This window comes from Salvelinus alpinus, chromosome 24 (assembly GCF_045679555.1).
Source record: "Salvelinus alpinus chromosome 24, SLU_Salpinus.1, whole genome shotgun sequence".
In the NCBI taxonomy this organism is placed as follows: domain Eukaryota; kingdom Metazoa; phylum Chordata; class Actinopteri; order Salmoniformes; family Salmonidae; genus Salvelinus; species Salvelinus alpinus.
Window position 1 is genome coordinate 22240136 of NC_092109.1, and position 72089 is coordinate 22312224.

Genomic DNA, 72089 nt, shown 5'->3' on the forward strand with positions numbered 1-72089 from the left:
CCAAGACCTCAGAAAACAATTGTAGACCTCCACAAGTCTGGTTCATCTTTGGGAGCAATTTCCAAATGCCTGAAGGTACCACGTTCATCTGTACAAACAATAGTACGCAAGTATAAACACCATTGGACCACGCAGCCGTCATACCGCTCAGGAAGGAGACACGTTCGGTCTCCTAGAGATGAACGTACTTTGGTGCGAAAAGTGAAAATAAATCTCAGAACAACAGCAAAGGACCTTGTGAAGATGCTGGAGGAAACAGGTACAAAATGATCTATATCCACAGTAAAACAAGTCCTATATCGACATAACCTGAATGGCCGCTCAGCAAGGAAGAAGCCACTGCTCCAAAACCACCATAAAAAAGCCAGACTACGGTTTGCGACTGCACATGGGGACAAAGATCATTTTTGGAGAAATGTCCTCTGGTCTGATGAAACAAAAATAGAACTGTTTGGCCAGAATGACCATCATTATGTTTGGAGGAGAAAGGGGGATGCTTGCAAGCCGAAGAACACCATCCCAACCGTGAAGCATGGGGGTGGCAGCATCATGTTGTGGGGGTGCTTTGCTGCAGGAGGGACTGGTGCACTTCACAAAATAGATGGCATTTAGATGGCAAATAGATGGCAGGAAGTGAAATTATGTGGATATATTGAAGCAACATCTCAAGACATCCGTCAGGAAGTTAAAGCTTGGTCGCAAATGGTTCTTCCAAATGGACAATGACCCAAGCATACTTCCAAACTTGTGGCAAAATGGCTCAAGGACAACAAAAGTCAAGGTATTGGAGTGGCCATCACAAAGCCCTGACCTCAATCCTGTAGAAAATTTGTGGGCAGAACTGAAAAAGCGTGTGCGAGCAAGGAGGCCTAAAAACCTGACTCAATTACACCAGCTCTTGTCAGGAGGAATGGGCCAAAATTCACCCAACTTATTGTGGGAAGGTTGTGGAAGGCTACCTGAAACATTTGACCCAAGTTAAACAATTTAAAGGCAATGGTACCAAATACTAATTGAGTGTATGTGAATTTCTGACCCACTGGGAATGTGATGAAAGAAATAAAAGCTGAAAGAAATAATTCTCTCTACTATTTTTCTGACATTTCACATTCTTAAAATAAAGTGGTGATCCTAACTGACCTAAGACAGGGAATTTTTACTTGGATTAAATGTCAGGAATTGTGAAAAACTGGGTTTAAATGTATTTGGCTAAGGTGTATGTAAACTTCCGACTTCAGCTGTAGATTTGGGTATGTCATTTTAGGTGAACATTTCAGTGTGAAAGAGGTGAAAAAGTATTGTTGTCTATCAACAATGACAAGCCACCGGGGTCTGACAATCTGGATGGAAAATTACTGAGGAAAATAGCAGACGATATTGCCACTCCTATTTGAAACATCTTCAATTTAAGCCTACTAGAGAGCGTGTGCCATCAGGCCTGGAGGGAAGCTGAAGTCATTCCGCTACCCAAGAATAGTAAAGCCCCCTTTACTGGCTCAAATAGAAGACCAATCTGCCTGTTACCAACCCTTAGAAAACTTCTGGAAAAAATTGTGTTTGACCAGATACAATGCTATTTCACAGTAAACAAATTGACAACAGAATTTCAGCATGCTTATAGGTGAAGGACATTCAACAAGCACAGCACTTATACAAATGACTGACGATTGGCTGAGAGAAATTGATGATAAAATGATTGTGGGGGCTGTCTTGTTAGACTTCAGTGCAACTTTTGACATTATCGATCATAGTCTGCTGCTGGAAAAATGTATGTGTTATGGCTTTACACCCCCTGCTATAATGTGGATAAAGAGTTACTTGTCTAACAGAACACAGAGGGTGTCCTTTAATGGAAGCCTCTCAAATATAATCCATTTAGAATCAGGAATTCCCCAGAGTAGCTGTTTAGGCCCCTTGCTTTTTTTCAAATTTTACTAACGACATGCCACTGACTTTGAGTAAAGCCGGAGTGTCTATGTATGCGGATGACTTGTCCCATACAATAAGGGGATCTGCTTTACCTATGTTATGTCCGAAAAAGTACATTCTAAATTCTTCTGTCTTAGTTAAAAACAAGTTATCATCCAATAAGCTTTGATTAAATTTCCAATATCCTCGCCCATGTGGAAATTCTGTAATATATATGCCAATTATGTGATGGTCCGAACTCATTCTGTCCCCTATCAACACTTTTTAAACGTTTGGTGTTGGGGAGGTTGAGTGTTGGTTTCTTGAGGAGGGGAGCGACTCTGCCCATTTTGAAGTCAGAGGGGATGCAGCCATTGGTCAGGGCTGAATTGATGAGGGAAGTGAGGAATGGGAGAAGGTTTCCAGAGATGGTCTGGACAAGCGAGGAGGGGATGGGGTCGAACGGGTAGGTTTTCGGGCGGACGGACCTCTAGAGAGAGAGGGGAGAAAGAGGTCAAGGCGTAGGGTAGTTCTGTGCGAGTGGGACCAGTGGAGAGGGAGAAGAAGGGGGAGGTGGTGGGGGATTAAGGAGGGAGGAGATGGTGGAAAAGAGTTTCCTAGGGTCTTGAGACACTGTAGATCTCACTAATAATAGTATTGTGTGCATGTGTCCCGTTTGCTATGTTGACAGACTATATCTGAAACATAATGGGTATGTGTGTTCTTTTCTCAGCCATGCATGTTGACACACTGTATGTGTGTTTGTTTATCCCCCGGCACCTTTTTCACAAGTATTGTTTCTATTTTCTCGTGACTAACTGCTATCTGTTCTCAATGAATATGGAAAACTGAATAAACTGAAAACACATAAACTAACAATAGGACTGGACTCAAGAGGAGCATGTGAGATGTGTTTGCTTATATGGTTAACTGTGCTTGAGAACAGGCTTTTATATTTGAATGTGTTTTGCGATTCACAAAATAATGGATTGCAATAAGCTGTCCATTAAGAATGACCCACAGGTTCCCACCCAAATACTAAATCATCACCAGTGGTTTTGTCACTGAATGAGTATTAGGTCTGCTGGAAAAGTCATCCAAAGCTCATTACAGGCCTGCTACACAAAAGTAACACGGTTGAGGTGAGCTTTAAAATCCTCTGGTTCAATCAACCTAGAGCCTAGTCTGCCTCATTTCCATTCTGAATGACGGAGGTAAATGCTTGAGCAGGAGGCTTCAGGTGGGTAGTATTTTAGAGGGCTCATAGGCTAGCTAGTAGCTACACTGCACAAATAATCGACATTGAATGTCTGTGGTTAGCACTCTTATAGTTGTGGTTAGCTCTCTCATAGTTGTTGTTGTCTTGTTGACGCATCTGAGATACAGTATGTGCTCCTCACAGGAAAACAGGGGTTTGGTCCATAGAAAACCAGTTAAATAGATTTGGCGACAGATTATTCCATGGTTAGCAGAGTGCCAACGAGCGCCAGGGCTGTTTTTTATGCCACTAATTGTGTCTCCAGCCTCAGCATGGTTTCTCATCGGGATTGCGCTTATGAGCCCCGCTTAGTAACATTGCTTTGGAATAACTGGGGAAGGATATAGAGGCCATTGTTTGAAATGCTATGGTGGCACAAAACAAGCCCTTGAGACTTAGTGGGCAGGAATTTAGTGTATGCATAAATAATGTTGGTATTTGGTATTTCATTAGGATCCCCATTAGCTGTTGCGAAAGCAGCAGCTACTCTTCCTGGGGTCCACACAATAACATTCATTATGGTATGATGACTTAGGCCTGTGTGGTAGGAAAAGCTGCCCCCCTCCTTTTATGAAATTATATAACAAATTCTGAATCAAATTAGTTAAATTAAATGATACCACCATATAGCAAAATATTTCCTAAGCATCAATGCCACTTTTACTCTCATTTCGCTCATCACGCATTCACTGAGGGAGTTCAATTAAGCTGAACCACAGTGCGGCGGGTTACGTTCCGTGACGTAAACAGGCAAAAGCAGTGCGGGAGGAGCACCCTTCTCAAAAAGATTCAGAAACATGTTTTAATTTTCTAGCTAGTTTTCATTTGGGTAGGCGGATAAAGAGTTCACGTTTGCATGTGAAAACACAATCTTATTAATTACTGCACAAGCTAAAGCTACGTCGCCTTCGGCCAAAACACTGCACCTGCCTCATGCCGTGGAGGCAGCTCAATTTCAAAACGAATGCAATCAACGCTAACCCGGTTCACCAGGGGTAGTAGGCCCGTGGCATTAATCGAATCCCCTCATTGGGTTGAGGGGAAGGGCGTAAATTGGGACAATGGTGGGGGCGCCTTATTGGCAGATAACCCTGGTGCTTGGTGCTTGCCTTGGTGCTTGCCTACATAGCAGCAAGGGGAACTGCCCCTCCCTGCCTTCAGGCTATGCTCAAACCATACATCCCAACCGAGCACTTCATTCTGCCACCTCTGGTCTCTTGGCCAGCCCAGGATCAGGGCTCAGCGGTCAATAAGTCACCATTACAGAGAATGGATTATGTCACGTTGACTGAGTAGTTTCACTTGAATGACCTTCCAAGATGGAGTTACAAGTGGGGAACTATGAGAAACTGTTGTTGCCAATTTGTGACTTTTCCCCACTGACCTTTCATCTTTTCAAACAAAAGATGACAACAAATCCGTTTTTGACAACTACCACCTACCTTATCAATATGGATAATGTAGCTAGTTTGATCATATTGTAAATGTTAAGGAAACTATCTAACTTCTTATCGTTGAAGAATTGTTCCCACTTCAAAAGCACTTGAACACAATCATGTCGGATTTATGTCTTCCCACTTCCCCGTTTCCCATTTCTCACAAGCACGCGAAGCCAGCATTAGATTCAAGGGACTTTTGCTTTCTTGGCGAGATGTTGCGTGGCATGACAAGTGTGACTCATGCTAACAGTCTCCCCATTCCTCCCCCTCTTCTCTTCTCCTCATCCTACTTTTCATTCAGTTATTTCCATGGATCTCTGGATACAATGAGGAAATTACAAAGACATGGCATCATGAGTCATGATTATTTCATGGGATACCAGCATGTGGTGTGAGAACCTAAAGTCATTTGTACTAAAACAGACATTAAACTACAATATGTAAACATGTAATAATTCAGTGTAACAATCAAGTGGTAAGAGGTGTAATACATTATACATTTTTATTTTAGTGAGTATGGCCATTCCTCTTTTTGGTGAGCTGAAACAACATAAACAAACAATATAAGCAACTCTCTAATATGACTCACATGGCCTATCTATATGTTCTGCCATTCTAATCTGAACAAATACTTGAGAATCTTGCCCACAAATAGAACAGGCAGAAATGGTATTCACTTCCATTTCTGGATATATAAAACCTGTGTTACTATGTAACGCCACAGGGAGGCACTAAAGATCTATATCCTGATTGGAGAGAAACAAGTAGAACCAGGAAGTCAGGAACGAAAGAGAAGAATCAAGGACTATTTTAAGTCTGTGATCAAGTGTTTACTACTCATTCACAACTCTTCAACAAATATATTTACAGAGGTATGTATTGTCAGAATTATCTTTAAGTTAATGTTAAAAAAAAAAACTAAACTGCCTCATACGAATGTAGTTAGTATTATTAGATTTTTTAAAAAGTGATTATTTTATTATGCTGACCCAATTATGACCCATGACATCATATGGAAAGATTAATCCATAGCCCTTGTGTGTTAAACTGCAAACTTGGAAATGTTCCTATTAAAATGAGGGGGGCATATGAACGTTCTGTAGTCTTGTCCCATCCCATCCTTTTTTTGTTGTTGATATATTTCAAATTACAATACAATAACAAAAAAACATAGGACATCACTACACACATGTTTTCTCTGAAGAAACATAAAATAACATTAAAATAAAAAAATCACAAGAATTTTCTTTCAAAAGTTGAAGTACCTCAAATAAAATAAAGGCCAGGGGTTACAGTTGTAAAAATCAAATCAAACGTTATTGGTCACGTACACGTGATTAGCAGATGTTATTGCGGGTGTAGCGAAATGCTATGATTTTATTGGTCACATACACGTGATTAGCAGATGTTATTGCGGGTGTAGAGAAAACCTGTGATAGAGTTGTAAGAATACCGTTTTTTTTTGTTATTGACAAATTCTAGAGATGTTATTAAACATTGGATTTCAAGTAAAAATATATTCGATTTGGGACAGATTTCAAATATTAGTTTTTGTGTATCACAAAAACTAATATTTGAAATCTGTCCCAAATCGAATATATTTTTACTTGAAATCCAATGTTTAATAACATCAGAGAGAATGAAAAAATTAATGACTAATTCAGTAGTTTTGTTTTCATTTGAATAATAAAATATTACATCTTTCATTGTAAATACATGGGTCTTATTAATGAAATAAAAAATGTAAATACTTAACTCGCTCCAAAATAACTTCAGTCACACTCATAAAAAAATGGTATAATAGTGTCCCCTTCTTTATCACAGAAAAGGCATATGTCCTCAAAGTGAATTTCTGATAAACAAAATGTGTGAGGGCACAACCAAGCTTTCTTCCATTCAATTTCAGTAATATATGCATTCCAGAAGAATTTCCCTCTAGGGGAGATCTTGTTCTTGGAGTTAAAAAGTTATCTAATGAATGTATTATTACATGTATTATCCAGCAGGGGGCAACCTTCTAACATGCATCTTTATTATATTTATTTATTTATGTAACCTTTATTTAACTAGGCAAGTCAGTTAAAAACAAATTCTTATTTACAATGACAGCCTAGGAACAGTGGGTTAACTGCCTTGTTCACGAGCAGAACGACAGATTTTTACCTTGTCAGCTCAGGGATTCAATCCAGCAGCCTTTCGGTTACTGTCCCAACGCTCTAACCACAAGGCTACATGCCGCCCCTATCTTGACATGTTCGCCAAAACAAATTAGATTTAATTAATTGAGTGAATCCTGAAAGTGTTGCTTTGCATATATAATTAAATTATTTATAATATATTGGGAGGTTATATGTTTTTAAGAACTTTCTATAAGAGGGTATATTTCCTTCTTTATCAAATAAATCAAGCACAAATGTAATATTTATTTCAAACCACTTAGGGAAGAACAAAGACTTGTTTTTAACAACATTATCTTAGTTGTTCCACAGAAGTGCCTTTTGTGGGGAGATGCTGTGGACATAACATAGTTTCCAGGTTAAAAGGGCTTGTTCATGAAGTCTGGACAATTTGTTGGGTCATTTTGCTGGTGGAGAATGTAGTTAGTTGGATGCACTTGATTCACTTCAGAGTCGTCACTAGTTAACACCGCCACAAAGTCATAGTTATGGCTAAACCCCGCCCATAACTTTCTTAAAATGTTATTTTAAACCTTACCCTAACCTTAACCACACTGCTGACTTTATGCCCAACCCTTACCTTAAATTAAGACCCCAAATTATTGTTTTTGTGCCAATTTTGACTTTGTGGCTGTGGAATCTGACTGTGGCTGTGTTATCTAGTGAAAACCAAGATCCAGGGCTTCTGCAGTAGTCTGGCTTGCCATTGAAAAGCAGCGTTATATCAATCGTAGAATGATGATAAAGCTCTAGAAATGTATCCCACTGTTTTTTAACCTTCCACACAGTCTCATGTAGTAACTATAAAACTAAGTCAAAACTGAGTCAAATCCTCACCAAAGCTATCAAACACAGTGTGACTAAATCGGTGTATTTTTTTTATGTTGTTGAGTTAACCCTGAGTAGCTCCTACATGTATATGATTATAAATTAACATTATTAGAATCATTAGAATCAAAAGCCCTGTTCTTCTCTACCTAATCTACTACTTCTTGTTTTAAGAACCATTTTACAGGCCATCCTACAAAGCAGTGGATCACGTGATGATGAGCAGAATAAATACAGATCTCATGAAGTTATGAATTTGCTGCATAGAGTGGGTTCATTTCCAAGACAACGCATGTATTCTTGTACTAACTCTCCATTGTGCCTCATCTCAATTTCTGGACAAGCAATGCACACCCCCCTGCCAACACACAAATACACACACCACACACTTGCATGCAAGCACATGCAAGCACTCTCCCTGGATAATGATCATATCCAATTTGCTGTTGCATGACTGGTCTCAGCGAGACAGGGAGCGTAAGGAGTTAAGCGTTGCGTGGCGCGTGTCTCCCATCCCATCCAATCCTACCACAGCCATACATGACACTCCACAGAAATACGTAATCTCTCTATATGTCACGCCCTGGCCATAGAGAGGCTTTTATTCTCTATTTTGGTTAGGCCAGGGTGTGACTAGGGTGGGCATTCTAGTTTCTTTATTTCTATGTTTTCTATTTCTTTGGCCGGGTATGGGTCTCAATCAGAGGCAGCTGTCTATCGTTGTCTCTGATTGAGAACCATACTTAGGTAGCCCTTTTTTCCACCTGTCTTTGTGGGAAGTTGACTTTGTTTATTTATTTATTTGTTTATATTTAATTTTTATTAAATAAAGAGAAAATGTACAGTCACCACGCTGCACCTTGGTCCTCTTCTTTTAACGGTCGTGACAGAACATCCCACCACCAACAACGGACCAAGCAGCATGGTAAGGAGGAGCAGCGTGTCCAGGATTCCTGGACTTGGGAGGAGATCCTGGACGGTAAGGGACTCTGTGTCACGTTCCTGACCTATTTCTGTTAGTTTATGTGTGTTAGTTGGTCAGGACGTGAGGTTGGGTGGGCATTCTATGTTTTCTGTTTCTGTGTTGGTTTTTGGGTTGCCTGGTATGGCTCTTAATTAGAGGCAGGTGTTTGGCGTTCCTCTAATTAAGAGTCATATTTAGGTAGGCGTTGTCACAGTGTTTGTTTGTGGGTGATTGTCTTCCGTGTCTGTGTCTGTACACCACGCGGGACTGTTTACGGTTTGTTTCGGTTTGTGTAGTCTATGTTTCCTATTCGTGCGTTCTTCTTGTTTTATGTAAGTTCGTCGTCTAGGTCTGTCTACACAGTTTGTTGTTTTTGTTAGTTTAGTCAAGTTCGTGTTTTCGTTAATAAAATATGTCATTTCACTACGCTGCGCCTTGGTTCCCTCAATACTCCTCCTCTTCAGATGAAGAGGAGGAGGACTGCCGTTACAGAATCACCCACCAAGAATCCAGAACCAAGCAGCGTAATTTGGAGCAACGGGGAAGTATACAGGACTTGTGGAGTTGGGAGCAAATATTTAACGGAGAAGGACCATGGGCTAAAGTGAATCACCGTCCATGGGAACAGCTGGAGGCAGCTCGGAGAGTGGAGGAAAAGAGAGCAGAGGCTACCGGGAGTTATGAGGGAACGCGTCTTGCACGGAAGCCCGAAAAGCCCGTGAGTAACTCCCAAAAATTTCTTGGGGGGGGGCTAAGGGGTTGTGGGCCAAGGGCAGGTAGGAGACCTGCGCCCACTTCCCAGGCTTACCGTGGAGAGCGGGAGTACGGGCAGGCGCCGTGTTACGCAGTAGAGCGCACGGTGTCTCCTGTACGAGTGCATAGCCCAGTGCGGGTTATTCCACCTCCCCGCACTGGTAGGGCTAGATTGGGTATTGAGCCAGGTGTCATGAGGCCGGCTCAACGCGTCTGGTCTCCAGTGCGTCTCCTCAGGCCGGCATACATGGCACCTGCCTTACGCATGGTTTCCCCGGTTCGCCTACATAGCCCGGTGCGGGTTATTCCACCTCCCCGCACTGGTCGGGCAACCGGGAGCATTCAACCAGGTAAGGTTGGGCAGGCTCAATGCTCAAGAGAGCCAGTACGCCTGCACGGTCCGGTATTTCCAGCGCCACCTCCCCGCCCCAGCCTAGTACCTACAGTGCCTACATTACGCACTAGGCTACCAGTGCGTCTCCTGAGCCCTGTTCCTCCTCCACGCACTCTCCCTATAGTGCGTGTATCCAGTTCGGTGCCTCCAGTTCCGGCCCCACGCACTAAGCCACCTGTGCGTCTCCTAAGTCCTGTACACACTGTCACTTCTCCCCGTACTAGTCCTGAGGTGCGTGCCCTCAGCCCGGTGCCACCAGTGCCGGTACCACGCACCAGGTATAGAGTACGCTTTGAGAGTTCAGTGTGCCCTGTCCCTGCTCCCCGCACTAGTAGGAAGGTGCTTATCCTTAGCCCGGTGCCTCCAGTTCCGGCACCACGCACCAGGTCTACAGTGCGCCGTATCCGGCCAGAGCCATCCGTCTCCCCAGCGCCATCTGAGCCATCCGTCTCCCCAGCGCCATCTGAGCCATCCGTCTCCCCAGCGCCATCTGAGCCATCCGTCTCCCCAGCGCCGTCTGAGCCATCCGTCTGCCATGAGCCTGCAAAGCCGCCCGTCTGCCATGAGCCTGCAAAGCCGCCCGTCTGCCATGAGCCTACAGAGCCGTCCGCCAGACAGGAGCCGCTAGAGCCGTCCGCCAGACAGGAGCCGCTAGAGCCGTCCGCCAGACAGGAGCCGCTAGAGCCGTCCGCCAGACAGGATCCGCCAGAGCCGCCAACCAGACAGGATCCGCCAGAGCCGCCAACCAGACAGGATCTGCCAGAGCCGCCAACCAGACAGGATCTGCCAGAGCCGCCAACCAGACAGGATCTGCCAGAGCCGCCAACCAGACAGGATCTGCCAGAGCCGCCAACCAGACAGGATCTGCCAGAGCCGCCAACCAGACAGGATCTGCCAGAGCCGCCAACCAGACTGGATCTGCCAGAGCCGCCAGCAAGCCATGAGCAGCCAGAGCCGTCAGCCCGCCATGAGCGTCGAGAGCCGTCAGCCCGCCATGAGCGTCGAGAGCCGTCAGCCCGCCATGAGCGTCGAGAGCCGTCAGCCCGCCATGAGCGTCGAGAGCCGTCAGCCCGCCATGAGCGTCGAGAGCCGTCAGCCCGCCATGAGCGTCGAGAGCCGTCAGCCCGCCATGAGCGTCGAGAGCCGTCAGCCCGCCATGAGCGTCGAGAGCCGTCAGCCAGCCATGAGCGTCGAGAGCCGTCAGCCAGCCATGAGCGTCGAGAGCCGTCAGCCAGCCATGAGCGTCGAGAGCCGTCAGCCAGCCATGAGCGTCGAGAGTCGTCAGTCAGCCATGAGCTGCCCTTCAGCCAGAAAAGGCTATATACCCAGAACTGCCCCTCAGTCCAGAGCTGTCTCTCTGTCCGGAGCTGCCTTTCAGTCCGGAGTTGCCCCTCTATCATGATCTCCCTCTCTATCTTGATCTACCTCTTTATTCTTATCTATCCCTCTGTCTGGTGCTATCCCTCTGTCTTGATCAATCTCTCTGTCCCGGTGCTGTCCCTATATGTGATGTTACTAAGAAGATTTTGTGGGGGTAAAAGGAGGGTGGACATTCTTAGGGGGAGATGGAGGCTAGGATGGATTATGGTGGGGTGGGGACCTCGCCCGGAGCCTGAGCCACCACCGTGGTTAGATGCCCACCCAGACCCTCCCCTAGACTTTGTGCTGGTGCGCCCGGAGTTCGCACCTTATGGGGGGGGTTATGTCACGTTCCTGACCTATTTCTGTTAGTTTATGTGTGTTAGTTGGTCAGGACGTGAGGTTGGGTGGGCATTCTATGTTTTCTGTTTCTGTGTTGGTTTTTGGGTTGCCTGGTATGGCTCTTAATTAGAGGCAGGTGTTTGGCGTTCCTCTAATTAAGAGTCATATTTAGGTAGGCGTTGTCACAGTGTTTGTTTGTGGGTGATTGTCTTCCGTGTCTGTGTCTGTACACCACGCGGGACTGTTTACGGTTTGTTTCGGTTTGTGTAGTCTATGTTTCCTATTCGTGCGTTCTTCTTGTTTTATGTAAGTTCGTCGTCTAGGTCTGTCTACACAGTTTGTTGTTTTTGTTAGTTTAGTCAAGTTCGTGTTTTCGTTAATAAAATATGTCATTTCACTACGCTGCGCCTTGGTTCCCTCAATACTCCTCCTCTTCAGATGAAGAGGAGAGCGACAGCCGTTACACTCTGGAGGCAGGCTGGGGAGTATCGCCGTCCACGGAAGGAACTGGAGGCAGCAAGAGCAGAGAGGCAGCGTTACGAAGGGACTCAGCTAGCAAGGAAGCCCGAGAGGCAGCTCCAAAAAACAATTTTGGGGGGTAGTCAGGTTGGAGACCTGAGCCAACTCCCCGTGCTTACCGGGGCGAGCGTCGTACTGGTCAGGCACCTTGTTATGCGGTGGAGCGCACAGTGTCTCCAGTGCGCGTGCACAGCCCGGTGCGCTACCTTCCAGCTCCCCGAAGCAGCCGGGCTAGAGTGGGTATCCAGCTAGGTCGGAGGATGCCGGCTCAGCGCATCTGGCCGCCAGTACCTCTCTACGGCCCGGGATATCCTGCGCCGGCTCTGCGCACTGTGTCTCCGGTGCGTCTGCACAGCCCAGTGCATCCTGTGCCTGCGTCCCGCATCTGCAGGGTGAAAATAACCATCCAGCCAGGACGGGTTGTGCAGGCTCTACGCTCAAGACCTCCAGTGCGCCTCCACGGCCCAGTGTATCATGTGCCTGGCCCCAGAAGGACAGGGCCTCCTGTATGTCTCTCCAGCCTGGTGAGTCCTGTGCCTGCACCTAGAACTAATCCTCTCGTATGTCTCCACAGCCTGGTGAGCCCTGTGGCAGCTCAACGTACCAGACTGCCCATACATCTCCTCCCTCCAGTGATGATCCATGGCACGAACTCTCCAGTGATGATCCATGGCAAGAAGCCTCCAGTGATGATCCATGGCAAGAAGCCTCCAGTGATGATCCATGGCACGAAGCCTCCAGTGATGAGGCTCCAGTCCGGAGCATCCAGCGACGGCCTCCAGTCCGGAGCATCCAGCGACGGTCTCCAGTCCGGAGCCCCCAGCGAGGGTGCTCAGTCCGGGGCCCGCAGCGAGGGTGCCCAGTCTGGGGCCCGCAGCGAGGGTGCCCAGTCCGGGGCCCGCAGCGAGGGTTCCCAGTCTGGGGCCTGCAACGAGGGTTCCCAGTCCGGGGCCCGCAACGAGGGTGCCCAGTCCGGGGCACGCAACGAGGGTGCCCAGTCCGGGGCCCACAATGAGGGTGCCCAGTCCGGGGCCCGCAACGAGGGTGCCCACACCAGAGGCGCCACCAAAGTGGGGTCTAAGTCCTGCACCAGATCCGTCGCCGTAAAGGAAGCCCACCCGGACCCTCCCCTTTAGAGTCAGGTTTTGTGGCCGGAGTCCACACCTTTGGGGGGGGTACTGTCACGCCCTGGCCATAGAGAGGCTTTTATTCTCTATTTTGGTTAGCCCAGGGTGTGACTAAGGTGGGCATTCTAGTTTCTTTATTTCTATGTTTTCTATTTCTTTGTGTTTGGCCGGGTGTGGTCCTCAATCAGAGGCAGCTGTCTATTGTTGTCTCTGATTGAGAACCATACTTAGGTAGCCCTTTTTTCCACCTGTCTTTGTGGGAAGTTGACTTTGTTTAGGGCACATAGCCTTTAGCTTCACGGTTTGTTTTTTGTAGTGTTTATTGTTTTGTTCGGCGTCATTTTTATTAAATAAAGAGAAAATGTACACTCACCACGCTGCACCTTGTTCCTCTTCTTTTAACGGCCGTGACACTATAATCAAAAATATTGTGCTGCCTGTGAAGATCTTAACTCAATGATCCCAGTTCACATATCACATATTTACTGTAATACACATACTGTTTGTCCAGGTAAAGTGATTATATTTTCTCTAATTTATTCATTAATTCAGAGCCTACTTTTAATAAGGGTATTTGATGTCACTTTGAGAAATCAACACGGACCACAATTGGGCTTCAAGCTGTCGTAGCGTGCTGACATCTATCGTATTGTTTTGTTCGCAGCGTCTTAGGTCTTGACACTGTAACACCCCGGATCACCCCTCTTCCCCAGCCTCCCTCTTTCTAACCCCTACGCTCTTATCATATAAGGAAATAATTACATAGTGTTATTCCATAATCCCCCCCTTCCCAGCAGTCTATCTGTCAAAGTAGTCAAGGGATGAGGTTGTAGGCTTCAGCAACTCTATTTAATGAGGCACAAATCTTCAGGAATAACGTCAATGTAATAAACAAATAGTTGTTTATACTATAGCACGGAGGCATCCCAATGGGGCCTGTTCTGATAATGCCCCCATTTAAGAAAATTAACCCCCCCCCCCCCCCCCCCCCCAAATAAACCGGTCAAATATTAAATATGTCTGGAGCATAGGCTTAAGGATCATCCCTTATTGAGCCTGTCAATAGCAGGTCTTCCTTGAATTCTGCAATTTAATATAGAGCATGTAGAAGAGGAACAGTATGTTTGTATTTGGATTAAGTAGTTGTATGGACTCTTTGATTTAGGATACTATACAAAAATGAATCAGATATGGACTCATGAGACTTAGCATGCTGTTATTGTTATTGCTCCAGCATGTTTCTATGAGTATTTGAATGGAAAGAGTCACAAACAATCATAGAGGTCGTCCTGGTGTAAGGAATAAGTAATCAAATAGTTATCTATGTTGTAACATACTGTACTCTTTTCCCAATATTTACAATATGAAATGTAGGCTTCCACATTTTGCAAGCTTGGGAGAATTATTATTAAATGTATTCAAATGAAAACCAGGCATACGCACTTAGCCTACAGTCCTTTATAATTCCATAGCATTTTCTGTATTTGGTCCTTCAAGCCAGAATACGTTAACATCTAGATATTGTATAATATTTGTCAGTAAACATATTTGTTTTGTATCATTTTACATGTTTGCCAAGATATGTTGTGTTTTTTTTTGCAATATTTGTACATAGAAACCACTTATCTTAATGGGGTATATTATTAATGTATCATTGTGTGAAACAGCAGAGTACAGTAAGCTCCTCAAGACACCTACTTCATTAGTCCTAAAGTAGTTTTCTCAGATATACCAAAAACAAGCTGTTTTTCCCAGGAGGGCCCTTGGCTTTTTTGTTTTCTACTTTAATCCCTGAGCTGTACGCCAGGGGATTTCATTTCGTCACTCCTAAAGGGAACAGTTTATTATGGGGCTGCAAGAAACAACTAAGACAAAATGAGATTGGGAGTAAGCTGATTTTAGGTTTAAAGTGAGCAACTCAAATGTATTTTATTTTTGTTGTTTTTTGGTAACTGTCTATTTGACAAAAACAAAACCATCTGTGTCCAATACCTTGTCATTAATGCATTGTTATTGTTGTTGTCACTCGAGTACATTGTGTGCACACAAAAAAAGTAGATGTAGATTCATTTTGTCAAACTATTGTGTTTTTGGAATCTTCATAATGAGAGAAATGTCACAGGCTTGGTGTAATTCTTTACATCTGCTCTTACATGCAGATATTAATTGACCCCACTTGACACCAACAGCAGAAAGAATATTAATTATATTCCCGAGCAATGTGTTCAGAACAATGTGTGCACTGGGGTGCATCCTGTAAGGTTCACCAATACTCATCATTAGGCTATTCACACCTCTATTCTTGAATTGTAGTATGATTTTTACCAAGTACATATTTTTCAAGTACAATATCACCTAAAAGAAACTCACATAGATGGTGTGCGGACATTAGAACTAATGTTCCCCTATATGTTCCTTATACCTGCTCAATGACCTTCCTATAAGGTTTAACAAATACATAACCCCTGCTATACCTGGTGGTCATTGTTATGGTCCAATTACATGGACAATCGCCTGCACATAATTTACAGAATCAGCCCAGATGGACAGCTCACTACATGCCTGGCCTTCTGCATCAGCTCATGGGTAGGAGCTGAAAGCAGGGCAGTGTGTGAGCGGGTGTAATACACTAGCTTAGTGTCAGGCTACATGTTCTGTACTCCATCGCCCTAACATGAAAACTATCTCTTTGGCGAACCTAAATGATGCCAGGGGTTTTGAGGGGAAAACCAATTTGTGTAATGAAAAATTATGAACAAATCTTCCCAAAGCTGGGAGAAGAGAAAGGGAAAAGGGGACGGAAAGGGAGAGAGAGAAGAGGATGAGCCCTTTAAATCCACAGCATTTCTGTCGTTGCTCTGCACTGTATATCAGGGATCCAACCAGAGGTGAAGTTTTTAGCCCTCCTGTAAAAGCTCTTAAAACTCCCAATCGGCCACCACAATCCCCAAGACAATGCCCCAGCCCGGGCCAATCTCCTCACTCTAATGGCCATTTTGCCTTTGACTTGTGTCCACTTTGGCTTTCCCATAATGCCGTTTTCCCCCACTTCGGTAAGCTGGTTAGAGCACTGGCAGCTTAGAGTTTTGATTTAACGACATAGCCTGCTGGGCCGCTTGTGTGTGGGACAGGGAGGGCACGTGCAATATAGGAGCTCAAACGTAGTGGGATAAATTTCAAATAGCTAGGCTGGATGTTCTTTTAGTATGATTCCCCTCAAATCCATATTGTTTTTACTTCATTGTTTGTTATTGTCATTGTTTGTTTCTCTTTTTATGTTCTTTTTTTTCACGCTAATGGCATATAAGTGGGCTTTCTGTATCTGAAGAAGTGCAGTCTTAATAAGAGTATGATCCTTTTGTCCTAGTGACTTAAAATTCAAATTAATTTAATTGATGTTCTCAGAAAATGTTTGTGGAGTGAAAAGCAGATTTTTAAGTTGTTATTTGGACAATTGTCATGTTTTGAGAGAAAAATGAAGAAAACATGAAGTTCTGTATGTTTTACCAGTAGTATGGCTCTGCGGATAGGAGCATTGTTTCTTCATCCCATGTAATGTATTCTCAGTGAATTTGGTGATGTTCTTTTTCCCCTGTTCAGAGAAATTTGTCATTGAAGTTGTTGGGTTTATATCCCATCCTACATCCTGATATTACCAGGTTCTGACCTCAATATGGTACTGTTCCTGCTTTTTAAATATCCCCCCCCCCCCCCCCATTGTTAAAGGGATATTTCATCCAAATTACACAATTACATATTGGTTTTCATATATAGTAAGCAGTCTATGGACCAAGTATGACAGCAACCCATGCTTTAGTTTTGTTTACCGGGCCACTTTTTTCAAATGCTAACTGTTTAGCGTTTGGCACAAATCCAATGCAAGTCAATGGTACCTATATTAGCATTTTCGCTCTTCATATCCAAATCATCTATAACACAGGAGGTTGGTGGCACCTTCATTGTGGAGGGCGGGTTCGTGGTAATGGTGGAATGGTATCAAATACATTAAACACATGGTTGCCATGTGTTTGATGCCATTCCATTTGCGCCGTTCCAGCCATTATTATGAGCCGTCTTCCCCTCAGCAGCCTCCGCTGATATAAGTAACATCATTGAGTTACACAATATATTTTTAGATACTTTAGGATAATTTGGACATGAAGCGTGAAAATGCTAATATAGTTATTATTGACTTGCATAGATTTGTGACACAAATGCTAAAAAGTTAGTATTTCAAACAGTGGCCAGGTGTCACGTTCCTGACCTTATTTCCTTTGTTTAGTCTTTGTTTAGTTGGTCAGGACGTGAGCTGGGTGGGTGTAGTCTATGTTATGTGTCTCATTGGTTTAGGTGTGTCTGATTTGCCTGATATGGTTCTCAATCAGAGGCAGGTGTTTTACGTTGTCTCTGATTGGGAACCATATTTAGGTAGGCTGTGTTCACTGTTTGTTTGTGGGTGATTGTTCCTGTTCGTTGCGTTCTTTGTTTTATAGGTTCACATGTTCAGGACTGTAGCGTCGTTGGTTTCGTTTTGTTTATTGTTTTTGTTCGTGTTTAATAAGTGTTCGAATAAATATGGATACATACCACGCTGCGATTTGGTCCGATCCTTGCTCCTCCTCAGACGAGGAGGATTACGACGTTTGTTACACCAGGTAAATACAAAAGTGTTAAAGCGAGTGAAGTTTAAAATGCATTCTGTCATTAAATGTGTAATGTGATATATTTGAACGTTTAAAAAAATTAACAAAAAAAAAAGCGCTGAAATGAAGGAGATGATGATGCAATCTTTGCAAGAGGGAGGGAATCAGATTTCATTGGTCCTCAACTCATGGCTCAGTTATTTCATTCAGGGTAAGTGGAGTTAGCCGTGAGTTAGCCTGCCCTGGAGCCGGTTAGTTCTGAATGATTCGTGGCCTGGCTAAAAGGTAAGCCACTTTAGTATGACTGGTTATCCCAAGTTGAACTCAGAGTTAAGAGAATTCTATTGGGAGGTAATACGGTCGGCAAAGTTACCTCGCTAACTGACTGGCCACCCCTCATAGCCTGGTTCCTCTCTAAGTTTCTTCCTAGGTTTTGGCCTTTCTAGGGAGTTTTTCCTAGCCACCGTGCTTCTACACCTGCATTGCTTGCTGTTTGGGGTTTTAGGCTGGGTTTCTGTACAGCACTTCGAGATATTAGCTGATCTACGAAGGGCTATATAAAATAAATTTGATTTGATTTAACTCCTCAAACCTGCTTCGTAGGATACCCCTTTGGTCCATACACTGAGGTGTAAGAAAACCAATGTATAATTTGGATCAATTATCCCTTTAACAAGATTAAAGGGATAATTAAAGAGATTATATTTCAACAAAATAATGTTGCAGGAATACAAATCTTATCTGTTTATATCAATCTCAGATGGTGAGTGTCAATCTTCTTTCTTGTGCCATTTGAGGTGGAATGAGGTGTGTGTGTGTTTGTGAGTGTGTGATTTAAGATGGTGGCGCTGAGGAGGGCGAGAATCTTGACGGTTCCTGCTCGACTTAACTTTTTAATGGCTGTTTTGGCATTAATTATTACTTTGTTTGCGCATAATGTTCGTGGAATCATTTCCTACAACCGACAAAACACTTCTGGATCATGAATCGGAAGCTACATACTTATCTCTCAGCCTCCCAGGTCTGAAATACTACATTCACTCCTTTGTTCCAAGCACAGCGGGCTTCCCTGTTGCTTTTGACCAAGATGACAGAAGGCAATGCCGGCGACGAGGAAAGGCTGAAAAGACTGGCTAAACGGACTCTTCCTAGTACCCTGATTGTTAATGTCCAATCGCTGGAAAATAAACATTCTGAACTCAGAGCAAGACTTAAATCGCAGAGGGACAACAGGGAATGCTATGCCTTTGTTTTTACAGAGACATGGCTTACGGAAAATACACTCAACTCTGTTGTTCAATCAGACGGCTTGTCCATTTTCTGTATGGATCGAACTGCGACTTCTGGTCAGAGTAGGGGGAGGTGTATGCTTCCTCATCACCAATTCCTGGTGTACTGAAGTTGAAAACATCTCAAGCTCCTGTTCAACCAACCTGGAATTCCTAATGCTAAAACGCCGACCCCACTATATGCCAAGGGAATTCACGTGTGTTATTATCACAGCTGTGAACATACCGCCACAAGCAAACACCAAGGCAGCACTCAGCGAACTCTACAAGAATATTAGCCAACAAGAATCCTCTCATCCGGAAGCAGTATTTATTGTTGCAGGTGATTTTAACCAAGCATGTTTTGTATCCTGCCCCACGAGAGGAAACAACGTGCTGGATCATGTATATACAAACATCCATGACGCGTGCAAAGCCATCCCCCGCCCCCTACTTCGGCCAATAAGATCACGTCTCTCTGTTCCTACTCCCCCCTATGTGTCATCTGCAAATTTGATGATTAAGTTGGAGGCGTGTGTGGCCATGCAGTCATGGGTGAACATGGAGTACAGGATGGGGCTGAGCACGCACCCTTGTGGGGCCCCTGTGCTGAGGATCAGCGAAGTGGAGGTGTTGTTTCCTACCTTCACCACCTAGGGGCGGCCCGTCAGGAAGTCCAGGACCCAGTTGCCCAGGGCGGGGTTCAGACCAAGGGCCCTGAGCTTAATGATGAGCTTGGAGGGTACTATGGTGTTGAATGCTGAGCTATAGTCAATAAACAGCATTCTTACATATGTATTCCCCTTGTCCAGATGGGATAGGGCAGTGTGCAGAGCAATGGCGATTGTATCATCTGTGGATCTATTGGGGTGATAAGGAAATTGAAGAGGGTCTAGGGTGTCAGGTAAGGTAGAGGTGATATGATTCTTAATTAGCCTCTCAAAGCAATTCATGATGACAGAAGTGTTCCACGGGCGATAGTGATTTAATTTAGTTACCTTTGCTTTCTTGGGTACAGGAACAATGGTGGACATCTTGAAGCAAATGGGGACAGCAGACTGGGATAGGGAGAGATTGAGTATATTCGTAAACAATCCTGCCAGCTGGTCTGCGCATGCTCTGAGGACTTGGCTAGAGATGCCGTCTGGGCTGGCAGCCTTGCGAGGGTTAACACGCTTAAATGGCTTACTCACATCAGCCATGGAGAAGGAGAACCCACAGTCCTTGGTAGCGGACTGCGTCGGTGGCACTGTGTTATCCTCAAAGCGGGCGAAGAAGGTGTTTAGCTTGTACGGAAGCAAGACGTCGGTGTCCGCGACATGGCTGGTTTTCCCTTTGTAGTCTGTGATTGTCTGTAGACCCTGACACATATGTCTCGTGTCTGAGCCATTGAATTGCGACTCCACTTTGTCTCTGTACTGATGTTTTCCCTGTTTGATTCCTTACGGAGGGAATAACTACACTGTTTGTATTCGGCCATATTCCCAGTCACCTTGCCATGGTTAAATGCGGTGGTTACCGCTTTCAGTTTTGTGTGAATGCTGCCATCTATCCGTGGTTTCTGGTTTGGGTAGGTTTTAATAGTCACAGTGGGTGCAGCATCTCCTATACACTTCCTGATGAACTCAGTTACCGTATCTGTGTATTTGTCAATGTTATTCTCAGAGGCTACCCGGAACATATCCCAGTCCGCGTGATCAAAACAATCTTGAAGCATGGATTCCGATTGGTCAGACAAGCGTTGAATCGACCTTAGCATGTGTACTTCCTGATTGAGTTTCTGCCTATAGGAAGGGAGGAGCAAAATGGAGTCGTGATCAGATTTGCCGAAGGTAGGGCAAGGGAGTGCCTTGAAGGCATTTCGAAAAGTTGAGTAGCGGTGGTCGAATGTTTTACCAGCGCGAGTACTGCAGTCAATGTGTTCGTAGAACTTAGGTACCATTTTCCTCAAATTTGCTTTGTTAAAATCCCCAGCTACAATAAATGCAGCCTCAGAATATGTGGTTTCCAGTTTGCATACAGTCCAGTGTAGTTCTTTGAGGTCCGCCATGGTATCGACTTGAGGGGGAATATACATGGCTGTGACTATAACTGAAGAGAATTCTATTGGGAGGTAATACGGTCGGCATTTGATTGTGAGGTATTCTAGGTCGGGTGAACAAAAGGACTTGAGTTTCTGTATGTTATCACAATCACACCATGAGTAGTTAATCATGAAACATACACCCTCACCTTTCTTCTTCCCGGAGAGTTCTTTATTCCTGTCTGTGCAATGTACTGAGAACCCAGATGTCTGTATGGACAGGGACAGTATATCCAGAGAGAGCCATGTTTCCGTGAAACAGAATATGTTACAATCCCTGATGTCTCTCTGGAAGGAGATCCTTGCCCTGAGCTCATCTACTTTATTATCCAGAGACATTAGTAAGTAATATACTCGGAAGCGGTGGATGGTGTGCATGCCTCCTGAGTCAGTGGCGCGAGATGCGTACGAGCTCCGCGAATCCATTAGGGATGCAAAAAGACAATACAGACTCAAACTTGAATTGATGTTCTACAGACTTGTGACTCATGTGGCAAGGACTACAGACTACCATGGACTTCAAAGGCAAACCCAGCTGTGTGGTGCTCACCGAAGCCTCCCTCCCAGACGAGCTTAACACATTCTATGCTCACTTTGAGGCAGACAATACCGAGCCATCCAGGAAGAGTCTTGTTGCTCCCGACGACCAGGTGCTTTCGTTCTCCGAAGCTGACATGAGGAAAACGATCAAAAGAGTGAATACTCACAAAGCCGAGTTTGCTGACAACACCACGGTTGTAGGCCTGATAACCAACAACGACAAGTCAGCCTATAGGGAGGGAGGTAAGTGAATTGGAGTTGTGGTGCCATGACAACAACAACCTCTCCCTCAACGTCAGCAAAACAAAGGAGTTGATTGTTGACTTTAAGAAGCAGAGGAGGGAACATGGCCCTATTCACATCTATGGGACTGCAGTAGACAGAGTCAGCCATTTTAAGTTCACCGAGAACTTGAAATGGACCAATGGCTGGCTTGAAATGGCTGAAGAAATATGCCATTCCATCCCGGGTCCTCTCCAAATACTACCACTGCATCATCGAGAGTGTCCTGGCCGGTGGCATCACAGTCTGGTACAGGTATTGCCTCATCCATGACCGCAAGGCCCTCCAGCGGGTGGTGAAGACGGCCTAGTTGGACATCCAGGACATCTACACGAAACGATGCCTGTGGAAGGCCCACAGCATCATCAGGGACCCCACACCCAGCCACGAGCTGTTCACTCGGGCAGACAGTATCGGGGCATTATACCAACAGGCTCAGAGACTGTTTTTTTATATAACCTTTATTTATCTAGGCAAGTCAGTTAAGAACAAATTCATATTTACAATGACGGCCTACCCCAGCCAAACCTGGACAACGCTGGGTCAATTGTGCGCTGCCCTATGGGACTCTCAATCACGGCCGGATGTAATACAGCCTGGAATCGAATCAGGGACTGTAGGGACGCCTCTTGCACTGAGATGCAGTGCCTTAGACTGCTGTGCCACTCGGGAGCCCTATCTACAAGCCATCAGACTGCTGAACACTTGAACTGGACTGACAACCTGCACTGACACTCCACACGTTAGCACACATGCACTCACTCATGCACACATACATTCATGCAACACGCACATCTCAACTGCTGCTCTCAGACTCGTATTATTATTGCTAAATGCTGCACAATTTAAACACTTGCACCTAAGCGTTTCGTTGGATGGTGTATTCTGTACTGTACAACTAATAAAACTTGAAACTTGAAACCTGTGTGTCTCAATCACCAGATCTCAACGACATTGAACACTTATGGGAGATTCTGGAGTGGCACCTGAGACAGCGTTTTCCATCACCATCAACAAAATACCAAATTACGGAATTTATCATGGAAGAATAGTGTCGCATCCCTCCAATAGAGTTCCAAACACTTGCCAAGGCACATTCGAGCTGTTCTGGTCGGCTCGTGGTGGCCCAATACTCTATTAAGACACTTTACATTGGTGTTTCCTTTATTTTGGCAGTTACCTGTAACTTGAAGCTACATATTCTTTTGACAGAGTTAATGAACTGCCTATTGATTAGCCGAGCAATTGATAAAACGGGACCATGTTTGCAAAACAAGTGGTTCTGAGCTAATGTCAATATTACACAGATTAGCTAATGGTTACAAAAATCAGGAATTCAGACAGTTTCTATAGACCTCTCTATCAATATGAGTGACGGTGTCCAACACACCACTACTTTGTTATGTTGCACACCTACTGACCAAAAAATATATGTTATTACGAAGTATATATTTTTCTCAATGACACACTCACCTACATATTTATTTGGACAGTGAAGCTAAAACTTTTAATTTGGCTCTATACTCCAGCATTTTGGATTTGAGATCAAATGTTTCATATGAGGCGACAGTACAGAATGTCACCTTTTATTTGAGGGTATTTTCATACATATCTGTTTTACCGTTTAAAAATGACAGCACTTCATGTATCTAGTCACCCCATTTGAAAGTTTCATACATATTTGGACAAATTCGCTTATATGTGTATTAAAGTAGCCAAAAGTTAAGTATTTTGTCCCATATTCCAAGCACGCAATGACTACATTAAGCTTGTGACTCTACAAACGTATTGGATGCATTACAGTTTATTTTGGTTGTGTTTCAGATTATGTTGTACCCAGTAGAAATGAATGGTAAATAATGTATTGTGTCATTTTGGAGTCACTTTTATTGTTAATAAGAATATAATATGTTTCTGGACACTTCTACATTAATGTGGATGCTATCATGATGATGGATAATTATCCGACCTAGATTAAATCATGAATAATTATGAATGAGAAAGTTACAGGTGCATAAATATTATACCCCCCCAAAAATGCTAACCTCTCCTGTTATTGGTAATGGTAAGAAGTTAGCATGTTTTGCTGAAACTGAAATCTGGCTGCACATGTAGTTATCAGGCCAGTTTAACTGTATGGAATAGCTAGATAAGCAATGCCCATTGCATGTATTATAAATTAGTAGCATGGCAGTTTCCCAAAGTTTGGTGTTGACTAGCTAGCTAACTATGCTTTGTGGAAGAATGTAGGATATATTGACAACATTGAGGTGTGGTGCACGATCTGTCCATACAGCTAGTCTTGTTGACTGGTAGCTGCTGGCTAGTTGGCTATAATAGCAGGCAAGAACGTTCGTTCGTTTATTTGTGCTTATGTGTTTGTGCTCGATTACACGCAAGTGTCAAGGTCAGCATTTTACACAGATGACTTCAGCCATATGAAAAACCTTCCATAGAAAATATAGCTTCCTTTGCTTTTAGCTTGCCTCTCGTCTGGCTTGTGTAACTTAGCTACAGCCAGCTGTTAGCCTGCTACTGGTGCTTTTGCGTGACAACCCAAGTGCTTTGGGACGGGTTTTAGAACTCTTGATAATTCGGCTGGAAAATGTAGCACATTGTTGGTTCTTAATGGGCACATGACAAATTATCATTTTAATACAAACTGTTGCACCTGCAAATTTAGTCAATCTGACAAATTTGAAGTCTTATTGTCACTTTATTGAAGCTATACTCTCCTTTAGAATTTGAGCTAGGTGGTGGCAGAAAATGATCTGAAACTCAAATACTAACGACCCTGTAAAACATATGGTATGTGGTTCTCGGTAAAGTCTGTACAGATCATAATGAAAGACGCGGAGTGTGTTGTGAACCTCCGATCAAGTTGATTTGCTAAATTTCATCGACATTGGTGTCATACTGGCTTAGATGTGATGGGAGAAAGCTTTAAATTAAACATTGAGCATCAACCAATCCCTATTTATAGTCGCGACTATCGTCACAACTATAATGTGCATATAATGGGATCCAGTTTTGTAGCATATATTCCATTATTTTCTCAGAACCTTAGTGTAGTTTGGCCTAGCTGCCAGGTGGTGGAAGTGTTGTTCAGTCATCCTTTCCTGCTACATTATCCCATGAATCGCTTCCAAAAATGTATAGTTACAACCTAAATCATTGGATGCTGGAATCTAATATATTTTCTAAGGATTGCAAGCACACTATGGGCTCTATTCAATCCACATTGCAGAAATCCAACTTTACAGCGTGATTGAAATTTAGAGGCAATGTTCCTGATTTAGCAGAGACTGCATTCATGGTAAATGCTGTCAGTTTAATCGAAAATTACCATTACATATCGTGGAATCTGTAACGCTTCAGCTTTACAGATTGAATAGAGCATATGTATTCATAGTGTAAATGTTTGGCTGAGATAATGATTTTAAGAGTTTATCATTGATTACATTACATTGATATTTTCCTAGATATTTGTCCAGCAGTGTTTATATTTATTAATTTGTTGAGCATGTCTTTCTAGTTTTAATGTAATTATTGTGAGACTCTTGATAGCTGAGAAAGCATAATGATGAGTGTTTGTTTGTGTGAGAGTGTGTGCATATTGTCCTTCATAGTCATTCAGTTGGTAGCGCATGGCGTTTGCAAAACCAGGGTTGTGGGTTCGATTCCCACAGGGAACCAGTATGAAAAAGTACAAAAACTATGCACTCTGGATAAGAGCGTCTGCTAAATGACAAAAATGTAAAATTCCCAATTTATTGAGGATATATCAGGTAGGTTATTTCAGGTGATGTACATCATTCAGCCAGCCCCACACTTTGCATTACATTTCCTTTTAGTGGGGAGACCTGGCCATTGACCACATGCTGAGGGAGCACTGTCACAGGCCTGTCATGGTTTTAGTTTCACCTGTCGTCAAGGCGGCCATTCACAAACACAGGTTTCCCTGGAGACAAGCCCATAGTACCCCACTCACAGCCCTGTGAAGTTGGCATCTCATGAAAATAAATAATCAATTAATTTATCCTCAAGAGTTTATGCTGGTTTGTGCTGTAAAATTAATCTAGTACTAGTATGGGTTCTTTGATACTCTTTTTACAATAACTAAAGCGCCAAATGCCAGTATAAATGAATGGTGCTAAATCTACTGTTATTCATTGATTCTTCAGATAACTCCCTCTCACTCCTTCACCACCACCTCCCTGGGTCTTAACCCTCTATTGGGCCCCGCCACACTTGAAGAAAGTGCCCTGTCTAATCTGGGGGAGCAGGCCTTGAGCCTGCAAAAGGCGCGGGAGCGGCGCTTTGCCGGATGCCCTCCTACTGAGCCAGTCAGTCAGCCCAGCTACATGCAGCCATGTGGGCCAAGGCCTGCCACAGAGGGGTGGGTGGAGGGGGTCACAGGGGTGTGTGTGTGTCATACTGTACACTCTGGAGGCGTGAGTGTGCATGCATGTGTCCATGCTGGCATTGTGTTGATGCTGAGCCTAAGAGCTTGTTGGTGGGGATGCTGCTTGCCTCCCCTGTGGAGGCTCTTGGTTCTTGGCCTACTTTGGGAGAGGTGAATTGAGGGCGGCTCAAGTCTAGGGGTAAGGGGATTAAGTCCAAACGCGCTCCTCTCCAGTTTGGGATTTTGCCCCGATGCCAGACACTTAAAGTCTGCCAGAGATTAAGATAAAGAGAGAAGTAAGACCTGCGTGTGTTGTGGTGCCAGTGGGGAGATGTTTTCTAAAAGAAAGAGGGAGTAAAAAAAGAAAGATATAGAAGGTAACATGATCTAATATTTCAACTCTGCATTGTTGACCTATTTTACATCAGGCACGCGTCCCATCTTAAGTCACTGTGTTTACAATAGGTAAGATAAAATAAAGGATAAACTGTTCTTTTCTTTTGTCTTGTATGGGTGGATAATCTGTGATTTATTCACTGGTTTAATTAGGAAATGGCTTGGATTCCCCTTTCGGCCACCATTTTCTTTCCCCTTGGTCTGGGAGTATGGTACTATATGGTACTCGCAGTAGGGAGTACAGTGCTAACTGTGCAAGGGACATCCAAAGAGACATCTTCAGCTGTCTGATAGGATAGTCCTACGAGGGTCAAGCCTCTGATAGGATGGTGATGGTCATACCAGATGCCTCAAGCCTCTAAGGGTTATTCTGGAGTAGCTAGCCCTGTCAGTCTGCTTTACGAATGACAGAACACTAAACTTTGTCCATTATGCATCATAAATCTGAAACACCTGCAAATATCAGTTTCCTTGATGGGTGAAAGGAGACACTTAGCTATGTAAGCGCTAACTAGAGAGCAGTATCAGCAGGGCTCAGAGATGCTATCCAGCATTATGTATATTCTTTCTTCCTTAGCATGTTGACAAAAGCCCATGTAGGGACGGACACCTTCATAAAAGCTTGTCTATCGATCGATGTTAGCATATAGCACATATATCAAACGTCGAGGTTGGGCAAAGAACTGGGACAGAGCCGTGGCAGCAATGCCCCCGAAGGACCAGGAGTCTGCCCATCCCTTTGTCTGGGGGTCCCTCCACCACCCCAACACCTCCACCCTGCCTTCTGGAGGCTCCTAGGCTGAGCTGGGCAAGGGGCTGCGGCTGCTCTGTCCCGCTCCTCCAAGAAAGTGGGTCACGAGTCTGAGACTATGGGATTACTGTCCGGGAGTAGTGTGTCGTCCTGTCGGGTGTCTCTTATCCGTGTTTTTTAAATCCCCATCCTCTCTGTCACACACACACTCTTGCATGCCGCAGACTATCACAACTGCCCCCCTCCCTCCACAACCATCCTGATTTTGCTTAGCATGTTTGGGTTAGTCTGTTTGTGCCGTTAGGATGACTTCCTTCTCCAGAACTCTTGATGCTTACCATAACAAGGAAGGTGGATAAACATAGTCCAATTAACACTAAAATAGAATTTAGAGGAGGTTCAAGGAAAGAGGAAAAAATATAAATGTCAACCACACTAAGACAACTAGCTTTTTTAACCCAGGCTCTGATGTGTGATTTTTCAGAGTGTTCTGATGAATTGTTTTCTAATTTGCCGAATCAAGACCAGCTCAGCAATAATGACATCAAATAGTGACACCATGATAAATGTGGGCTTTTAAACACCTGACCCCTCTGATTCTTGCGGCAGGCCATTTGTCCAGCGTGCTCTGACACCGAGTATGATTAATCAGCAAATAAATTACTAATAATAAATACATTAATTTTGTAGTGAAATGATTACATCCATCATTAGGGGAGAGGAGCCTCGCCCTGCTCTGCGATGTGACTGCTGATGGTCAGAGAGCGAGGGTGAAAGATAGAGAGATGGAAGCGACAAAAGGAAAAGAGAAGGAGAGAAAGGGAAATTAAAAAGTGACAGAAGTCAAGCAGATTGGGGAAAAGACCAAAAGAAAGAGACGAAACAAGGAGAAAGAGTTTTTATCGATGAGAGAGGCTAAAAAACAAGCAAGAGGTGTGAGGACATGAAGAGGCTTTGTGTTTGGGGATGGGAGCCCTGTAATTCTGGAGACCGAGAGCTATAACTTATTGCCCTCATCTCATCTTTGGGCAAGCAGAAGGGGTAGGGAGTCTCATCTCACCTCTCTAACTGTGGGGGGGATGAGCAGGACGGAACAGAGATTTCAATTAGAATCCAATTAAGAGCCACCAGTGGCACCGATGGCCTGCTGAAGTGTCCCTGAGCAGAGGCACAACCTTGAGTGTCTCTCCTCTCCTGTCTCTCCTCAATTACAATAGGAAGTCATAACTCTCAGTTATTCAGGTGTTTGTTTAGGAGTTATAGGTTATGGGGGGTTATAATCAACTGGAAAAACAAGTGATGACTTTGACCAACAATTGTTTATACAACAATTAAATATTGCACACCCCTTGACCCTCAGATAACATCTACTTAATATGGAAGGATTCTGTTTTTTTGGGGGTAAAATGCTTAAGGTTGGAGTGTTTTTCAATCTTTTTGGTACCAAGGACCAACATCCCCGTCTTCTATCGGCCTCTCCTATTACTTTATTCTGTCACCATTGAGTAATGCCATGAGTAATATAGGACAAAGTGTAATATAATTGGCTGTAGATTAGTGGCTACCCCTGATCTGCAATTATCTTTGCTCAGGTTAGGATGAAGGTTAGCAATTAATCCTTTGTAACTGAAGTCTTATGTACAGTTAGCCTCGGAAATATGGGGGTTTTGGTAAGGGTAATATATTTTCAAATCTGATCCAAGTCCATTATGAATTGATCTAAACGTAAATTGTCTTAAAGCTTACTGTCCCTGTTTCTGTCGGTCTTTTTGTCTTTCCGTCCATCTGGCTGTCTGCCCATCCGTCTGTCCATCTTTCTGCCTGTCTGTCCATCCGTCTGTGTAGTTGCCCCTTAGAAGACCCAACAACGACCACCTACAAACCAGACAGGCATGTCCTCGACAGGTCAGCATCCCCTAACCCAAACTGGGAAGAGCCTTAACTCTGCCTTAGAGGTTTTAACCCTGACCTCATGACATTGTGTCTGCCCTGCAGGGTTGCCTGTCATCGCACTAAAGAGACAGATATTCCACACTGAAACAAAGCCCCACAAAACCCAAGAGTCCCCAGAAGGTCAGTCTTGACCAGCCATGCAGAGTCGACAGAAAGAAGACAAAAAGAAAAAGTGAGCATGCGAGATTTCGAAAAGGAAGGACAGTTGTTGGTCCCTTCATTGTCTGAGTATGACACAAGTGACACATGTTGGGTTGTAAAAGTGTCAGGGACTTGAGTTAAGGGCCATTGTATTGGTGTCCAGTGGTAGCGTTGGGCCTTTGTCCCCTGTGTTGTACGTCATTAGCATATCAATATTCATTTCAGAGGTTGATGTCGGGTAGAGGTGGCAGCCTCTTTAGACCCGAGCTGAGCTCTCTCTCTCTCACACAGGCCCTGAGGACCTGCTGTTGAGTTAAACGCTTGTGGAGATCATTGATAAGACACAACGGTAGAAATGCAATGGCAGACTCATAAAGAGGGGATGAAGTCTGAATCACTTGCTCAGCTTTGTTCAATATGTGTTTATAATTTTATTTTGTATCCATTTTCATATTTACTTCAATAACTTTTTGTTTATGAAAAGGTTCATTATTCATTCTGGAAACATTTTTTTTTTTGTAGAACAATTTATGATATGATTAGCAGTGATAATACAATATTTTCATTGTTGTTGAAGCTGTAGTTGGCATTGTTAAGGTACTGTAGTATTGACGGTTCTACTGTAGTAATGACGGTTCTACAACTTTTCACTTATATGAAAATATATCAGCAATTTTTCTCTTTATCCCAAAATATTAACCAGGCAGTTAGTCCCTCCACTCCCCCCTTCATCCTGTCCCTACCCAGGGATGAGTAACAAAGGGCTCAATGGTGTCACCCGTCCCCTTCAATCCCTCTCCTCCACTCTCCCCCTCTCTGGCCGGCTGACCCCCTGACTGACAGTAGCTGGGGGACAGTTAGCGTAGCGGTGTGGGCCGACCGGAGTGAGCGAGGCGTTTACTCGGAGGGCCAAGCGGAAAAGCGGTTGGGCAGTTTCGCCAGCTGCTGGGGGAGCCATGACTGTTGCCGGCCAGTGAAACCTGACAGATGGAGGCATTTCAAAACAATGAGAGCTTTTTGCTTTGGTTAAAGCTAGGGGTTTCTAGCACCCACTTGCTACTATGCTAACTTATTGTAGATTGTGATAGAATCTGTTATGATAATTCTCTGTCTAGTTATTAAGTGTTATGCTGACTGACTGTTACACCATGTAACGTTTTCACTATTAAGATTTGAGCAGTGATCGTTTTTAGCTTGACACTGGTTTAGCAAGTCCAGATATTTAGGAAGGTAGTGTCCTTAAGCCTAAAATCCTCTGTCCTAAGTTAACCCCTTCACAGCCTAAATTAACCCCTTCCCAGCCTTACTCTGGGTCACCTCTCTTATCAGACAACAGCAGCAGTTTCAGACCAGTCTAGATCTGGATGCTGTTCGTGAGCCTCCCCATGTCATCCCAACAACTCTTTTACATATTCCCTCCAACACTACAACAAAAACTATAGTCCATCATTTTTCACGTCAGTCTTGTTTCTCTTCCTTCCTTTCAGCAGTCTATGAGACCAAAGCACAGTATACGCCTATGAGCACCAGTCATCTTTCTATTCCCTCTCTTTCTGTGAAGGCCTGACGCCTCATACACCAGGCTCAACAGGCTGAGTGTCCTGGGACCACTAGGGCTCGGAGTAACCAAGCCAGGGTAATGAGGCGTGTGATTGGTGCCCTCCCTCGCGCACAAGGTCAGTCATTGGAGGACATGATTGATCACGACAGGCACACAATGAAGACCTGGTGTCAGAGGGGTGGCATGGGTGCGCCGAGCCAAGCGGCGGGGGTGAGCTCCCCCAAACTCAGCTGTGCATGGGCAGTTATACAAGCGCAGCATGTGCACACATATTCAAATACACTAACATGCATGAGAGGACACACTTGTAAATATGTGGTGATGGACACACACATGGGCAGAGAACGCATAGATACATACTGGCCTACACATACACAAACTTACACACACAAACACAAATTCCTTGCTTCCAGTTTAGATGCACTGACTTGACGTTTCCACTGAGTTTTATGTGACTTCCTGATTTTACAACTTCAACCTGCTCAGATGGGAACATTTCTTCACAGAACTTTGCCTCTGTAGGTAATGGATGCTGTGACATCACAGAAAGCCCTTTCTTGGCTAAAAAGCGCCAACCTGGCAACATGGAGAGAGGCCAATATTCTCCCATATGGGAAGCAGGATGCATGGCAATACAATATACTGTCTCCCTAGAAAGTGTTGCAGCTGTGAAATGGACTATCTTTTCCACTGATGATTCACTCTATAGTCTGACATCAGGCGTTTAGTGACACTGTGTGTGGACCCGACTGCCAATATAGCTCTGTTAAGCTGACTCACAAAATACACTTGCTGGACCTGAAAAAATAGTGCTCTTATTTAGAGCTAAACTTTTTCTGCTGATACCAGCAAGGTTATTTTTACTCTCTAGCTGCATCTACAAGATTGACCTTTGGAGCTCCTGTGGTAATAGTAATCATTGCAAAGTCAAGAGCAGAAATGTTGTGTTATGTTAACATTTGTACATGCTTTTAACATGTTTGTGCCTTTGCAAGTCCAGTTGGCTGAATGTGACATTTTCCCCATCACTTAGACTTTGTTACTATACTGTATATTGCGTTATATATCAAGTTTGAGTGAGCCAAAAATTCAATATTACCATGCCGTAATATGCCAGTTGCATATCCAAAGAAGTTCACTGCTTGGTACTGACAGGGTGAGAAAGTAAGATTGGCAGAATGTATTCAACTTTTCTCCCTGCTCAAGTTATTCACGCAAGCAATATTTAGCAACACACATAAGCTACATTAATGCGAACTCTCCAAAACCAATTGGCTCTACTGTACTCAAGGGTGATACAGAGGATTGATCTGTTTGAGAAACATCACAAAAACACTGAGATGGCAGATGAGAGAGTGCTTTAAGAGACTCTCACCTTTCAGAAGAAGGGCATGTGTCATGTCTCCATATCTTCCATGTATTCTCCGACAGAAAGCGAGGCCGGACCTTTAGGCTTTGAGGGCAGGTGTACATAGGGGTGTAAACGCTGGAGCCTTTTGTGGAGAACCCTTCAAATTTGATTGTGGACACTCTCAAGTGGGCCCCAGGTGCATTAACACTTTACCAATCTCCTGTAATGATGCTTCCCAGTGCACAGAGAGTGGTGGAATAAAAGCATCAGCCTTTTTAAGGTGGTCCCTTTAATGAAATCACGTCTGGGGCTTTATGTCCAAGGAAGATCTCCATGACCAAGACTGCTGGCAGTGTTTTTCTACTTTTACAACAGAAAACTATAGAGTGGTCTAACATTATATGCAACCTTACAGAAATAAAGAGTAGATCATGGTTATACTGTACACACTGCACAAAGACTATGATTAAAAGATAATTTCATGATTATGAAAACTAGAACCTTTATTATTATTATTATTGTTGTTACTTTTTTATTTTTTTATTATTACATTGTTATATTCATCAGCAGCAGCATCATTCAGCAGGCTACATAGTACTCTTCTGTTTATGCATACTTCCCTCCAGCAGCGATGCATTGCTACAAAGACCTTGGTCGGGATATGGTCCTTGGAGGAGCAGTGTCAGAAATAGGGTATGGTTTTATCCTGGTTTTATACAGCCGATTATTGCTTCATTCGAACTTCACATTTGACCCCACAGTAGGCCTAGTGGAAAATCCCAGGGAAAAACACATTCAAGTATCTAACAGGCAGGCAGAGAAAAAGAGAAGAAAAACAGTCTGTATGGCATAAAGGTTCCTTTCTTTTAATATGCTGTTTTCCTATAAGTTCCTTTGAGGCAACGTTATATATAGGATCCTAGTTAGTGTATGGCTCCTTCCAGATTCACTGCCGTTTTTCTTTAATCTGCATAAAGAGGTCAGGCTGATTTGTTGACTAGGGATTACTGTAGAACACAAAAACCTGTTCCATCCATCCATTAACCTATAGAAAAATGGATATACAGTAAAAAATATATATAAATATTTACAGCCAGGCTTACAGGATGGATGGATGGATGGATGGATGGATGGATGGTTAGATAGACATTATGACATTGGGTGAAAGGGAGGCTTAGAATATTATGTGATGTTTTTACGTTTATAATTGCCCTGTAGAAAAAATAATGAATGAAGTAATGACGTAATTGGCTCAGATCTGCTGGTGAGTAAGCCTGCTATGCAGCTGAAATCAAATCAAAGCTGTAGGACGACGTCATCACTATGTCAGATGAACTGTTACAGTGAGTCTGAGAAAGAAAGAATCATCAAATTATTTTAATCAAGGCTATATATTAAGTAAATGCATGTTTGTATTTACTGTTTGTTGTTGCAATAGTCATTGTTATTAGGCGTGTAGCCTATATTCCAAAATATACATCCCACATGTTTTTGTTATTATTGAAATTGGTTAGAATTGTTATTGAAATTTGCTATTAGGTTCGAATATAAATACAATTGCAGGATATCCGATATGTTGGTTATCGTACCCAACAATGTTTCAGAAATTTTGTAGAACTCCTAAAAACAAAAATGTAGACCTGTAGGATACATTACAATCAGATTGCAACGAAATGCCCTTGCCAAAAAATCTACATTTGCTAACAAGTGTTCGAATACCATTGGCATCTTCTTTGGGTCATACAGTAAATAAGGAAAATGCATGCTGGTAGCTCGCCACAGATAGTATGGCCATTCTGAATAAAAACACAACAGCAAAATGGAACAATGACGCTCCGTCCACTTGTCTCTGTTGTTAGGCTACGGTATATTCTTGGCCGAATTAAAGAGGGGCACGAGAATGAAAACTCATGACAACAATGTATCGAATAATCGCCCATTGCCCTATTTTGCAGGATGAAAGAAGGACACGTGTACCTCTAGATGTATAAGGAGCGAATGGAGGAGAAGGAGGTGTGTTGAACAGCGGAGTGTGTGTGTGGGAGGGGGGGCATACACTACACACGCCTCCGGACTCGCTCACATACAGAAACTCCCCTTTTCAGCACCGTGGACAGTGCATATTTCTCCACGCGCGACGCTCGGCATCTCGACTCGAGCTGTACTTTTGTTGTTCTAAAAACGAACACTGGTCCAATCGTGAGGTCAGCTGACGCTGGTAATGGCCACCCACCCCACCCCTCTCTCTACCAACACACGGACTCAAACAGCAAGTTGCTGCATTTTTAAGTTTCCTTGCACGGGGACCGACGAAGAGAGACAAGGTCGACAGGCATATACTACTTTAGCCTCTTAGAAAAATGTACTTTTATAAACGTCAATCGCGTTATTTTTGTGACTCTCAAAGGATAAACAAATAGGATCTTGCGTTTTTATTTTTTCCTAATAAGCTCTTATCATTAAGCTCAGCAGTCGCCCTTCTTGCTTTCCTTTCCTCTGTATATCACACTCAACCGCCCATTGACTTTATGTTCATCTGAGCTGAAAAGCATCACTGCTCAGAATGTTGCTAGAACATCCTGGATCGAGTTGTCAAAATCCCGGGAATTTCTCCCGACACAGCGCAGGTCAAGGTAAGCAGTCGGCTTTCTTGTTTGGAGTCTTTTGCACTTATGATCGAGCTTTTATACAACTTAATGTGGAAATGTAGGCTACTGGTGTGTCTATTTGAGGCGGTTTAGTCACCTGTGATCTGTTAATGGGTTTTAATTAGCTACGAAATATCTAGTTAGCCTACACAACAAATCAGCACAGCGGGGGCTCCGCCTGCAGCTCAAAGTTTTATTGGCAGGATTCAAACAGGCATGAAATAGCCCATTGTATCACACAGCACATCCTATCATCATCAGTTAAACTTCTCAAATAAGAGTTTAACAAATCATTATTAGACCTATATGCTGAAAGAAGTGGTACAGTAGGCTAGTCCTTTCCCTTTCCCTTTCGAGACGCGAGAAGTTGTGAAAATAGATAAATTGCTCGGCTACACACATCGAATGGATTTCATCATATTGGCGCATGGCAATGTGTCCACTATCCATTTTAACAACATTTCACTGAGTATTCATACTGTTTCGAGGTTGGATATTAAATATTTTGTTTCTGTTTCCCTGCCAGCGGGAGACGTTATGAATACGTAATGAGCTGTATTGTTGGGAATCATATCAACAGATGTTATGCGCGTGCTGTCATTGTACACCATCGCTCATGGCTGTCACTGGAGACCACGAGACCACCAGAGCGCGTTTGCAGTGCCTGTGTAACGTGACAATGCAACAGCCCGGCTGCACACAGGCCGCCCCCCGCCCTCCCTAGTCATCAGCCTGGGCAAAATGCTCAACAAGTGTCAGGTTCCCTTCGACAGGTGCGGTACCTACTTCCTGTTTGTAAATTAGGAATAAAATAAAGGAGGTGTATGCCACCAAATATCTTGTTTTACCGTGCGTAATAGGGGGAAACGAATAAGGCTTATGTGTGGGTTATTGCATTAACAAATCAAAATCAATAGATTAGCAATGGTTTTAGAAATAAAAGCAACAATCATATGTTTACGAAAACACTTGGCCATGACTGCCCCTTTCTCACGGACTATTTTTTTGATGTAGAGCATGGGTGTCAAACTCTGGCCCGCGGGCCAAATTTGGCCCGCGGGGTAATTATATTTGGCCCGCGAGACAATACCAAATTACTACTAGAGCTGGCCCGCCGGTATTATACAGCGCATTCACCGCTAATACTACGAATCCCATAATGCTCTGCTGTTGTTTTCGCGCGCCAATCAGGACAGGACCCAGAAACGCCCTCTCCTCTGTGACAGTAGTCATAGCAACATAGACGCTACAACTGTCAGCGCGCTATCCCTTCCCAAAAATGGCGAAAAGAAAGGCAGAAAACAGGAGCTTTCTGGACAAGTGGGAGGCAGAATATCTTTCTCTGTGACATCTCGAGCCATCTCGATGCGCTGAACCTGCAGCTTCAGGGGCGGGGGCGCATCATCACAGACATGTACGCTGCAGTGAGGGCCTTTAAAACTAAACTGTGCCTGTGGGAGAATCAGATGCTGCAAGGAAACCATTGCCATTTTCCCTGCTGCCAAACCATAAAAGCGCAGATCTCTACCGCCGTGTTCCCATGCGCACAGTTTGCTGAAAAACTCAGTGTTCTCGCCGCTGAGTTTAGCCGGCGATTTGCCGACTTCGATGTCCAGAAATGTAGGTTTGAACTGCTTAGTAATCCCTTCGCAGTTGATGTGGAAAATGCACCAACCAACATCCAAATGGAGCTGATTGAACTCCAGTGCAACGACACGCTGAAGTCAAAGTATGATGCTGTGGGCGCCGCACAGTTTCCACGGTTCATCCCTGACACAATGCCTCAGCTCCGCACCCAAGCTGCTCAGATGCTCTCCATGTTCGGCAGCACTTATCTATGCGAGCAACTTTTCTCCTCGATGAAGATGACCAAAACAACTCACAGGAGACGTCTGACTGATGAACACCTTCGCTCGATACTGAGGATTTCTTCAGCTCAGAGCCTGAGCCCAGACATTGATGAACTAGCATCCAAGAAGAGATGCCAGGTATCTGGCTTGGGCACATCAGATTAGATCAGTGTGCAATAATTAACGTTTTCTTTGTGCACTTTTTCTTGCTACAAGGCATGGGCTTGAATGGTTGATTGATTTATTATCATTTTATTTGTAAAAAAAAAATATTTTGGTATTTAAATCAGAAGGCTGCAAATAGAAAAGAGGCATACGATTTTTATTTACATTTCATTTATTTAATAAATGAATGCCATTGATGTGTTTTTTCATTTGAAATTCGATTTTGCATGTCTCCACTATTAAATTATATATTGTATGGTAATAAGCGATGCTTGTTCCATATTCAATGTTAAAGCAAAACTTGTTTGGGTCCATATTAAAAGGTTCATTTGTTCAATGTTGGCCCGCGACTTTGTTCAGGTTTTACATTTTGGCCCACTGGGTATTTGAGTTTGACACCCCTGATGTAGAGCATCGCTCATGCTACGCAATTACTGTCGTCTAGCCCCTCAAAAGTGAGCGATCAATAGGAGATACAAAATATTATAAAGCTGACAAGTAAGAGGGAGCACTGAAGCATCCCACACCTTTCACCAAATGTGTTTCATATACTCTGAAAATACAGGCAAATGGGGCATTGATTTTAGATTCATCAGGGGTCCACGCGGCCATGGCACTAGTCGTGATTTCCCAAGGCGCCCTTTTGCGGCTGAGATCAGTGTCAATAAAATGCATTCGAGTGTTGCTTCGATCAACATGTTATTGAACGGCCAATCTCTTCCCTAAGTAAACAGCTGTCTTTGTGAAGTCAGCATAGGCTATAGGCCTAAGATATTGTGTGTGTGTGTGTGTGTGTGTGTGTGTGTGTGTGTGTGTGTGTCATTCGCCAGCCAGGTTTATATTCTTTTTAAACTAATTGTATTGTTATTGTATTGTTATCTACCGTGACCCCATCAATACGATAACATTTTGGGAAGATTTTCTCTTTTGCTTTTGAGTTGATAAGATACCATGAGTGGGATGGCTGATATAATATCAGAAACATCCCAAATATCAAATATTACTTCTAATTAAATTAAACCATTGAAATATAACATTAACTTTGGTAAAGGAATATTTTCGTCTGATCCAGATTTTTCTAATGAAAAGTGTACGTTTAATCCCGTTATTATAAGAAGAAATGGGTATCATATTATGCTCCAATGTGGCTAATAATAGGTTCATGAGACATATGCCTCCAAATATTCGATTAAATGAGAGGATAAGCCTAGAAAACACATTTACGTTGATAGAAAATTGCAATTATATCCAATATAAAACTTTTGTCTTAAATATGATGCAATTACTGTAGGCTACAGCTGTAGGCTAGTAAAAACGTATTTCAGTGTGGCAATATTTTACTAAATAGTGGTCAAGTAACCTGAAATGTCGTTCTATTTATGTGCATTTTAGAAAGGGGAAAAAACGAATGAAACATATTGAAAACTATACTACAATTAGGCCTACATTATGTTTAGGATGGAAGGCTGTACAAATATTAGAGGTGCATTCTGCCTTGTCAACTACACATCAACTACAGAAATTCAATAATCACGGCCAAAATGAATTTTATAATAGGCTAATAGGCCTACTTTGAAAATATGTATAGGCCTATTTTAATCTTTGGTCTCAAAGCAGACCTCGTTTTGCGTATCTATTACAGACAAATATTTGTAATGGTACATACGTAGGCCTAATGTCACTTGGAACAGAACAGTTTCATGGCTAAATAAATTAAAATATGTGCCAGGCTCCATTTTCGTTTGCATTTGATCATGTGTGTAGCCTGCCCTATTATATGGCGGTGATTTGATTTGAAATAGGCCTACACACGGTCTTAGAGAAACGTGCGTAAAGGCCTTTGCAAAGTTCCAATTAAAGCCTCTTAGACCTACTACTCGTGCTGTGAAAATATATGTTCATAAGATCATGCAAAAAATATATATAAGTGAACCAGCTATAGCCTAATGGTCAAGTAAGAGCTTCGTGCAATAAAATGACATTTAAAATGGCATAGCCTACATGCACCAACTTAACACAGCAACATGGTCGAAACCGTAGTCAAATGACATCTTGCGCCATGAAGTTAATTTTTTCTTCCGACGGGTACTTGGTACCCGCACACCTTTCCAAGTTGCTGCTAGGTGATGATCAGCTATCTCCCTGCTTTAACAGGCCAGTCGCTAGGGTAACTGCGTTGCGTAATCCTCCACAGCGGACAACACACTGTATGATAAAGCAAACTCGAGCGCATGCAACCACACTGCGCGGATTTTTTTGTATTCCTGATATACTGCATAAAATCCCAATGTGAGCGAAAGGCCTAGAACACATAAATACATTCGTTTTTCGTTATCGTGTGAGGAGATAATGAGCAATGGATAGACATAATGAACGGAATTCTCCAAAAGGAGCACCGAATAACACGGAGATTCTGTTTGCCTTGCTAGCGCAGAGCGAAGAACTACGGAAAGGTATTCAACAGGGCACCACATATGATTCCATCCCATTGGACACATAGTGGTTGAATCAACGTTGTTTTCACGTCATTTCAATTAAATGACGTTGAACCAGGGTGGAATAGACGTTGAATTGACGTCTGTGCCCAATGGGATTTGTGTATAATCGAATCTGCCTTTGGTTGGCACATTACAATGGTTAGGCCTAGATATTTAATCAATCATTTGTTGTCGCTGTTTATACAACTCAGAATAAGGGATGTTGTTTTATTTCGTTCCAACACCTTCATGTATCGCACAAGCTTATTTCTATAACGCGTACGGTATGATGAATACAAAATATAAAGTTATTCGAATATTTCGATCGTTATACTTCCCTATTTTACATTTCTGAATATTTGTATAGTAACTGCAATTAAATTATTATTTTTCTTACGTGCATATGTACAAAATTAACATTATTCTTGCATGCACAATTCGCTCCATGCAACATATCTTTTAGACTAGTCAGTGGTTAGCCGAAACAGTGGTTACATCCCTTTAATTTTTTTCTACTTTTAGCTCCTGTCGCCTGTATTACAATGGATTAGGGCTAAATCTGTATGTCGAAGGATTAAGGCTAAAAACGGTGAATCTATGAAAGGACATAGGCATATGTCTTATCTTTTTGCTCCTGAACACCAGAAAACAAGTTTTAACATTTGGACGCACAGTTTTAATCGGGTTGCAATTTCTCTATACATTGCATATGGGTTAAAGATATTAAAGACCTTTTGTTGTCAAGCATCCCTCCTACTTTCTTTGTTTGCTGTAGTGCGGAGGCCTACCTGAACTTTAAAAAACGTGTCTGATATTTTACAAAATATCAGAACATTATTGTCTTAAATGCTTAAAGATATTTTTGTGTTTAGATTGTACCAACTATGTCTATGTAACAAAGGGCCATATATGTGCATTATGTGACAAATATGTATACGAGGTTAACCTGTTAACGAGATTTTTATAAATATTACTGCAATTTCTAGGGATTGAATTGGCTTTCATGGGCAGACATATAGGCTACAGGTTATATTATTGGTAAGCAAGACACCTTTGATTGTTGCGTGAGACAAGGCAGCGTATTCTAGTTTTACAGAATCTATTGAATTAATAATGAATTTGATGCACCTGTTCATGACGTGGCTCCCTCGCTGTTGTGCATTGCTTGCTCTTGGCAGAAAAAAAATGGTCCATTAATTTTTCATAAATTGCTCACAAACGAACAATAGGAATGCGATTCCTTAGACGGATGAAACACGAAGTGCTTGAACTTTTGAATAAATAATAAAGCCGAGTGATAACATCTCAAAACGTATTTAAGTTGCCAGTGATGCAATTTCACTCGACAAGCGTTTGTTGATAGTTTAATAATAAGTTGCTTGTTGTGAGTTGTAATGACATTCTTTGCTGAAAGAGGGCCATTTTCATTTCGTGCATTGTGTTGTCTTGACGAAGGCCATGCTTATTCCCAAAAGTTCAATGGCCTGTAAATTGTCATATTATGTCTATTGATGTTCAGTTAATTATATGAGTTAGAGCTAATCCTGAACTTGATGAAGACACGAGCTGTAATCACATTTGGCCATATGGAAGGCCGGGTTCATCATTCCTACATATCCTGCCGTGTCTTATTGCTTATGCTAATTCTAGAGCAAATAGGCTTCTTGCAGCTTATAGGCCTACCTAAAACAATTTATATTAATTATGTGTCAATGTGATCATTTGCATGGTATCATCAGCATGTCTAAATGGTCAATAAAACCATGTAAATAGGCCTACTGAACACACAACGTGTAGCATTTAGCTTTGTGACTCATGCTAAATCTGACATCAAAACACATTTCACCTGATCCACTGTCTGCAAGTGTGCATTTTCAGCGTAATTTCATGCGTAAAACATGTTTGATGGGAAAGGCTTGGATGGTGTTTTGCTAATCGAATGCGGGAATATTGCCAACATATTCAGTGTGCGAACGGTGGATCAAATTTAGCTGTGGTCTCGTTTACATTAACGAAACCATCCTTCCCCACTCTGTGAAGCGGGCCTGCTTCTACGTGATTTGGAAACCGGATGTAAAGTAAAACCTCATGAGCAGCCTTTGGGCCAGCGTTGATTGGGCGGCTGAGCATACATAAGGGGATTTGACCAGTGTCGCTACAGAGGGCTTGTTTTTTTTCTTTCCTTTTTATTATCCCTAGTGATTCTTTAGTGGGAACAAATGGACCAGTGTTTTAAAGAGAGAGGGACCCATGCGCCTGTTGTAACCTCAAACAGAGGGATAGGGATAGAATAGCCCATGGTCGCAAGAAGGGAAACAGGGAGAGATAGAGAGGGAAAGGATTAGAGAGAGAGAGTTTTCCGGGATCCACTGTCGTTTCTGGTCTGGACTTGGATCAGTGGGTTACCATGCAAAGTAAGAGTGTTTGTTTCATGGCATGCGCTTTTTTGAGGAGTGATAGTAAGAGGGTACTTTTTGATGTCTTCTTCATTAACTCAACAGATCAAACCCATAATAACTCAATCAGCCAATAGGTATTCGATGCTCTTCCACTGGGCACACACTGGTTGAATTAACGTTGTTTTCACGTAATTTCCATTAAATTACGTTGAACCAACTGAATTTACGTCAGTGCTCAGTGAGATGGCTTTACTAGTTGGATTTCAGCTGTGTGTGTCCTTTTGTATTGCTGTACATCTGTCACCCACACGTGGAAAAGGGTAACGTATGTTGCCAGGTTTCAATCATCATGGGAGGAACAAAATAACCATTGGCGTTTACTGTCATTTCTGGGTTATGAAAAAAATGATGATGATGGCGATGATGACAAAAACAAATGAATGGCTGTAATTTATAGACAGCATAGTGTATTTACTTACATCTGATACTACTGAAATAATTGTGTCCCTACATTTATACATCAATAATGAGTCCGCAACACCTTCGTCAACTTAAATCCACTTCGAAATGTGCCTTTTGGTGATAGTTTCTCAGTTAGCACATGTGACATTGGCAATGCATTTATGCTTTTCATTCAACCGGATTATTGTATTAGGCCTACATATTTTTTATTGAATAGATAACAGTTGAAGAGTTTATTTCCAAAACGCTATATCCACCAGTTTATCAAATGTGTGTTTTTTCATCAGAAATAATTGCTTATCCTTCATCTTCATGTATATGTATAATAATACTGTTCTACGATGTGTTATTCAGAGTTTAGATGTGTATGCAAATGTATTTTTTGAAAAACGATATATATCCATTGTTTAGCTGGAATGGAATGTTCGTATCCTGTATATTTGACTGTGGTATGCGGTTGTCTCACCTAGCTATCTCAAGATGAATCTACGTGCTCTGGATAATAGCATCTGCTAAATGTCAAATGTAAATGTTTAACGTACAGATCACATATTACTGTATTGAATTAAAAAATATATTCAATATTGATGTCACAAATGTATCATTTGTACATTTCTTTATTAAAAATGTAGGTATTTGACTGTGTAAAATCTAACACTACTACTCATTTCTCTGAGCATGAGGCGGATATATAGCATTTTGCAAAAAAAAGCATGATTATTTGTCTCTGAAATTGTTAAACCATCAAGTAATAGATTTGAAACAAAAACATGTCTGTCATTGAACAACCTCCATGCCATGATTAGATAGTGAAAAAACACACCAATCTCTTTCATAATTTCTTTAAATAATAAAAGCTAATTTACCAACATTTCTGAAAATGGATATAGAGCGTTTTGTAATGAAACTCTTCAATTCTCAACTATGTGACAATATATAGGCTACCGATGAAAATAAAACACATACAATAGCATAGATACTAGATCAGTGACAAAACGGTCTCATATTTGCCCTGAAATAGACTGCATTGGGATTTTCCCATTAGTTTCTATTGACTCTGCAAATGTATACATGTGAAGTTGTAGTGTCAACTATAAAACAAGTCATGTAAATGTGTGCTTAACGTGGAAAAAATAGGCCAATTTAAAAAAAAATATGAATGTGTTTTCAATTTTGCAGCAGTGTGAATAGGTCTAAGATCACTTTCATGTATTATTTTATCAGTACACATGTTTTCAATTAAGCAATTTAAAATAATGTAGGCCTATTGTGTGTTTCGTTGTGAGGGCATGGCATAGGCCCCTATCATTAGACTACTACGTTATTACAATTAGGTTTAGTAATTCATTACTCAGATGTAATTAATTGAATTAGAGTAATTTGTCACGGATCTCTTAGAACATTAAGTATAATTTATCAACAACAAAACATTTAAATTATTTGTATCGAATTAGTGTCTTTATTTAGATATTATCATAAGTAAGTATATTCTAAATCAAATGCATTAACAAATGTCTACATTTGACAATAGTATGAATAGGCTTAGCTATTTTTGAGTCGTAAACTATTTGACCACCAAATGCTAAATGATCTCTTAAGCAGTGTTTTAATTCAAGATGGCTTCATGGTCATCCTGTCTTCTCCCCTTCAGAGATTCCTGTATGCGCGGGCTGTAATCAACACATCGTGGACCGCTTCATCCTCAAAGTGCTGGACCGCCATTGGCACAGCAAGTGCCTGAAATGCAGCGACTGCCAATCCCAACTAGCGGACAAGTGCTTCAGCCGGGAAGATAGAGTCTACTGCAAAGAAGACTTTTTTAAGTGGGTGCAAGAAATACGCCATGAAATATATATTCTTTAATGAAAGACAAATTATTGAAAATATGTCAGGTGTGTAGCCTAATATTTAATGTAAACCAAGCCTAATTATTCGATATAATCACACGGTCTGCATCTTATTTTGAGGTTGTGAATGTGATGAAACACTCACTTGTCAATGTATTGATGATAACCTTCTTATTTCCTAAAAGGAGATTTGGGACCAAATGCGCCGCGTGTCAGCAAGGTATTCCGCCGACGCAAGTGGTGAGGAGAGCGCAGGATTTCGTGTACCACCTGCACTGCTTCGCGTGCATCGTGTGCAAAAGGCAGCTCGCGACAGGTGACGAGTACTACTTGATGGAAGACAGCAGACTCGTGTGCAAGGCTGACTACGAAACCGCCAAACAGAGAGGTGAGAGGTCACGGTATACCTGAACATACCTTTATCACACCTAATTAGGGTCCCCAAGATCAGAGTGCCTAGACTCTAACGCGGAATTACGCATGTATCCACTGTCGTTGATATTTCAGCCATATCAAAGAATGTGTATATCCTACAATGCCCACATCTTCATTTATGTCTGCTAAATAACGTGAAAAAGGATTTAACATATTATAGGCTATCACGCACGCATCACCGAATAAGTTATGTAATGTTTTACTTATTTGATCCATTGACCTTTTATTGAGCAACTGCTTGGAGCTGTGAACTTGATCTACAAGACTATGAGGTCACCCATAAACACTTGACCCACCTGCGCTGATTGCATCGTATCCCGCATCCCAATCGATAGCAATATGGATACAGCCTATCCAATTGCAGTGAAGAGAGAAAACGTAGTTCTTTCTGTTTTATTTTATTAGCAGACCGACAGTGACTAAGAAGATTATATTCAGCCTCATCTGCACAACAGACTATTTAGGAGGTTTGTTTCAAAGGTGTTTAAAGCGCTGGTGACCATGTTTTGCTAAACTATCTCATAGGCTACAATAAGGCCTCATATTTCAAGTAAAATAATTGAAATTGGAATGAAATGTCAAATGCAATGACCAAAATGGGCATGTTTTCTACCACAAACTGTAACGGCGGTCCTCCTCCTCTTCATCCGAAGAGGAGGAGCAGGGATTGAACCAAGGTGCAGCGCGTTGAAATGACATGATAAATCTTTTATTAACAAGACAAAACGAAACAAACTATACTTGAATAAACTAACAAAATAACAAAACGAAAGAAGACAGACCTGAACGACGAACTTACATACAACGTGAAGAACGAAATGAACAGGAACAGACTACATGAAATGAACAAACCGTAAACAGTCCCGTATGGTGCAAACATCGACACAGACACAGGAGACAACCACCCACAAACAAACCTTGTGAACAGCCTACCTAAATATGACTCTCAATTAGAGGAACGCCAAACACCTGCCTCCAATTGAGAGCCATACCAGGCAACCCTAAACCAACATAGAAACAGACAACATAGAATGCCCACCCAAACTCACGTCCTGACCAACTAACACACAAAACTAAACAGAAAACAGGTCAGGAACGTGACATAACCCCCCCCTCAAGATGCGTACTCCGAACGCATCACCAAAAAGTCCAGGGGAGGGTCTGGGTGGGCATCTGACCACGGTGGTGGCTTAGGCTCCGGGCGTGGTTCCCACCCCACCATAATCAATCCCCGCTTCCTTAGCCTCCCCACAATGACCACCCTCCAAATAACCCCACCTAAATTTAGGGGCAACACCAGAATCAAGGACAGCTCTGGGACAAGGTAGCTCAGGACATAGGGATAGCTCAGGACAGAGGGAGAGCTTAGGAGAGAGAGGTAGCTCAGGAGAGAGAGGTAGCTCAGGAGAGAGGGGCAACTCCGGACTGAAGGGCAGCTCCGGACAGAGAGACAGCTCTGGACTGAGGGGCAGTTCAGGATTACTAGCCGCTTCTGGCTGAGGGACAGCTCATGGCTGACTGACGGCTCTGGACGCTCATGGCAGGCTGACGGCTCTGGACGCTCATGGCAGGCTGACGGCTCTGGACGCTCATGGCAGGCTGACGGCTCTGGACGCTCATGGCAGGCTGACGGCTCTGGACGCTCATGGCAGGCTGACGGCTCTGGACGCTCATGGCAGGCTGACGGCTCTGGACGCTCATGGCAGGCTGACGGCTCTGGCTGCTCATGGCTCTCTGACGGCTCTGGCTGCTCATGGCTCTCTGACGGCTCTGGCTGCTCATGGCTCTCTGACGGCTCTGGCTGCTCATGGCTCTCTGACGGCTCTGGCTGCTCATGGCTCTCTGACGGCTCTGGCTGCTCATGGCTCGCTGACGGCTCTGGCTGCTCATGGCTCGCTGACGGCTCTGGCAGATCCTGTCTGGCTGGCGGCTCTGGCAGATCCTGTCTGGCTGGCGGCTCTGGCAGATCCTGTCTGGCTGGCGGCTCTGGCAGATCCTGTCTGGCTGGCGGCTCTGGCAGATCCTGTCTGGCTGGCGGCTCTGGCAGATCCTGTCTGATTGGCGGCTCTGGCAGATCCTGTCTGGCGGGCGGCTCTAGCGGCTCCTGTCTGGCGGACGGCTCTAGCGGCTCCTGTCTGGCGGACGGCTCTAGCGGCTCCTGTCTGGCGGACGGCTCTGTAGGCTCATGGCAGACGGGCGGCTTTGCAGGCTCATGGCAGACGGGCGGCTTTGCAGGCTCATTGCAGACGGATGGCTCAGACGGCGCTGGGGAGACGGATGGCTCAGATGGCGCTGGGGAGACGGATGGCTCAGACGGCGCTGGGGAGACGGATGGCTCAGACGGCGCTCGGGAGACGGATGGCTCAGATGGCGCTGGGGAGACGGATGGCTCAGATGGCGCTGGTGAGACGGATGGCTCAGATGGCGCTGGTGAGACGGATGGCTCTGGCCGGATAATGCGCACTGTAGACCTGGTGCGTGGTGCCGGAACTGGAGGCACCGGGCTAAGGACACGCACCTTCATACTAGTGCGGGGAGCAGGGACAGGGCACACTGGACTCTCAAAGCCCACTCTATACCTGGTGCGAGGTACCGGCACTGGTGACACCGGGCTGAGGGCAAGCACATCAGGATTAGTAGGGGGAGAAGAAACAGTGTGTACAGGGCTCTGGAGACGCACAGGAGGCTTAGTGCGTGGTGCCGGAACTGGAGGCACCGAACTGGATACACGCACTACAGGGAGAGTGCGTGGAGGAGGAACAGGGCTCAGGAGACGCACTGGTAGCCTAGTGCGTAGTGTAGGCACTGTAGGTACTAGGCTGGGGCGGGGAGGTGGCGCCGGAAATACCGGACCGTGCAGGCGTACTGGCTCTCTTGAGCATTGAGCCTGCCCAACCTTACCTGGTTGAATGCTCCCGGTTGCCCGACCAGTGCGGGGAGGTGGAATAACCCTCACCGGGCTATGTAGGCGAACCGGGGAAACCATGCGTAAGGCAGGTGCCATGTATGCCGGCCGAGGAGACGCACTGGAGACCAGACGCGTTGAGCCGGCCTCATGACACCTGGCTCAATGCCCAATCTAGCCCTACCAGTGCGGGGAGGTGGAATAACCCGCACCGGGCTATGCACACGTACAGGAGACACCGTGCGCTCTACTGCGTAACACGGTGTCTGCCCGTACTCCCGCTCTCCACGGTTAGCCTGGGAAGTGGGCGCAGGTCTCCTACCTGCCCTAGGCCCACTACCCCTTAGCCCCCCCCCAAGAAATTTTTGGGAGTTACTCACGGGCTTTTCGGGCTTCCGTGCAAGACGCGTCCCCTCATAACGCCGGTTCCTCTCTCTATTTTCCTCCGCTCTCCGAGCTGCCTCCAGCCGTTCCCATGGACGGTGATTTACTTTAGCCCATGGTCCTTCTCCGTTAAATATTTGCTCCCAACTCCACAAGTCCTGTATACTTGCCCGTTGCTCCAAATTACGCTGCTTGGCTCTGGATTGGTGGGTGGTTCTGTAACGGCGGTCCTCCTCCTCTTCATCCGAAGAGGAGGAGCAGGGATTGAACCAAGGTGCAGCGCGTTGAAATGACATGATAAATCTTTTATTAACAAGACAAAACGAAACAAACTATACTTGAATAAACTAACAAAATAACAAAACGAAAGAAGACAGACCTGAACGACGAACTTACATACAACGTGAAGAACGAAATGAACAGGAACAGACTACATGAAATGAACAAACCGTAAACAGTCCCGTATGGTGCAAACATCGACACAGACACAGGAGACAACCACCCACAAACAAACCTTGTGAACAGCCTACCTAAATATGACTCTCAATTAGAGGAACGCCAAACACCTGCCTCCAATTGAGAGCCATACCAGGCAACCCTAAACCAACATAGAAACAGACAACATAGAATGCCCACCCAAACTCACGTCCTGACCAACTAACACACAAAACTAAACAGAAAACAGGTCAGGAACGTGACACAAACGTATTTTTGGGAAAACGAAATGAAGTTTACAACTAGATTTTTTTTCTTCCACTGAATTTGAAATTAATACTTTTTTAATAAAAATGCTTATTCGTTGCATGCTAAATTGAGTACAACTGACCTCAGAGAATCTGTTTTAACACAACGAAATCCAGCAAGCAAATTTTCTTTGTGAATAGTTCGTGTTACTCAAGTTCTCTTCCCCATCTGTTTGTGTGAATTTACTGACTAAACCAACCGCTGATTTACCCATTGAGTTAAGATGAGTTTTCATGGAAAACCACACACGTTTATTTGGTTAATGAGAGGGCCTCATTACTTCGGTGTTTGCCCACTTGTAGGATGGTCTGGCATATGTTTTTGTTCATAGGCTTTTGGTTTAAGAGTTAGTATTTATCTGGGTTTAATTAGGCTTATTGAAAGTAATAAGTCAGAAAATGAAGTTATGAAGTTTACTCGTCTTCCCATTGTTTTCTACAATAATTTTTTTTCAGTTCTGGTATGTCACTTGCACTTTTTAATGGCTGAACCTGAATATCTATAAACAGCCTATTTACCCTTGGAATCTAAGGTTAAGTCTTTTAGCATAAAGTAGGCCTAATGGGGTACATGTTTGTGTAAGGTCTGGCTTACAATGTGTGTCTTTTATTTTCAGAGGCAGACTCAACAGCGAAAAGGCCACGAACGACTATCACCGCCAAACAGCTCGAGACCCTGAAAAACGCTTACAACAACTCTCCAAAACCTGCCCGCCACGTCCGAGAACAGCTATCGTCAGAAACCGGCCTAGATATGCGTGTTGTTCAGGTAACTATCCATTCCCCTCCACTATAGACCATTTCATTAGCGTCCTTATTTTAGTATTATTTCAGGACATGCATGGGATTCCATTGAAATACTGCTTGAAATGGCCTCCCAGCGGGTTTGAATGGTTAGAATTTACGATAAGATGGATTAAAATGAAGTCCACACACTTGAAAGTCAGAACTGTAAGCGCGAGCTCGTTAACAATGCTAAGAGAGAGCTTCGCATATTGTCTGTCCGTGAAAGATCCCTACTGTGGTTGACTATAGTCATATATATTGTTTATTTGCAAGGACACTTAAAGTAGGTACGCGGAAGCCACTATCGCGCTTCATTATTCACGGAAGGGGAAATGGGGGTTAAGAGGGTTCACTTCGGCTGCATATCACTAATGAATATAGGCCTTGCCTATATGTAGGAGAGAAAGGAGGAACATTTTTACCTGGTTCAATTAAATTAGGCTTTGCATGATGTGGATTGTAAACAACAAAATATGTGCTAACATTGAATGGTTCATCAATCATAAGTGTCTCTTAAAAATAAAATACAAATGTTTTCAAATTGTATCACACACGTTTACAGCTAAAATTTAGAACGTGGCCATAGTGAAATGTGAATAATTAGAATCACCTCCGGGTGAGTAGATCCCAGTGAGAAGGTAACATGCGACCTGTCTGCTCCCAGGGTTAAGGACAACTTGTAGCTGTCGCAAAGTTAATTAGCGTGATAAATCTCAGGGCATGTTAGTCCCAACATTAGTGTTCTGTGACAAAGAGGCGACCTGCTTCCCAGACAGTCCTTGAAAATTAATTTTGTTTTAATGTTAATGTGCTGTACCTGACCACTTAAAAGCATAGCAGTTTCACTGAAGAAAGAGTCAAGAAAAATGATGTCCGGAACGGTCCAGTAAGTAGAATGGAATTTGGCATCAGAACTGATATGTCCTATAGTCTATGAACGAAAAATGCAGTTCAAAAGAAACAACATTTATTTTATAAAACTGACTACTTGTGTATAGCCTACTCTTCTGTAAATGTAACACTAAATTATATATTTCTAATTTTAAGAAATCTATTTCACTTCACTCACAAGTGTATTGTAGGAGAAGGCTTATTGGAGGATCTGCCTTCAACAGGAAACTTCCCAATTATATACCTCAAATAAATAAAACAAAACATATATGTACCAAACACCTCCTTTGTCCTCCAGGTCTGGTTTCAGAACAGGCGAGCAAAAGAGAAGAGGCTGAAGAAGGATGCAGGCAGACAGAGGTGGGGACAGTACTTCCGCAACATGAAGAGGTCGCGAGGCAGTTCAAAATCAGACAAGGACAGTATCCAGGAGGAGGGCATGGACAGCGACGCTGAGGTCTCCTTTACAGGTATGATGGGAAAACAAACAGACAGACATCTGAGATGATGTATTCACAGGAATCTAACCGAAGTGAAAGGGATACAGACGGCAGCCTTTAAGCTCCTATTTGAGGAATTATGAGAAATGTTATTATCACAATTATATTACAAATGTCTTCTTGAAATTATTTATTATCCCCTAAAGTGCATGGGGGAAATGGACATAGCCAATTTCTAAACCACACATTTTGGTTTATTCCCATTCAAATTTGAATGAAACCTATATTTACCCAAATAATTCCATTGAGGGAAATTGTTGACCAGAATCAAACTAATATTAGCAGGAAATGGAATAAGCACTTCCATAATGCCACACCCTGACTAAGTGTCCTCCCTTATGTTCCAGATGAGCCACCCATGTCGGAGCTCAGCCACTCCAACGGCATCTACAGTGGCCTGAGCGAGTCGTCCCTGGCCATGGGGGGCCGCCAGGAGAGCAGCCACGGCCCCTTCCCCCTAGAGCATGGAGTCCTCCAGTCCCAGGACCAGTACCACAACATCCGCTCCAGCAGCCCCTACGGCCTACCCCAGTCTCCAGGCTCGCTTCAGGCCCTGCCCAGGCACCAGCCCCCCATCTCCAGCCTGGTCTACCCTGACTCCGGCCTGTCCATCATGACCCAAGGCGGGGCCCCCGGGCTGAACCCAGGCATGAGAGGAGTGTTGGGTGGCGCTAACGGCCCCAGCTCGGATCTGTCTACTGGCAGCAGTGGGGGCTACCCAGACTTCCCAGCGAGCCCGGCTTCCTGGTTGGATGAAGTGGACCACGGCCAGTTTTGATTAGCTGGGTTGATTGGTCAACGTGGTCTAAGGACTCAAAGGTGTGTGTCACAAACTGGAAAGAGACAGTCACACATGACCTGTGAAACAGAGAGACCGGGTCGAACGGTTGCTGTCTTCCACCCTTCTTGGATCACTCCATCTGTCTCTATCAATTAACTGTCAATCTTTTTCATTTCTCCTCATCTGAGTGGACTGGAAGGAAGGATTGGGCCATCAAAAAGTATGAATGGCAGTACTTGGAACTCACACACTCCATTCCTCATAGAGAACCAGACTGAGAATCATGGCGTGCTGGCCTGTTATGAATGATCATTTAGCGCTACTGACGGAGTGTTGATATATTGCTCCGATAGCATCAAGAGCAGGGTCTGAAAGGAAAGCACCTCACTTCTACAATCAGAACGTTTAATTGTCAGACAGACAGACTACTCAATCTCTGTCTTAAGTCTCAACAGCACTGCTCAAACAGTCCTCCACCATTGAACTATGTGTACAGCGGCTTTGGACCATCATGCTTTTGATCCCTATGGTGTCATCAATATTAAACCAGAGGAAGCTCACAGATACACACTATTTCCAGCTCTGCTATCGTGGTGACAACATAACAAATTTCAACTTTTGCCCAATTGGATTGTGATAGACTCTACCCCCAATCCTTTCCACCTTATTCTTCTCTCTGTTTTTTTATATGTACTGCACCGATGCAGGTTTTGGTTAAAGTCAGAGTCTTTACATATCTGGTTGTTGCCAAATGTCTATATATATATATATTACAGTTTATCATTGTGGAGACTTTATTTTTATACAACCCCTTCGACAATATGAATACACTGATATTAGTACTTTGTACATTGACAGCCAGGGATCTAGACAGGTTGTAGATGTCGCCTCCCACCGATAACTAGAGGTGCAATTACTTCTATGCATTTGTGTGTTTTCAGATGTATCTTGTTCTTTTCGTTCTGAGCTACCTGGGCATGCTGAAACCCAGGCTGGTGTACGTGTTTGTTTATGTGGAAGATGTTTTATGTCTTATTTATTCTCTCTGATGATGATGATGATGATGATTAAGTGATACAGGTCTTTAATAAATGTGTCAGCTAAATCCAAACTGACCAATGGATCTTGTATCACATCTTTATTTTATTGTATTATATTGACTATGGGCTGTATCCTAGGTTCTCTTCTATGTTAGATTTTTTTTTTTTTAAGTGTTTTATGCACACCTTAATTCTGCAAAACACTAACAGAAGCTAGGGTAATTGGGGTGGTGGCTTATCTCCAATATTCATCCCTAATTTTCCTGGAGTATTAATTACATTGATCTTATATCAGAATACAGATACTGCAGGAGAAAAGGAGATCTGGAGATCTGGCTGTGTCTGCAGATTGGCCGTCTGGCAAATTACCAAAGCCGTATCAAGAGTTCAACGGCTCTTTAGTGCAGAAATTTGATGCAGACTGAGAGGCAACATGTCGATTTAGAGATAACCGTGCCTTGTTTGCCCAAATGCCCCTACGGGATAAAAATCTTAAATCCATTAGCTTAGGAGGGATCGAATGGCCCTTGTAAATTTCCTCATTTGTTTACTTATTCAAAGTCGGGTTCAATTAAATAGATTAAACAGTGTGGTGTGTGTGTGTGAGCGGCGTACATGCGTCTGTGTGACGTCAATTTCTTACATTTTTTCTCACAGTGACAAAGACTTGCATTGCGGTTTTATCTGTGCATAGCATCACAGACAACACATTAAAAACCATCCTCACCCTGACAAATCCTATCAATCTGTACCATCTTTTAGATGGACTCTTTCGCCATCTTCCAGCAATTTGCAACGTATTCCAGGAGACCTGATCATGAACAACTCTGGACTTTACTTAGGTATAGCTTCATAACCTAAGACGGCCTAAATATTAGTAACATTTTAGATTTAGGAGGGAAAGTTCAACCAACAACATCTCACAAACTCTCTGCACAAACTGATGTTTGTCCAAAAGACCGACCTCCTTGGTCTAATAATAATGATCTGCCTATGGCAGCACTGTAACATGAGGATTCACCCCACCTCACCTTCATATGAGAATAGAATACCAAGCATGTTGATAAACAATAGGCGCTGTGTTTGAATAACTGTGCATTGTCAGATTTAACCTAAGCACTTACCATAATTGCTCCAACTAAATGTTATTTCCAGGGGTTGGAAGATTGATGCTTTTAGAAACACTGGCTGAAGAAAGTTTCTCAGACTGAATTGTTTATTTTGACATAGACACATATTTCCCAATATTAAAATGGCCTTATAATAGCCTTTTTGACACAGGTATTTTTGATTTTTTGACACATCCCCGTAACTTCTTCAGTTTAGGGTTGGACGGCTGGCTCTTGTTCTCAGGTTACAAAAACAAGAACACAACACTTCGACTTAAAATCGAATCCTTCCACCTGAGTGGCTGCTGTCACTATTGCCATGCTAAGGCAACAGGTGAGTAACCATATCCCAGGGTGCCCTGCAAAGACTGGGTGAGAGTGAAGTGTCAAAGGCAGCCCTAATCTCCCCCGATCCCTGCCATGGTCAATTTACTGAGCAGTTCCCATTTGGGCTGAGCCAGGCGGATTTGTCAATGAGACGGAGGAACTCGACACATCAGGATGTCTCAAGCTCCCACAACAGCCTTTCTAAGCCCTACCAGCTTCCTGTTTTGACATTGCCCCACCCCTTCCCTCCCCTCCCTCAACAGGTATGAGGAACCCTGTGAGAAAAAACATGAGATGGGGATGACCTGAGGATGAACTGTGTACAATGTGATCAAGTGAGATTATCCCCTTCACTCTTTCAGATTAATTTATGTTTCCTCTGTGGCTTTGTATGTGTAAGTCATTTTGGGGGTTGGATGTGTCTGGGTAATTTTCAGTGGATGGAGGAAAAGGAATTAGACAAATTTGTTAGACAAATGGGGGCAGGGAATGTGTTGAGTGTGAATGCATTGTGATGATATCAGGTGTAAGTTGTAAGTATTTAGGGTATAATCATTTATTGTATGGGTTCAATGTTAGTGAAAGGCCTCAGTGTGTATGTGTGTGTGTGTGTTACATGTTTGACATGACAGGTGACTGGCACATATTCTTCTGTAGACAATAGCTGGATCCTGTAGTGTGTAGACCACTTCCCAGGAGGTCTACATTGTTGTTGGAAGTAGGAGTATTTGATTGAAAGCTACTCAACCAGATATATAAATCCCCAATTGTCACGCCCTGACCTTAGTTATCTTTGTTTTCTTTATTATTTTGGTTAGGTCAGGGTGTGACAAGGGTGGTTGGTTTAGTTTTTGTATTGTCTAGGTGTTTTTGTCCTGTCTAGGGTTTTTGTATATCTATGGGGTTTTAGTATGTCTAGGTATATGTAGGTCTATGGTGGCCTGAATTGGTTCCCAATCAGAGGCAGCTGTTTATCGTTGTCTCTGATTGGGGATCCTATTTAGGTTGCCATTTTCCATTTTGGTTTTGTGGGTTGTTATTCTATGTTTAGTTGCCTGTTTTGCACTAGCCATATTGCTTCACGGTTCATTTTGTTGTTTTGTATAGTTCTGTTCAGTGTTCTCTCTTTTATTATAAGAGTTATGTTCGCTTACTACCCTGCGCCTTGGTCTCCTCCTTACGATGACTGTGACACCAATGGAGCATTTAGAAAAGTCATTCAAAGCCAGATTTGCAAAAATGAATTAAAATTGACAATTTAAAAAAATTCATTAAATACAACTGACATCCACACACTTTTTCACTTCACAAATAATTGTTCATATCGACAAGACAACACATCACAAGACATTCAGTAACAAAAATATAACTGTCACAATCAGTGATTTCAGGATATAACGTTATTTTGACTTTTAATGTCAGCTGTTATTAACAGGCTATTAGATTAGTTGACTGTAACATTGGTATTTTGCATGAGGTTGTTGCTATTTACTATTGCACTGTAGCATTGTACTGTTGGTTTAGGCAGTTGTATTTTTCTGTTGCTATAATAGGCTGTTGCATTGTACTGTTGCTTTAGGCTGTTGCATTGAGCTGTCCCTGCCCTTGGCAGCTTGAAGCCTGGCTGCTGGCTCTCTCCTCTCTCTTCTCCCTCCTTCCCTCTAAGACCACAGCGAGTGTCCGCCTCGTGTCAGATGGCTGGGAGTAAATCAGGCCTGACAGTAACACCTCCCCTGGGCCCCTCACGTCACAGCAACAATTCAGGCCTAATGTAGCAGCCCTGGGAGTCTTAGAGGGAAGAGCCACCAGTCATGTTGCTGAGGGTAGGGAGGAGGAGTTTTGGAGGGAGATGGGAGAGTGTGAGGGGGGAAGAGGGAGAGGGAGGAGAGGAGGGGCTCAGAGGATTACCCCAGGCGCTGATTTCAGTAAACAATCAATTAACTCAAACTGTTAATGAATAGCAGTCTGTGGTGTGGTGTGTTGGGGGTGTTTCTGTGGCCCACTAGCAGCACATATGCATTGGTTGGTTGAGGAAGGGGAGAATGCTCAGATGTGTTGTGGCGTTGTGTGTGGTAGAGATGTTCTAACATGCTACAAGGATACCTTGTGGTTTTGGTTTCTAGAAATGGTTTGTTAGTGGTTTGACAGTTTGACAGGAATGTTGCTTCTGAACAATTTGAAAGGCATCTAAATGTTAGGGCATATCATAGTTTTAGAAAAATACATCAGCCACATGTGACACACAAATGCGTGAAAACTGTAAACACAGCATTAACACTTGGTTATACCGCAGATTAATGTCCACATCATCGTTAGAGCGATCAAACTAATCAACACGCCCATTACCATGTTTTTACTGACGACTTCAATCAAATCCATTACAGGCCCGCCTCGCGATAATCCGCTCGCAGCATAATTATCTCTTCATTTCATACTTTGACTGGAATACAATGTCTGGTAATCTACTGAAATGCATTGAGGACCATTCATATAGCAAATGTGTAAGCTATGTATGATCTCATCTCTTGACCTCCTCAAGCTGGCGATTAGATGTCGGCCATTTTTCATCGATGTAAAATCACTGGGAAACACATCATATACTTTATTACACAGGGATAATACCAGGGCAACTATTTGTGAACAATGTTTATAATTACCAATTAACAAGTATGTAAATGAATTTATGTAATACTTGACGCTAAAATGGTAAGTATGGTTTTCCAAGAAAATGTGGTAAGCACTTAATGTACTTACTAGCTTTTTGCAGGATGATATAACATATGTTATTCCTAGGGACTCTGTGTAATGTCAATTGTTGCTTTACACTGTTAGCATAATATTTTGATTGAATCATTATTTGACTGAGATTTACTAACTGACTACGAGTAGCAATTGTTGTATCATGTAACAGTATTGCTGTACTCGTTACCAATGGTTCCTACTGCCACTACACACTGCTCCTGAACCCTGTGGCCACATGCTGCGGTTGACACAGTAGTTCCTCACAGAGTTGTCATCACGATTCATAATGGCACACATTTATTTTCCCAAGGTGGGATAATCACCTGCTTTCTCATTAAGGCCCCGGGGCTGCTCTGCGGGTCCCTGGGGGCCCCTGACATCTATGAGGTGTTAACAGCTCCCAGGGGGGCCCTGTCTGGCCCTGCCAGACCCCCCACGGCCCCACAGCCAGCCACACTGCTCAGACACAGATGGGCCCAACAGCCGCCCTCCATCTACCACACTTTTCAATTAACATCCCACCCAACAGAGGCCATTCCTCACCTGCCACCACTCTGTGACAGTACAAGGAAAGGCAAGGAGGGAGGGAGGGAAAGGTTGAAGAGATAAGATAGAAGAGAGAGGAAGATGGGGGAGGAAAAAAGGCGATATATACAGAAAAACAGAAGGGGGTGAGGGAGAAAAGACAAACAAGAACAGGAGAAAAGACAAAAAAGGTAGAAAAAAATCCAACATGTCTCCTGGCACACACCTGACAGTATATTGATCTGCATAGATTACACATTCCCCTTGACCAGAGGGACTGAGGCAGCGACATTTTGACAACAGGAGAATTACATTGTTTGGTATAAGTGAGCAGCAGCACGTCTATGGTGGGTGGTAGAGTGTCTCAGTCCAGGAACAAAAGAGGCCTTCCATGCCTAGTATCAGCCTGATATCTGACTGAAGGAGGTGATAAATCACTTAGTGAGATTGTTGCTCCAGTGGAGAGGAGGGGGAAGTCTGGGCACTCCTGCCCACACATGTTTCCTCCAAGGCGGGGAGAGTGAGACGGGGAGCTGGGATGGGGTCCAAGAGCCACGGGCTCAGCTGACACCGCTGTACACACTTGTGAGTTTTTAATTTAAATATGGCTTTACAGGGCTTGAGGGTGTTAAAGCACTTTAAGACTTATTATTCAGGCCCCCATCCCACCACTGCCCGACCCTCCCTCTCCTAAGAGGCCAGTTGCTTGTTGACCACAGGCTGTTGTAGGGAATTAACACAGTAAGACAGTGAGGGTAGGTGCCAGCATTGAGATAAAAACAAGATTATGTGAATCTGTTTATCTGAGAATGGTTATTGTCCATCTCTCGTTAGCATTAGGATTCTACCCCCAGACCTCTTTTGTGGGATCCTATTTTCATTTAAAAATATATATTTTTTGAAAATAGGTTTATTCAAATAATATTTCTGAACATAACCTCACCAGGCCCTCTTTACAATTAGCATTTGAACTTACAGTATATTTCAAAAAAATATTTAACCCATTTTTCCAGAACATTCAAAAAAACGTACTCTAAATCTGGAATTTTTCTTCACCACCTAAGGTTTTCTATTTTGTTCTGGCTAAGAAATCCACAAGGTCTCATTTATACAGCTAACAGCTAGTTCTTGAGACAATAATACATGTTTTATATTTAATTTGAAAGTTTCCATTAAATAAGCTTTGGCAGTTATAACCACATACCTTGCTTACGAGTGGAATGCAAGTGCAATGCCAAACCAATGAACACTCCCAACGGAAGTACTTTCATATGTATACAGATATGCTCTCTTAATTTGACCAGTTTCTCAAAGCAGGAAAATTATTCTGCAGCAACGGGAAATGTGAATTATTATGTGGATAATAATTAGAGGGGGGGCTGCACTTGCTGATCTGGACAAATTTTTTGGCTTCTTCCTCAAGAAATGCTGACGGCCATGACAAAAGCCAAACATGAGTTGGCTTGGGGGTGTGGTTTGGTTTGGGTGTTTCTTGGGCGTGTCCTTGCCACCACCAAGACACACCCATCTGTCAGAACCTTGTCCACAGCTGTTTCCACCCACTCAATCACAACAAACCTCGTACAAGATGAGTTCAATAACTACAGACAGATGTATGGTGAGATGCCAGAGGAAGCTTTGAATAGGTCAGTAGCCTACAGAGGGATATGAGAAGAATGCAATTGCTGAATTTGTGTAGATATTCTAAACTAAGTGTTTTGCTAACTTTCAAATGTAGTAGCAGGTCCATGTAGAATAAACAACCCTTTACATAATACTATAGAAGCAGTGTTTTGCTAATATAACAATGTGCACCTTTCACCTTTCATTGTCATTCCCAGCAGATACAGATACTGTGCCAATTGGCATTTTGTCTGGTGGTAATGTGGCGCTTGGCAAATATGTCAGAGTGGTAATTCCTTCCTGTGTGGTGTCCCGTATACAACAGGAGTTCCCTGATCCTGGTGCAGTATACACAGGGTTTCTCCATCCCCATATTGACTGATACCATTCAATTCAATAAAAAAAACATACAATTAAAAGCCACATCTAGTAACATTTTAAAAACATCTTAAATGTAATGGCAACATTTTGATTTCCGCCTGAACAGACATACCCAAAAGTAACTGTTATTCATGAGTAATTACATGATTCTGACGTGCAACAACTTAGTATATTTGGAAAGAAGACATCTGGGAGATTGTGAGGAAATTATCAGAAGATAGATAGAAGTTACATAGTTCAGAATACACAAGATCAAGCACACACAAATAAAAAACATATATATTTTGAAACTCATCTTTCATTGACAAGTGAATTATTGATGACCAAAGCTGGAAACACATCAGATGGCTTCCACAACATGTGAACAATATCAGGGAAAAAATGGGATTGATAGACCTAACAACTAGAAATGGGCAGATGTTTCAGTAAGTGGTGTCAAGTATGGTCACGGGACGTTTCAAAGTGTCCATAAACTTCTCCAAAGTGGCATATGTCTGTACATTATATCATTCCAGTGCTATTACATATTTGCAATCCCTAAATGCTATTTGTTCAGTATAAAAACACTATTTCTACCATATCAACCTGACTCAAACATTGTGGTGGTGTTATGGGGTATCCAGGGTACATTCAAGTGTCCCTTCAACCTCTCCAAAGTGTTTGAATGTGGTAATTGCACACTGGATGTGCCTAAAAGTTATTGTTCACTTTAAAAACAAAATTTCTACAACACCAACCTCTCTCAAACATTGTGGTGGTGTCGGGGAACATACAGGGGATATCTAAGTGCTTTATCAACCTCTCCAAAGTGCCTGAACATTTAGACTAGGCATATCCAATGTATTTGTCCAACATACAAATGATCTGTTTACAAAAATATATAAAAGCAAGAGATATACATACAATTTTTTTTTTAAATGTCACAAACTTGGTTACATGTGTCCACTAAAGAGGTGCAAATATAGAAATAAGCTGAACTATTAAAAATGGCATTAGTGTTCGTTTTACATACCCGGTGTAGATGATGCGATTTCACTTTCACCATAGCTTGTGCATGTCGTGATAGTCTTTGAAGCAGTCCCTCTCTGACAGGAAACAAAAAGCGAATTGGCATTTCGGACAGAAGATCTAGCATTTCCCCCTTGTGTTTTGTGCAATGCTTGCAGTTCTTCCTTTTGTCTTTTGGCATGTGTGGGGGATAGTGGCTCACCTTGAGAGGGGGGTCTTGTGATGGTTGTGAGGTTGCTTTGGGCCCCCAATTAAGCCATTTCCAACACCAGTTGCTCTCGGAAGGCCAACTGGGAGAGAGGGGTTTGACCTTTTGCTTTGGCCATCTGCTTGTGGAGAATAAAAGCATTTACTGTAGCAATGTCCACAAAGTGGTAAAAACAAAGTCTTATACAACTTCCTGGTCTTGTGGAGGACCTGGGAGTAGCCTATCAGTGCATCAGATGGGTTGACACCCCCCATGCTGGCATTGTAGTCCTTCACAGAAAAGGAATGGGGACATTCTTCCTCACCCAATGCCCCATTGGCATTTTTAACTATCCTTGAGGCATGTTCGTTATTGAATGCCTTATGCTGTGTGGTGAGCATGGTTACTTCCCTAGTGTCCTTCCCTTTCACAAAAATCAGCTTGTTAGTCCTGATCCAACGTATGGTCCCCCTCGCCGCTGTCTTTGTCATGTTGTTTACCTTGGTCTTGGGGAAAGCGATTCTGTTAGGACGAATGGTGCAACAAGCCCCTATATTCATTTTCAAGATGTCTATGAAAAGTGGATGTAGAACCACCAAACAGGATGATTGACATAGCAGTGGGTGGTGAAGACCTTGACCGGCGAGGCGCCTGCAGGAGAGGGGTGGCTCCCAAACATCATCCAAATCCTTTGCATCCTTCACTCTGTGCTGAACAAAATAAAGGGATATGTTGTTGTAAGACACACAGAATTACAGTTGACTAAATTTACAAAACATTACTGTAAAGTAAAAACACCAAGCCTAAACTCTATCTGTACAGTGACTGACATAGAATGCGTGAAGCGCACACACAATGCAAACAATAACACTCTGGAGACAAAGGCAGTGGTGAGAATGACAAATAAACAATGGCCATTAGAGTTTAGTGGCCTCTCCAAAGTAACAAGGATGAAACTTAGAACAGCATACAGTGAACTAATATGAAACATAGACAATAACTACTTTGGAATTATATAACATCGAAATTACTTGTTACATAGGCCTGTGTAAACTAAATCCAAAGCACAAAAAGCAGACAACTTATAAAAAACGAAATACATGTAGTAAATTAGTTATATAAAAAGTCATGAAAATTATTTACTTACAGATCTAAAGTGGATCCAATCCTTATAGAAAGCAATCTTTGTCAGCCGAGTCGAAATCCTCTTTTTAGGTTCCTGTTTGATATTTTTTTTAGATTCCTGTTCGACATTCTTAGTTTTTACCTTTTTTTCCCCTCCTTGAGAATCCATTTTTACTGCTAAAACGATTAAATGAAAGCGATGAAATCTGTTTACAATGTAATGAAGCATGCTTGGTGCATCTTGTTCTGAGCCAGGTAGCAATAGTTTGCATTATGCATAAAAGGTTCTAGGCCTTGCTTTGTCCCACCCAGGTCAACTGCATATCCCTGGAAAGCTTATGTCATTAGCTACAAGACTGTCACGGTGCCATAGTAGCCAATTCCCTGTGTCATGGATGCCTACAGCGCGTAAGCAGGCAACGTCATATTTTTGACGCGCAAAGATTGTCACTCGGTGGACATTCGATGTTGCCATACATCATCAGATAACATTGGCAATAGGCTATATTGGTTCCGACCAACCTAAGGATTAATTTGATACCACCCATAGTTCCAACACAGACCAAATCAAAGCTTGCCTTGTAAGATGTTTGCTGTTTCGTGAAAACGTTGTGTAAAATAAACATTTTGACTCTCGGGTCTGGTGATCGATAAAGGTAGGTCACAGGCAGACAAATAATATATCCTCATGATCTATGGAGTCCCGGCTTTCGGGGTGTATCAACCTATTACGTGTTTATTTCATTTATGCTTCACAACGCTAACCGGAATGTAGGTAGCAGCCATCTTGAAGTTAGGTAACCGGCTCGGCCTGCGCTTATATATTTGTGTAACCATATATGGTAGTAAGTCTCACCAAAGATTTTGAAGGCACCGATCAATAGCCAAGATACTCAGCTTTTCGCAGACACCCTGCTTTTGCAGATAGGGGCTACCGTTCTCATACTAGACTGAATTGAATTTAAAAAAATCTGATATGGGGACTTTACATTTAAGAGGTTCTCAAATGCCAGGTCTCTTTCCGTTTCGAGACATCAGTATCAAGCCCGTCTATCAGTCTGGACTTAATAACATCATCTTGCAAGTCGCCAAGTGCTGGTGTAAAGGACGTCACACAAAAACTCCACTTTGTCCATGACAGCCGACAGAAGCTCATCATGACACCAAAGTACCACGTCCTCACGATTCAGCCCATACCTGGCGCAAACTCGGTACCTCTGCCTAGCTATTCGCTGGCGCAAGTGGGGACACTTCAGGCTGAGGAGTAAGTTTCACACATCCCCATACACCTTTCTATATAAACTCCACAGTTGACAGTGCATGTCAGAGCAAAAACCGAGCCATGAGGTTGAAGGAATTGTCCATAGAGCTCTGAGGCAGGATTTTGTCGAGACACAGATCTGGGGAAGGGTACCAAAACAGTGGCCTCCATCATTCTTAAATGGAAGAAGTAAGGAACCACCAAGACTCTTCCTAGAGCTGGCCTCCCAGCCAAACTGAGTAATCGGGAGAAAAAAGCCTTGATCAGGGAGGTGACCAAGAACCCAATGGTCACTGATAGAACTCCAGAGTTCCTCTGTGGAAATGGGAGAACCTTCCAGATGGACAACCATCTCTGCAGCACACCACCAATCAGACCTTTATGATAGAGTGGCCAGACGGAAGACACTCCTCAGTAAAAAGGCACATGACAGCCCACTTGGAGTTTGCCTAAAGGACTCTCAGACCATGAGAAACAAGATTCTATGGTCTGATGAAAACAAGATTGAACTCTATGGCCTGAATTCCAAGCGTTGTGTAACGGCAGCCTTCCTTCTCTTCAAGAGAAGAGGAGGTGTAGCAGGGATCGGACCAACACGCAGCGTAGCCAGTGCTCAACATGTTTAATTAAACGATAAACAGAGAACACTTACAAATACAAAATAACAAAAAGTGGCAAACCGATACAGTCCTAGCTGGTGCAGAGAAAACACAGAGACAGGAAACAACCACCCACAATCCCCAACACAAACCAAGCCACCTATATATGATTCCCAATCAAAGACTACACAAAACATCTGCCTCTGATTGAGAACCATATTAGGCCAAACATAGAAACAGACAAACTAGACACACAACATAGAATGCCCACCCAGCTCACGTCCTGACCAACACTAAAACAAGCACAACACACAAGAACTATGGTCAGAACGTGACACGTTGTGTCTGGAGGAAACCTGGCACCATCCCTACAGTGAAGCATGGTGGTGGCAGCATCATGCTGTGGGGATGTTTTTCAGTGGCAGGGACTGGGAAATTAGTCAGGATCGAGGGAAAGATGAACGGAGCAAAGTACAGAGAGATCCTTGATGCTCCAGAGTGCTCAGGACCTCAGACTGGGGAGAAGGTTCACCTTCCAACAGGACAATGACCCTAAGCACACAGCCAAGACAATGCAGCATGGCTTTGGGACAAGTCTCTGAATGTCCTTGAGTGGCCCAGCCAAAGCCCAGACATGAACCCAATTGAACATCTCTGGAGGGACCCCATCCCAACCTGACAGAGCTTGAGATAATCTGCAGAGAAGAATGGGAGAAACTCCCCAAAAACAGGTGTGCCAAGCTTGTAGCGTCATACCCAAGAAGACTCGAAGCTGTAGTAGGTGCTTCAAAAAAGTACTGAGTAAAGGGTCTGAATACTTATGTAAATGTGATATTTCAGTTAGTTATTTTTTTATACATTTGCCAAAATTTCTAGAGAACCTGTTTTTGCTTTGTCATTATGGGGTATTGTGTGTAGATTGATGAGGGGGAAAAAACGATTTAATAAATTTTAGAATAAGGCTGTACTGTAACAAAATGTGGAAAAAGTTAAGGGGTCTGAATAGTTTCCGAATGCACTGTAATTGTAATCCAAACCCAACCTTAATTTATTAGTTGTGACACACTGAGTTTCCGAAGATTAGATGAGACTGATTTATGACCAAAATTATCCTATTTACACTTTGTAGTCAATTCTGGCACTAGAATATACATTTTTGGAGGGGTCGATAATTTTTTTTGTTAAGACAAATCAAGACTGACATTTTAAATGTGAAATTACAAACTTTACAAGCTTTTATTAACCTTGAATTAACGGCACAGGAAAATGATCTGTAACAACAGACTGATCAAATTAAAAGAGCTCATCAGTAGATACTCTACCTGAGCACCAAAAACACCATAATCCATCTACATTTCATCACAGTCGTCAGAGCTTGACTAGTGAACATAAGTAAACTGTTTTTAAGCGATGGCAGCCATTGTCTGTTTCCTCCTCGTAGCATATTCAATGATACCATGTTGTGGCAGGGGGACAGATAATCGATGAGGCCAGCGGCCGCAGGCAGGGCCCAGGTCTCCTCACATTAGGCTAGGGGAAACAGCGGGACATCATTAACATGCTAGATGGATACATAGGTGACATGGTGAGGTGACAGATTGTTTACGAATGCTATTTGAATTCGAAGGGATTTGAATGGTTTCTGGAAGAGTAACACAGAATGTATTCCAGGTCATACCTAGGCCTCTACCTGCTTTCTTGTGCTCCATTTTTTCTATTGTTTCAAACCAGAATACACGTTTGGCAGATTTCAACTACCTGTAACTACAACATACCTGGTACAACCTTTTCCTTCATGTACCTTACATTTACCTTAAAATGTTGTCTTACTCCATTTCACTGGCATCGTTGTCTTTTGTTTCTCTATTTGGGGTTTTGGCAGAAACATTTTCGCGCAATAAAAGTGCTATTAATATCAACACACACAAGTCAAAGATTCCCTAGTACTAGTATTCCCTTGATGCCCTTTTTCCCAGAGTAGAAGTAATCTAGACACAGGCCTCAATGACACCGAATCCCACACTCAATCTAGGTTAGAACATTTGTTCTCCCAATCCATTGTTTTTTCATAATTCATGTCAGCAAGATCAGATAGCCTTATCTCTAGAGAAATGGGGAGAGGACGGGGAGAAGGGGGAGGAGTTAATCCCTGGGTCAAGATGTATTTATTGAAGATTAATAACAGAGCAGCAATCTCATCATGCTCTCTATGATTTTATAATTTTGTTCCGTGTAGGATCAGGGGCAAAGACAGAGGTAGGGGCCATATTGACTGGCAGGCTACAGTATATTTTCAGCTTCAGGGAACTAAATTAATATCCGAAAAGGTATGGAAAGAGGTTTATGTGGCCTTATGGGACACGATGTGTAACTATCAACATCTTCCACCCCTCTGATAATTCAACATACTGAATGTAAAGAGCTAGCATGACTTCTCATATCAATGGGATGTTATATATCTAAGAAATATGGATATTTCAACAGGCCATTATCCTAGTGGTGAAATTATTATATGTGAAGCCCCAAGTAAAACACAACTTCTCACTTTTATACTCAACACATATGGAGCAGTGGAACACCGTTGTTTGTGTTCACCTTGTCACGAACCACACAGTGACAAGTTATAATGGCGCTGGAGAGGATGGCTTCCATTTTATTGGCTCTTAACCAACCCTGCTATTTTGTTTGTTTTTTCGCATTGTTTGTAACTTATTTTGTACATAATGTTGCTGCTACCATCTCTTATGACCGAAAAGAGCTTTTGGACATCAGAACAGCGATTACTCACCCCGAATTGGCTGAATAATTTTCTTTAATGAGTCGGACGGGAAGGATATACTCCAAACACCTGAACAGGCCCTGATCCCCGTCATTCGCAGAAGAAAGAAACTGAGATATCGCGGAAGGAGATAGGATCAGGCGACGACTGGCTATTCTGCCTTTGCCATCCATACTGTTCGCCAACGTTCAATAGCTGGAAAATAAGTGGGACGAACTAAGAGCATGTATATCCTACCAACGGGACATTAAAAACTGTAATATCTTATGTTTCATCGAGTCGTGGCTGAACGACGACATTAATAACATACAGCTGGCGGGTTATACACTCTATCGGCAGGATAGAACAGCAGCCTCTGGTAAGACACGGGGTGGCGGCTTATGTATATTTGTAAACAACAGCTGGTGCACGATATCTAAGGAAGTCGTGAGGTTTTGCTCACCTGAGGTAGAGTATCTCATGATAAGCTGTAGACCACAGTATCAACCTAGAGAGTTTGCATCTGTATTTTTCGTAGCTGTCTACATACCTCCACAGACCGATTGTGGCTCTAAGACCTCACTCAATGAGCTGTATACGGCCATAAGCAAACAGGAAAACGCTCATCCAGAGGCGACGCTCCTAATGGCCAGGGATTTTTAATGCAGGGAAACTTAAATCAGTTTTACCTCATTTTTATCAGCATGTTAAATGTGCAAGCAGAGGGAAAATAATTCTAGACCACCTTTACTCTACACACAGAGACGCGTACAAAGCTCTCCCTCGCCCTCCATTTGGCAAATCTGACCATAATTCTATCCTCCTGATTCCTGATTACAAGCAAAAATTCAATCAGGAAGCACCAATGACTCGGTCCATAAAAATGTGGTCAGATGAAGCAGATGCTAAATTGCTAGCACAATCTGATGGCATTGAGGACCACATCAGTCACTGGCTTCATCAATAAGTGCACCGGTGACGAACCATCAAAGCCTCAACACAGGAATAAGATTGAATCGAATTCTGCCCCTGAACAAGGCAGTTAACCCACTGTTCCTAAGCCGTCATTGTAAATACATTTGTTCTTAACTGACTTGCCTAGTTAAATAAAGGTTAAATTAAAAAAAATATGAGTAAGACCTTTAAACGGGTCAATATTCACAAGGTTGCAGGGCCAGACGGATTACCAGGATGTGTACTCTGAGCATGCGCTGACCAACTGGCAAGTGTCTTAACTGATATTTTCTACCTCTCCCTGTCTGAGTCTGTAATACCAACATGTTTCAAGAAGACCACCATAGTCCCTGTGCACAAGAACACTAATATAACCTCCCTAAATGACTACAGACCCGTAGCACTCACATCTGTAGCAATGAAGTGCTTTGAAATGCTGATCATCGACACTATTATCCCAGAAACCCTAGACCCACTCCAATTTGCATACCGCCCCAACAGATCATGCAATCTCTATTGCACTCCACACTGCCCTTTCACACCCGGACAAAAGGAACACCTATGTGAGAATGCTATTCATTGACTACAGCTCAGCGTTCAACACCATAGTGCCCTCAAAGCTGATCACTAAGCTAAGGACCCTGGGACTAAACACCTCTCTCTGCATCTGGATCCTGGACTTCCTGACGGGCCTTCCCCAGGTGGTAAGGGTAGATAACAACACATCCGCCACGCTGATCCTCAACACGGGGGCCCCTCATGGGTGCGTGCTCAGTCCCCTCCTGTACTCCCTATTCACTCATGACTGCATGGCCAAGCACGACTCCAACACCATCATTAAGTTTGCCGATGACACAACAGTGGTAGGCCTGATCACCGACAACGATGAGACAGCCTATAGGGAGGAGGTCAGAGACCTGACCGTGTGGTGCAAGGATAACAACCTCTCCCTCAACGTGATCAAGACAAAGGAGATGATTGTGGATGACAGGAAAAGGAGGTTCGAGCACGATTCTCTGCCTGGTATGGCAACTGCTCGGCCTCCAACCACAAGGCACCGGGGACCTCTATACCAGGTGGTGTCAGAGGAAGGCCCTAATAATTGTCAAAGACTCCAGCCACCCTAGTCATAGACTGTTCTCTCTACTATCGCATGGCAAGTGGTACCGGAGCACCAAGTCTAGGTTCCAGAGGCTTCTAAACAGCTTCTACCCCCAAGCCATAAGACTCCTGAACATCTAATCAAATGGCTACCCAGACTACTTTCACTGTCTGACCAGAGAATCTTGTTTCTCATGGTCTAAGAGTGTTTTGGGTGCATTTTGGCAAACTCTAGTAGGCTGTCATGTGCCTTTTACTAAGGAGTGGCTTCCATCTGGCCACTCTACCATAAAGGCCTGATTGGTGGGGTGCTGCAGAGATGGTTGTCCTACTGGAAGGTTCTCCCATCTCCACAGAGGAACTCCAGAGCTCTGTCGGAGTGACCAACGGGGTCTTGGTCACCTCCCTGACCAAGTTCTTTCTCCCCCGATTGCTCAGTTTGACCGAGTGGACAGCTCTAGGAAGAGTCTTGGTGGTTCCAAACTTCTTCCATATAAGAATGATGGAGCCCACTGTGTTCTTGGGAACCTTCAATGCTGCAGACATTTTTTGGTACCCTTCCCCAGATCTGTGCATCGACACAATCCTGTCTCGGAGCTCTATGGACAATTCCTTGGACCTCATGGCTTGATTTTTTGCTCTGATATGCACTGTCAACTGTGGGACCTTATATAGACAGCTGTTTGGTTTCCAAAGCATGTCCAAACAATTGAATTTACCACAGGTGGAGTCCAATCAAGTTGTAGAAACATCTCAAGGATGATCAATGGAAACAGGATGCACCTGATTTCAATTTCGAGTTTAATAGCAAAGGGTCTGAATACTTATGTAAATAAGGTATTTCTGGTTTTTGTTTTTAATACATTTGAAAAAATGTCTAAAAACCTGTTTTCACTTTTTCATTATTGGGTATTGTGTGTAGATTGATGAGGAAAACAAACAAGTTAATACATTTTAGAGTAAGGCTGTAGCGTAACAAAATTTGGAAAAAGTCAAGGGTTCTGAATACTTTCCGAATGCACTGTATATGTTCCTCTTAGAGGTGTCACACAATTTCAATTCCCCCACTTCTACTATATTTGGGACTTCTAGAAAATGGTACTCGCCCCTTAAACACAGCACTCTAAATAGTCTCATGTTAATCTACTTGCCCAGCACCAGTGCATGGAGAAGAAAATATTACATTTTCTCGCTCTAACAAAATGGTGTCTGGGAATATTGCATATGCAGAGTTGCGGTGTCCATCTCATCCGCCTAATGGATCAAGTGCATGCACGCCGGACCAGGGAGCGAGGGATGGAGATAGAGGTGTAGTAGAGCAAAAAAATATATATATAAATTCTCTCTCAAGATAAGGGTTCATGGTTCAAGGTTCAGTCCCAATCCACATTTGTTTATATCCCTAATAAGTGAGTGGATTGAATAGATTGGTAATACCTGACCTTGGTGTTTATCGAAACCTCATCCCACTATATTAGGGCAGACAGACATACAGAAAGACTGACAGATAGATGGGCAGGCAGGCAGCGAGCAGAATGTTGTGCAGTCTGATGCCTGCCCCACTGTCAGCCTGGAGATGGGGGATGATAGGACAGAAGGAGGGAGGGATGGAGGGACCATGTGGAGGAGTAGAGTTGGGGGGTGGAGGGGCACCTTGTTTGCATTCTGTATGGAAATGAGGAGGAGCTGAAGGGTGTGTGAAGGACACAAAGGAAGGGGTGTGTGTGTGTGTGTGTGTGTGTGTGTGTGTGTGTGTGTGTGTGTGTGTGTGTGTGTGTGTGTGTGTGTGTGTGTGTGTGTGTGTGTGTGTGTGTGTGTGTGTGTGTGTGTGTGTGTGTGTGTGTGTGTGTGTGTGTGTGTGTGTGTGTGAGAAAGAGAGAGTGTTCCCTAAGAAAGCCTCTCACCTTTATTTAATATGATGGTCCTCTTTGCAATTCACTGATCTAGATGCTATCCCCTACCCCCTTCTTACTCCGTTCTAGACACACACACACACACACACACACACACACACACACACACACACACACACACACACACACACACACACACACACACACACACACACACACACACACACACACACACACACACTAGCATGCAGGCACACACACACACACACACACACACACACACACACACACACACACACACACACACACACACACACACACACACACACACTAGCATGCAGGCACACACACACACACACACACACACACACACACACACACACACACACACACACACACACACACACACACACACACACACACACTCTCATATGGCCCATCATTGGCTAGGGAAGCCACTTCAGAGACAGAGATATGCTGTACTGTATATTCATACGAAGGGGACTATTCATATTGAATGTTTCACTTTTCATGTATTGATGTGTATATTTGATGTGTATATTGATGTGTATAGTTGATGTGTATATTGATGTGTATTGATGTGTTTATTATTGATGTGTATATTGCTGTGTATAGTTTATATTGATGTGTATTGAGTGTATATTGATGTGTATAATGTATATTGATGAGTAATGATGTGCATATTGATGTGTATAGTGTACTTTGATGTGTATTGATATGTACAGTGTACAGGGCCCATTTGTATAAGAGACCTTGGTCTCAGCATCACTCCCTGTCAAAATAAAAGTTAAATAAATAAATACAAATGTCTAAAAATATACAAAAAAATCTTATGTCAATAATGAAAATTGAAATCAAATAAAACATTATATATTAGGAATATAAATTACAGGCTGATACACAATAGAGATAAGTAGATGAGGATATTCTCTTCCAATTCAAACGTTTCAAGGCAAGTTCTCCAAGATCAGCCCAGCACTGGCCATCCAACCTTCAACAGCCATCCTTAGATATATTACATGTATTTAGATCTTACAAAGTGCTCCCGGTTGGCTCAATCTCTTCTTTTAAATGACCGTGTGTTAAGAGAAAAAAAGATCAGGTGCAGGAGGGAAAAAGCGAGTGGTGGATTTATGGTGACAAAATGCCCAGGTCAGACAGGGTGTGTGGCGTTGGTATTGATCAGAGAGGCTCGCGCCGTGCCCATGGCCTGATCCCTGACCTTTAAATAGCATATGAATCTCAATCCAATAGACTGGAGTGTCTGGGCTCCTTGGTTCACCACGCCCTCCCCTCCATCACCACCATCACACTCGGCCCCCCACGATCAATACCCCCGGAGCATGATTTCCACATTGTGGATTGGCAGCCTCCTTATTAATAGAATAGGTGTGTATGCGTTCGTTCGTGCGTGCGTGCGTGTGTGTGTCTGCGCACATGTGTTTGCGCCCTTTACTTTGCTTCATATTCTGCATTCAATTATGCCTATTATCCTGTGCACATTCAAAAATGTGAATTCCAGAAATGGGTGGGGATCATTTCAAAACGTGACAAAAATAGTTACACGCTCAGTTCGTAAACCTACATATAACTAGTATTGGCCAGATACCATAACACCAAACTAGACAATTCAGGACTGTGTTTGTGGGCCAGATGAGCTCTCATCTTACCCTGTGTGGTGACTGTGGATCTGACTGAAGGGGCTATTGGATCTTCCAATCCAAGCAGCCGTTCAAATATGAATTCCCCTGGGACACTTC

The 72089-nt window shown here is 43.2% G+C and overlaps 2 protein-coding genes across 4 annotated transcripts; both read left to right on the plus strand.

The window, feature by feature from the left end:
* The first annotated feature begins 5380 nt into the window (after positions 1-5380).
* On the plus strand, positions 5381-13434 carry LOC139551944 (protein rtoA-like). The gene is made up of 2 exons (XM_071363268.1): positions 5381-5477; positions 12516-13434. The coding sequence occupies exon 2, from the start codon at positions 12577-12579 to the stop codon at positions 13075-13077; it is 501 nt and encodes a 166-aa protein (XP_071219369.1). The 5' UTR covers positions 5381-5477; positions 12516-12576; the 3' UTR covers positions 13078-13434.
* A 21065-nt stretch (positions 13435-34499) lies between these two features.
* LOC139552315 (LIM/homeobox protein Lhx3-like) lies at positions 34500-52838 on the plus strand. 3 transcript variants are annotated; one of them, XM_071363930.1, is made up of 6 exons: positions 34500-35075; positions 44095-44266; positions 44479-44678; positions 49375-49526; positions 50733-50904; positions 51282-52838. In XM_071363930.1, exons 1-6 carry the CDS (start codon positions 35006-35008, stop codon positions 51710-51712), a joined length of 1197 nt encoding a protein of 398 aa, XP_071220031.1. In that variant the 5' UTR covers positions 34500-35005; the 3' UTR covers positions 51713-52838. The 3 variants fall into 3 exon arrangements, with proteins under 3 accessions (XP_071220031.1, XP_071220030.1, XP_071220032.1); XM_071363929.1 differs by having other exon boundaries at positions 34501-35075; positions 44476-44678; XM_071363931.1 differs by lacking the exon at positions 34500-35075 and adding an exon at positions 39082-39558 and having other exon boundaries at positions 44476-44678.
* Positions 52839-72089: the final 19251 nt, after the last annotated feature.

Excerpts from the sequence above, each read along its gene's own strand:
- LOC139551944 (XM_071363268.1), top strand. The coding sequence starts at position 12,577 with ATGATCCATGGCACGAACTCTCCAGTGATGATCCATGGCAAGAAGCCT.
- LOC139552315 (XM_071363931.1), top strand. The coding sequence starts at position 39,462 with ATGGATAGACATAATGAACGGAATTCTCCAAAAGGAGCACCGAATAAC. Across the intron at positions 39,559-44,094 it reads GAGCGAAGAACTACGGAAAG|AGATTCCTGTATGCGCGGGC; the intron begins GTATTCAACAGG and ends TCTCCCCTTCAG. Across the intron at positions 44,679-49,374 it reads CGAAACCGCCAAACAGAGAG|AGGCAGACTCAACAGCGAAA; the intron begins GTGAGAGGTCAC and ends TTTTATTTTCAG.